The sequence below is a fragment of the Ptychodera flava genome (genome assembly GCF_041260155.1).
Source record: "Ptychodera flava strain L36383 chromosome 23 unlocalized genomic scaffold, AS_Pfla_20210202 Scaffold_24__1_contigs__length_23054250_pilon, whole genome shotgun sequence".
Lineage (NCBI taxonomy): Eukaryota > Metazoa > Hemichordata > Enteropneusta > Ptychoderidae > Ptychodera > Ptychodera flava.
In genome coordinates, this window is record NW_027248278.1 from 4,653,094 (window position 1) to 4,725,182 (window position 72,089).

General features: G+C 37.6%; 4 protein-coding genes across 10 annotated transcripts; 2 read left to right on the forward strand and 2 right to left on the reverse strand.

Moving 5' to 3' along the window:
- The first annotated feature begins 30,423 nt into the window (after positions 1 to 30,423).
- Positions 30,424 to 34,306, forward strand: LOC139125106 (ATP-dependent DNA helicase RecQ-like). Its single transcript, XM_070691217.1, has 5 exons — positions 30,424 to 30,775; positions 31,216 to 31,360; positions 32,376 to 32,688; positions 33,699 to 33,751; positions 34,225 to 34,306. The coding sequence occupies exons 1-5, from the start codon at positions 30,424 to 30,426 to the stop codon at positions 34,304 to 34,306; spliced, it is 945 nt and encodes a 314-aa protein (XP_070547318.1).
- LOC139125019 (uncharacterized) lies at positions 33,440 to 41,850 on the reverse strand. 5 transcript variants are annotated; one of them, XM_070691130.1, is made up of 13 exons: positions 41,263 to 41,850; positions 40,981 to 41,106; positions 39,850 to 40,034; positions 39,560 to 39,701; positions 39,110 to 39,229; positions 38,507 to 38,648; positions 37,846 to 38,090; positions 37,321 to 37,575; positions 36,097 to 36,496; positions 35,447 to 35,708; positions 35,026 to 35,262; positions 34,581 to 34,712; positions 33,440 to 33,959 (listed from the first exon to the last, which is right to left on the reverse strand). In XM_070691130.1, exons 1-10 carry the CDS (start codon positions 41,716 to 41,718, stop codon positions 35,623 to 35,625), a joined length of 2,157 nt encoding a protein of 718 aa, XP_070547231.1. In that variant the 5' UTR covers positions 41,719 to 41,850; the 3' UTR covers positions 33,440 to 33,959; positions 34,581 to 34,712; positions 35,026 to 35,262; positions 35,447 to 35,622. The 5 variants fall into 5 exon arrangements, with proteins under 5 accessions (XP_070547231.1, XP_070547230.1, XP_070547233.1 ...); XM_070691129.1 differs by having other exon boundaries at positions 37,846 to 38,201; XM_070691132.1 differs by lacking the exon at positions 40,981 to 41,106 and having other exon boundaries at positions 37,846 to 38,201.
- A 7,194-nt stretch (positions 41,851 to 49,044) lies between these two features.
- Positions 49,045 to 58,224, forward strand: LOC139124807 (uncharacterized). Of its 2 annotated transcripts, XM_070690919.1 has the most exons (11): positions 49,045 to 49,472; positions 49,846 to 50,156; positions 50,431 to 50,575; positions 51,020 to 51,139; positions 51,679 to 51,874; positions 55,233 to 55,487; positions 55,606 to 55,984; positions 56,480 to 56,752; positions 56,893 to 57,141; positions 57,372 to 57,503; positions 57,786 to 58,224. In XM_070690919.1, exons 6-11 carry the CDS (start codon positions 55,290 to 55,292, stop codon positions 58,133 to 58,135), a joined length of 1,581 nt encoding a protein of 526 aa, XP_070547020.1. In that variant the 5' UTR covers positions 49,045 to 49,472; positions 49,846 to 50,156; positions 50,431 to 50,575; positions 51,020 to 51,139; positions 51,679 to 51,874; positions 55,233 to 55,289; the 3' UTR covers positions 58,136 to 58,224. The 2 variants fall into 2 exon arrangements, with proteins under 2 accessions (XP_070547020.1, XP_070547019.1); XM_070690918.1 differs by lacking the exons at positions 49,045 to 49,472; positions 49,846 to 50,156; positions 50,431 to 50,575; positions 51,020 to 51,139; positions 51,679 to 51,874 and having other exon boundaries at positions 55,184 to 55,487.
- Positions 58,225 to 65,385: 7,161 nt separating this feature from the next.
- Positions 65,386 to 71,326, reverse strand: LOC139124633 (carbohydrate sulfotransferase 1-like). 2 transcript variants are annotated; one of them, XM_070690762.1, is made up of 3 exons: positions 71,252 to 71,326; positions 70,525 to 70,580; positions 65,386 to 66,665 (listed from the first exon to the last, which is right to left on the reverse strand). In XM_070690762.1, the coding sequence occupies exons 2-3, from the start codon at positions 70,556 to 70,558 to the stop codon at positions 65,632 to 65,634; spliced, it is 1,068 nt and encodes a 355-aa protein (XP_070546863.1). In that variant the 5' UTR covers positions 70,559 to 70,580; positions 71,252 to 71,326; the 3' UTR covers positions 65,386 to 65,631. The 2 variants fall into 2 exon arrangements, with proteins under 2 accessions (XP_070546863.1, XP_070546862.1); XM_070690761.1 differs by having other exon boundaries at positions 71,203 to 71,262.
- Positions 71,327 to 72,089: the final 763 nt, after the last annotated feature.

Consider the following 72,089-nt stretch of genomic DNA (forward strand, 5'->3'; position numbering starts at 1 on the left):
TATGTTAAAATTTCTTCACAAACATCATGAAAACTATACATTCGATAGATATGGATCTTAAGTCTTGGTATTTATTAAAATTAACTCATTTGCTAAGCGTTTTATAATTGCTTTCTTTAGTTTTAGTGAATTATATCATTTTTATTTATTTCTAACGACGCCATTTTAACGTCCGTTTCCATGGAAACAAGCGTGGTGACCCCCATTTTTTATTTCATTTTTGCACTTGCACAACTTCCAAGAATATTTGTGCAAAGTTTCAAGAAAATGACACCACAACTTAATTTTGACGTAATTCGTAGTACTTCACCTTAACACTATCCAGCAGTATCAGTCATATTTTAATCGCGTGGCCCGGGTGGGCACAACGTAGGAACGCGTGTATTTCTATGTGTACGTTTCACTTGTGGTGTCGTTTGTATCATCGTGCGTTTGAAGTCCTTGTTTCACCTACAGTATTACCTTCAAGGTGACGGGCTTACTATTAATGTTCAGTATCATTGCACCGAGTTCTGCCCACGGTGAAAACCACCTGTTTTGCCTACTAATTACTGCCCGTCACTGCCCGTCCTGAATGTAGCCTATCATAGCTACAGTAATCAGTAAATATATATACCCCGCGCCTTATACTTTCTATATACACTTGTAAAATCATAGTCCGAGCCGTAAAATTTTTGACTTTCGATCCGATATACAGGTTGATCGTTGAATCGCACTGGCGCATCCATGTTTACTTGCCCAATAAGCTTACTACTCTGCAAAGGGTGGGTAGATGGAATTCCAGGGCCAAAATGAACACCGGGGCGAAACTTTTTGTGAATCCATGTGAAAACATAAATCATTTATCTGTTTTGATATATACTCCTTAATTGTAAGTTTGATCAAAACCGAGACCACATTCAAGGGCTATGCAGACTGTCCATGTACGCACACACAGGCAACCAACGGTGAATATCAGCGTCAGCGGCATAACTATCGGGTCGTAAATCGATCCAGCATCCTTGGCGCCGTTGTTATCGCCTCTACGCGTTTGAAAGACATGACGGGAACGCACGGAGGTGTCAATAGGGTATCGGACCAACGACATTAGGAACCCATTGCACGAACATAATAGACCCAATAAAACGGACTTCTCGACTCTATTCTCTTTGAATTACCCAACATGTTTTCAATTCTAGCCTAATGCTTTTTGTATGCTGTTTGTATTCTACAGTTTTATTTGTTGTTTCTCAGTTTGTTTACGATACGTTCACAGGTGAGCCGATAGGAAAATGTGGTAGGCCCTATTGTCATGTCTGCTGAATACCCCCTTGAAGAAACTCTACCCATAAGTGGCTTTAATCAGAATTTTAGGTAAGGAAGGTTTGTATGTGAAGCCCATCCTATGTAAAAATTGGTGCTGATTCAAAAACGATTCAGTCTTATTGACCTCGTTTAAGACAAAATTGCCATTTTGGCCACTTTTTCCTCCCAAAATGGCAGTTTTCAGGAAAAATTAAAAAACAAGTAATTTTCTATATCTGATGTTTAATGAAAAGTCCTTTCGATGTAACAGGTGGTCAATAAGACTGACTTTTTTAGAATCAGCACCAATTTTTACATAGGATGGGCTTCTCAAACCTTCCTTACCTAAAATTCTGATTAAAGACACCTATCTCCTAGGGCCTACTACTTTTCAACCCCGATCTTACAAATTTTAACTCGCATCTGAACATCCATACTGCCCCTGCAGACAAATGCTAAATATTGTTTGGCAATAAACGACAAGATGACAATTGTTTCTATTAGTTAGAGATTTGTCACGAGTACTTTTAGCAGGCCTTCAACATTCAATGCTAGTATGACGGAAAACCAGAGAAAACGTCCCCGCTCCGAGAACAGCCCCGAGACGGGGACGGCCATGCACCAAAAACGGCCTCACAATAAAGTTTGGCAACGCAACTTAACCCGCCTCACTACGAAATGAAAGCCTCCCATCCGACCCTTGAAAACTTAGATTTGTATCCAAACATTCATCTTAATAATTATATTTTATGTGGGTGGCACAGCGGGGAAAGACGCTAGATCAAGTAAACCAAAGCGAGCTTTGTGTCTCCGCACCAGAGCCCTGTCGCCAGGGATCGCTGTCAAAACTAAGCTACACGTGTATTTTGCATACTCGATTGATTACTTTCTTGTCATCGAACACAGAATATAGTCTGTGCAGCTACGGCTTCGCTTTTTGCTATTACTGTTTTATTGAAATTCGTTTGCCTGGTACAAGCAGGCTTTGTCATCGCGACGATTCACGTGCTGCCGCGGGCCGTTTTCTCGGACGAGGCGTGGGGCCGTTCTCACTTGTTACCTTATGACGCATATCAATAGCGGGCACTTAGGTTTTGGTCAAGGTACTTGGCAATTTATTCGAAGTTTGACACCAGAACTATAAAACCAATAACTTCAGGGATAAAAACAGCAATACCGCCACCGCTACCACCAACAATAAATCATCATCAACAACATTAACAAAACGGGTAGACATAAAAAGCCAAAAAATGGTTTTGGATGCCGAAGATGGCTCTTGCCATATAAAATCACTGACAAACAGTAATTGAAAAAAAAAAACCAAACAAATGTAAAGGACGGGTGCATGTGACGAGATAACGTATCGCATTTTTAAAGTGTACAATATCAACTTACCTCGCACTTTCGGTCGTGTAAACACTTGGGGGGAGCCATTGAGCCATTGAACTCTTCTCTTCTCTTCTACCATAGACAGTTCTCGCTATACTGTCTATGTTTATAAAAATAAAGTCATCTGGCATTTTGAAATTTCTGTAGGCTCATATCGAAGTCGGGCGATTCCATGGCTCTTTTGGGCAATTAAGTGTACGTCGAGCTTAAGGAATGTGGTTACATTCGCGATGTTTTATTCGAAATCATTTATTCTAGGGCAAATGCACACAATTTATGCCGTTGGAAATACTGGCCGCTCATAAACAAGACAATAAACTCAATATGTGTGCATCTTTACTTTTATTGTCAAAGTGCCAACGACACCTACAAAATACAGAATAGTTCAGTCCAGGTATTTGCAACTGTGCCATCAGACTGGTCAACCGAAAATCAACCATAGGTGTCGTTTGGCACGCGTATACGCCAGACACCTAGGCGACGGTAATCCGCACCACTTATCACTATCTTGAAGGTACTCCTCCCCCTATACCACTGGCTATCCCGCCCTCAAGGCAATACGTCATTCGACCAAGCATTGTTATTGTAATTTCCTGCATACAATTAACAGCGAGGTCAACCGGTCAAACTCTCTCGGCATTTTCTCTCATGATCTGACGTTATCTTTTAAGATATGCATATTTCAGTTTTTTATTAATTTTTGTCTTTTGAAATTTGCTGTTACTGAGAATAAAGCTTTACACAGAGAATTAATTTAAAGGTATACTGTCACCTGTTCCCATTTTGCCACATATACCATGGAAAGAGAAAATTTAACCAATCACAGATTTTAAGCAGGTGGTCGCTTTTTGAAAATAGCGCCCTAACATGGACATTTTGAATACCAAGAAACGCCCCTTTGACCATATATGGGCATATTTAGATTACAGGTGACTGTATACCTTTAATCTATTGAAATGAACGATATATAATATACAGAGTACAATCGTCATATCTAATGTTCTGTCTTATTTTATGCCATGTGTTGTAATGGATCAGACAGTTATCACATTTAGGGATAAAGATTTGTGTGACACGGCAACTTAATTTATCAAACTAATATGAAATGAGTGTTTTAGGTTTAAAATACAGAAAAAAAAGAAAAAATCGTAAAAACTGGTGTCGTAACGAGGACATCTGATTTGTTTTGTTGTTTTGTTGGTATTATTCTGACGGATTTAAATGAAAGAAGGAATGCAAGAGTTGGCTGGGTTTTTTCAATTATTTTTGGCTTTTGTATGTTACTCATATTTTGAATTAAGCTTATAATAATATGAAATTAATAGAAATGGATGAAATGCGATAACTTAAAGATCCGCCATATATATATGTTTTTTCTGTAATATTTTATGCCATATGTAACAAGAGAGGAGGTAAATCTTTCCGGTGGTTTAGTATTTAAATCTCTAAAGATTGATTTTGCAGTAACCGATTTAACTAATCCAACTACAGTAAAATGTATTTTTCAGGTTAAAATTAAAGAAAGAAAAATCGTTAAAATTGCTTTGTTGATACATGGAAGTACCAAAAGGTGGGCCTGTTTATTTTGTTTTGATACAGACACAACTCAGAGAACAGTAAAATAAATAGACATATCAGAGACGTCACACTACGACCGAATTTGGAATGGAATACATGTATATACAATCTCTCCACATCCATCAACGTATTTCAGTCGGTTTGAAAATAAATTGTAAGGCCACTTCAACGTCCAATGTGGCTATATTAAAGAAGCTGGCATCAAACAGAAACGGCTATGAGTGCAGTGTTCATTCGTACCGAGGTGTTAATTGTAGGAGATAGAGAAAGAACATAATTGACATCAGGTAGGCTCTTTGCTTCTTGATGTTCTTTCAAGGTCTCTGAACCGACCAATCGCCTGACTTGCATCCTACTTCATCGTACACTTTAACCGTTATTGATAGAAAAATGATTTGACACGTGTCTGTCCACCATGGCTAATTAAGAAAGTGGTTGTAGAATGAAGAAGTCGGGTGTACAAGTACTAAAGTGTTAATTGTATGAGATAGAGAAATGTTGTGATCTGGTGGGCTCCATGCTTTTTGACATGTCACGATGTGGCTAAAAGGCAAATTTTAGGGTTAATGAAACCTCAAACGTTGAGACTTTCTTGCCTAGTCAGACATAAAAAAGACCGGCATGAATTAATGATGAAGAAGTTATTACGAAAATGTCGTGTGCGTCGAACAACTTAATTTTATGGTACGTTTAACGGGCGTACTAGGCAGATAAAGTTTTCCCACTCTGTTAAGGGTAAGTATGTTTCTCCAGCGCTGCTAATGAATAGATTGCTTTCGATGAAAAGAGACGTAAAATTTTGACACATCCGTTGTCAACTATGTCGGATAGCCTGACCCTCCCACTTCAAAATCGATAGCAGGTCGAATATAAGCGTGTCTTATAGCATTGCTCAAGACAACTAATTCTTCTAATTACTAATAAACTTTTGATGTCAAATGATTTCAGATAGTTTGAGCATCATACGCACAAAAATGGTGAACAATTCGCAAGTTAACGGTAACAATTAAACTTGCTGTATATGATATGCCTCGACTGAATTTTCAATAGTCGGGGAAGTCAATGTTATAGTAAATTCGGAATTTTTTAATTTGTGCCACGGTTTCATTAAGGTAAGACTACGAGCTCTGCTATGACATCGGCGCAGTTACTTACCAATTCAACGATTAGTTGAAAAACAGCCACCGCACTAAATCTGATTTTTACTTGGTTGCCAGCACAAAATATATCTATTGATTTCTTTGTACTAATACTTCGGATTATTTCTGCTCTGAACTTAACAGACGTTGGTATTACGTGCACTTTGAGTGGTTTCAGTGTCTGTATTCATCTGAAACTATGCGAAGAGCCGCATGCACCATTTAGCTTCCGAAAGGATTTTCATAGCCATCAATATAGTCGTAAATATATTCGTCAACGAACACATGTATACACAGTTTATACATAATAGTTCACACCGAAGTATACATTATAGGATTTACTCAGTGCTGAGCAAAATATCTTCAGAACAATAATTGTTGAAATATACGCAGTGGAAAGCATGCATTGCCTGAAGCTAGCTCTTTTAACAGCTGCAAATTTCAAATAAACACTCGGGCATCGACTTTCGAGACGGCAAAGACAAAACTAATAATCCAAATTTAAAAAAAATATATAAACAGATTAACGACCCTTCTTAAAGCGTGAACAGTATCAAAAATTACACCATACGTTGCTTGTGTTTTTATCGTCGATCGCGCACGCATGTTACCAAATAAATCGATACACACGTCCATTCAAGCGTTGATCGATAGCAAACATACCTATTAAGAATAATACATAGTATATATACGTACATACATACATACATATACATACATACATACATACATACATACATACATACATACATACATACATACATACATACATACATACATACATAAAGCCTGCCTATGGTACTGGTTGCCGAAGACATTCGTCCGAGCACGTGCCGTCGGTGCTAATTGGACACCTGTATGGCAGCTCCTGATTCGCGTTCGAATTGGAATGAGTTTTCATCGTCATCCGCCATACCATAGATGGCCATACATACTTCCGTGGCTGGGGATTGGTAAATCAAAAAGTGACCCATGTAGATTATTATAACTGTTGCCATGGAAACTAACAACAAACACCATTGAAGAAAGATCAAATTGAATTACATTTATTTCAGTATCCATTGCCTTTGAACTACATGTACAAAGTGTAACAAAAATGCTGAATATTTATCGTCAGTCAAATGTAAGAATTAAATGCACAAAAGAAAGACTATGTACAAATAAATAAGCGCTTGCCAAAAGCTGCAAACAAAATTATAGCATTTTAATACTTTGGGTATGCTTACTCACCGATGGTAAGCGTTTTGTTGCTAGAAAATATATTCATCATTTTTCTCAAGTTGACTCTATTTTGAGATGACACCTGATTATATATTTGTACACAGATTCATTTTTTGTGAAATTTACATGACACACCACTCTAAATAGAATGACGATTATTATCAGCTAAAGTGATCCCGATATCGTTTACGAAGAGTTTGAATAAAAGAGGTCCCTGTTGACAACACAACTACAATCAAAAAAATAATTTAAAAGTGGGTGCGGTTCTGACACCTGATTATATATTTGTACACAGATTTATTCTCTTGTGAAATTTACATGACACACCACTCTAAATAGCTCATAAAACATGCAGTAATGTCGCATTTATCAAAATTGCTTAAGAGGGCGCTGCACTCAACACAGTGTATTAGCATAGATAATGATGTCTAGTTTTTATCCGTTGTCAGAATTCTTGACCAGTATTTGATGATTTACCCATAAATATTTGCTCTCAAAGTTGGTCGGTAGCAGTGATTCATTATAACGTTGAATATATTGTACAGTATAGCACTAGCAGTCGAAAAATCTGAACTTTGGTCATATGTTTTCACCGTGACGTGACGCAACAAACATGAAGGTGGCTCCATGCAACAAATGACTCAATCGCCACGCTAAAACCCGGATGTTTCGCGACGAGAATATAGATAAGCCGTCGGGGATGTTCGGGGAGGGCTAGAACTGCAACAAATTGACATTAAATTGTTCAAGTTGGTGACGGTCATATCAGTTCAGTAAAGATAAAAATACAATCAAATTTGCGACACACGCGGTTGGGCCGAAAAAAACCTAAATTCCATGGTGTCCCACCAATCCACATAGTGGATTCATGGAGTAAAAAACTATGATGTCCCCTACATCGCTGACAAGGTCTGTGCCTGCATGGATTGTAATATCAGAGAAAATGATGTTTTTTCAATTATTTTTGGCTTTTGTATGTTACTCATATTTGAATTAAGCTTATAATAATATGAAATTAATAGAAATGGATGAAATGCGATAACTTAAAGATCCGCCATATATATATGTTTTTTCTGTAATATTTTATGCCATATGTAACAAGAGAGGAGGTAAATCTTTCCGGTGGTTTAGTATTTAAATCTCTAAAGATTGATTTTGCAGTAACCGATTTAACTAATCCAACTACAGTAAAATGTATTTTTCAGGTTAAAATTAAAGAAAGAAAAATCGTTAAAATTGCTTTGTTGATACATGGAAGTACCAAAAGGTGGGCCTGTTTATTTTGTTTTGATACAGACACAACTCAGAGAACAGTAAAATAAATAGACATATCAGAGACGTCACACTACGACCGAATTTGGAATAGAATACATGTATATACAATCTCTCCACATCCATAAACGTATTTCAGTCGGTTTGAAAATAAACTGTAAAGGCACTTCAACGTCCAATGTGGCTATATTAAAGAAGCTGGCATCAAACAGAAATGGCTATGAGTGCAGTGTTCATTCGTACCGAGGTGTTAATTGTAGGAGATAGAGAAAGAACATAATTGACATCAGGTAGGCTCTTTGCTTCTTGATGTTCTTTCAAGGTCTCTGAACCGACCAATCGCCTGACTTGCATCCTACTTCATCGTACACTTTAACCGTTATTGATAGAAAAATGATTTTGACACGTGTCTGTCCACCATGGCTAATTAAGAAAGTGGTTGTAGAATGAAGAAGTCGGGTGTACAAGTACTAAAGTGTTAATTGTATGAGATAGAGAAATGTTGTGATCTGGTGGGCTCCATGCTTTTTGACATGTCACGATGTGGCTAAAAGGCAAATTTTAGGGTTAATGAAACCTCAAACGTTGAGACTTTCTTGCCTAGTCAGACATAAAAAAGACCGGCATGAATTAATGATGAAGAAGTTATTACGAAAATGTCGTGTGCGTCGAACAACTTAATTTATGGTACGTTTAACGGGCGTACTATGCAGATAAAGTTTTCCCACTCTGTTAAGGATAAGTATGTTTCTCCAGCGCTGCTAATGAATAGATTGCTTTCGATGAAAAGAGACGTAAAATTTTGACACATCCGTTGTCACTATGTCGGATAGCCTGACCCTCCCACTTCAAATCGATAGCAGGTCGAATATAAGCGTGTCTTATAGCATTGCTCAAGACAACTAATTCTTCTAATTACTAATAAACTTTTGATGTCAAATGATTTCAGATAGTTTGAGCATCATACGCACAAAAATGGTGAACAATTCGCAAGTTAACGGTAACAATTAAACTTGCTGTATATGATATGCCTCGACTGAATTTTCAATAGTCGGGGAAGTCAATGTTATAGTAAATTCGGAATTTTTTAATTTGTGCCACGGTTTCATTAAGGTAAGACTACGAGCTCTGTTATGACATCGGCGCAGTTACTTACCAATTCAACGATTAGTTGAAAAACAGCAACCGCACTAAATCTGATTTTTACTTGGTTGCCAGCACAAAATATATCTATTGATTTCTTTGTACTAATACTTCGGATTATTTCTGCTCTGAAGTTAACAGACGTTGGTATTACGTGCACTTTGAGTGATTTCAGTGTCTGTATTCATCTGAAACTATGCGAAGAGCCGCATGCACCATTTAGCTTCCGAAAGGATTTTCATAGCCATCATATAGTCGTAAATATATTCGTCAACGAACACATGTATACACAGTTTATACATAATAGTTCACACCGAAGTATACATTATAGGTTTTACTCAGTGCTGAGCAAATATCTTCAGAACAATAATTGTTGAAATATACGCCGTGGAAAGCACGCATTGCCTGAAGCTAGCTCTTTTAACAGCTGCAAATTTCAAATAAACACTCGGGCATCGACTTTCGAGACGGCAAAGACAAAACTAATAAACCAAAATTAAAAAAAATATATAAACAGATTAACGACCCTTCTTAAAGCGTGAACAGTATCAAAAATTACACCATACGTTGCTCGTGTTTTAATCGTCGATCGCGCACGCATGTAAGCAAATAAATCGATACACACGTCCATTCAAGCGTTGATCGATAGCAAACATACCTATTAAGAATAATACATAGTATACATACGTACGTGCGTACGTACATACATACATACATACATACATACATACATACATACATACACACACACACACACACACACACACACACACACACACACACCACACACACACATACATACATACATACATACATACATACATACATACATAAAGCCTGCCTATGGTACTGGTTGCCGAAGACATTCGTCCGAGCACGTGCCGTCGGTGCTAATTGGACACCTGTATGGCAGCTCCTGATTCGCGTTCGAATTGGAATGAGTTTTCATCGTCATCCGCCATACCATAGATGGCCATACATACTTCCGTGGCTGGGGATTGGTAAATCAAAAAGTGACCCATGTAGATTATTATAACTGTTGCCATGGAAACTAACAACAAACACCATTGAAGAAAGATCAAATTGAATTACATTTATTTCAGTATCCATTGCCTTTGAACAACATGTACAAAGTGTAAAAAAAATGCTGAATATTTATCGTCAGTCAAATGTCAGAATTAAATGCACAAAAAGAAAGACTATGTACAAATAAATAAGCGCTTGCAAAAACTGCAAACAAAATAGCATTTTAATACTTTGGGTATGCTTACTCACCGATGGTAAGCGCTTTGTTGCTAGAAAATATATTCATTCATTTTTCTCAAGTTGACTCTATTTGAGATGACACCTGATTATATATTGTACACAGATTCATTTTTTGTAAAATTTACATGACACACCACTCTAAATAGCTCAAAAACATGCAGTAATGTCGCATTTATCAAAATTGCTTAAGAGGGCGCGGCACCCAACACAGTGTATTAACATAGATAATGATGTCTAGTTTTCATCCGTTGTCAGAATTCTTGCCAGTATTTGATGATTTACCCAAAAATATTTGCTCTCAAAGTTAGTCAGTAGCAATGATTCATTGTATCGTTGTAAAGTTGAAGTATGTGGCGTAACATCTTATTATTGATTCTGTCAACGTGCAGCTAGGTGAAAACTTCGGACTTGAGCGCCATAGGGTAAAATAGGGAGTATCTCATCATCAGATATTGAAGGGCAATGGTCACAAGCAGTGGACCGAATCAGACAATATAAAGCATTGTTTAGCTTGTTCACCTGACGGTGTTTTTGCTTCGGAACAACGACATAATTTTTTAAAAGGACCAACACAGTGTATAACATAGATAATGATGTCTAGTTTTAAAAGGACGAATTTCTACAACAGAATGACGATTATTATCAGCTAAAGTGATCCCGATATCGTTTACGAAGAGTTTGAATAAAAGAGGTCCCGTTGACAACACAACTACAATCAAAGAAATAATTTAAAACTGGACGGGGTTCTGACACCTGATTATATATTTGTACACAGATTTATTTTCTTGTGAAATTTACATGACACACCACTCTAAATAGCTCATAAAACATGCAGTAATGTCGCATTTATCAAAATTGCTTAAGAGGCCGCTGCACTCAACACAGTGTATTAGCATAGATAATGATGTCTAGTTTTTATCCGTTGTCAGAATTCTTGACCAGTATTTGATGATTTACCCATAAATATTTGCTCTCAAAGTTGGTCGGTAGCAGTGATTCATTGTAACGTTGAATATATTGTACAGTATAGCACTAGCAGTCGAAAAATCTGAACTTTGGTCATATGTTTTCACCGTGACGTGACGCAACAAACATGAAGGTGGCTCCATGCAACAAATGACTCAATCGCCACGCTAAAACCCGGATGTTTCGCGACGAGAATATAGATAAGCCGTCGGGGATGTTCGGGGTGGGCTAGAACTGCAACAAATCGACATTAAATTGTTCAAGTTGGTGACGGTCATATCAGTTCAGTAAAGATAAAAATACAATCAAATTTGCGACACACGCGGTTGGGCCGGAAAAAAACCTAAATTCCATGGTGTCCCACCAATCCACACAGTGGATTCATGGAGTAAAAAACTATGATGTCCCCTACATCGCTGACAAGGTCTGTGCCTGCATGGATTGTTAATACTAGAGAAAATGATTCAGGGTCAGTTTGTGTTCTCTTGGCTTGAGCACTCTTGACTCACACCGGTCGTAGGGCTAATAGCTGACCATCGCACATCGGTTGATACCATGGCAGAAAATTACTTTATAGTAACCTCCGTGACTTTAATTTTAGGTCACGCGTACGTCGGTCCAAAGAGGTAAAAATTTCTCTTCTACCTCCATGGTTAGTCATGAGCCAGGAGCGGAGCTCGTACCTCCATGCTATACGGCAAGCATTGTGGAATATCTTGGTCATTGCATGCTCACTGTGTTTCGAATGTATTTTGTAGTCAGTTGTTTTCATCAATCAAGCGCGGAAGTAAAATTACACATGCAAATACAGCCATTATGCAATTTTAGTACACTAATGCGTATGCCGTACGCGAGGAGAAAAAAGTTGCCGCGAACACTGATATCCATAGATAGGACAGTTCATTAAATGAGGGAATTGGTATTGACATTGCAATAACACTTCTACATGACTATGATATTTGTGTTATGTTTGATTGATTAACATATGCGGCAAAATTCTACGATATGATGCTGTAATTGTGAGAATATCTCATTCCTAAACAAATGATTATGCAAATCAGTACTAATTATGCAAGCAAAACCTAGCACACTCAAACAGCTCTTGCCAAATGGAATAACTGAATAACCTTTCATTCCCACCCGATCAGCTATTATTAAAATAGCGCCAAGAGACAGATAGAAAGCTGTGCGACAACAGCTCATGTGTGTGAACATGCGGCAACTTCGACAGTTGATAATTTTCATTACTTAGGGTACAGAATGGATCTGACGTTATCTTTTAAGATATGCATATTTCAGTTTTTTATTAATTTTTGTCTTTTGAAATTTGCTGTTACTGAGAATAAAGCTTTACACAGAGAATTAATTTAAAGGTATACTGTCACCTGTTCCCATTTTGCCACATATACCATGGAAAGAGAAAATTTAACCAATCACAGATTTTAAGCAGGTGGTCGCTTTTTGAAAATAGCGCCCTAACATGGACATTTTGAATACCAAGAAACGCCCCTTTGACCATATATGGGCATATTTAGATTACAGGTGACTGTATACCTTTAATCTATTGAAATGAACGATATATAATATACAGAGTACAATCGTCATATCTAATGTTCTGTCTTATTTTATGCCATGTGTTGTAATGGATCAGACAGTTATCACATTTAGGGATAAAGATTTGTGTGACACGGCAACTTAATTTATCAAACTAATATGAAATGAGTGTTTTAGGTTTAAAATACAGAAAAAAAGAGAAAATCGTAAAAACTGGTGTCGTAACGAGGACATCTGATTTGTTTTGTTGTTTTGTTGGTATTATTCTGACGGATTTAAATGAAAGAAGGAATGCAAGAGTTGGCTGGGTTTTTTCAATTATTTTTGGCTTTTGTATGTTACTCATATTTTGAATTAAGCTTATAATAATATGAAATTAATAGAAATGGATGAAATGCGATAACTTAAAGATCCGCCATATATATATGTTTTTTCTGTAATATTTTATGCCATATGTAACAAGAGAGGAGGTAAATCTTTCCGGTGGTTTAGTATTTAAATCTCTGAAGATTGATTTTGCAGTAACCGATTTAACTAATCCAACTACAGTAAAATGTATTTTTCAGGTTAAAATTAAAGAAAGAAAAATCGTTAAAATTGCTTTGTTGATACATGGAGGTACCAAAAGGTGGTCCTGTTTATTCTGTTTTGATACAGACACAACTCAGAGAACAGTAAATAAATAGACATATCAGAGACGTCACACTACGACCGAATTTGGAATGGAATACATGTATATACAATCTCTCCACATCCTTCAACGCATTTCAGTCGGTTTGAAAATATATTGTAAGGGCACTTCAACGTCCAATGTGGCTATATTAGAGAAGCTGGCATCAAACAGACATGGCTATGAGGGCAGTGTTCATTCGTACCGAGGTGTAATTGTAGGAGATAGAGAAAGAACATAATTGACATCAGGTAGGCTCTTTCCTTCTTGATGTTCTTTCAAGGTCTCTGAACCGACCAATCGCCTGACTTGCATCCTACTTCATCGTACACTTTAACCGTTATTGATAGAAAAATGATTTTGACACGTGTCTGTCCACCATGGCTAATTAAGAAACTGGTTGTAGAAGGAAGAAGTCGGGTGTACAAGTACTAAAGTGTTAATTGTATGAGATAGAGAAATGTTGTAATCTGGTGGGCTCCATGCTTTTTGACATGTCACGAGGTGGTTAAAAGGCAAATTTAAGGTTAATGAAACCTCAACGTTGAGACTTTCTTGCCTAGTCAGACATAAAAAAGACCGGCATGAATTAATGATGAAGAAGTTATACGAGAATGTCGTGTGCGTCGAACAACTTAATTTTATGGTACGTTTAACGGGCGTACTAGGCAGATAAAGTTTTCCCACTCTGTTAAGGGTAAGTATGTTTCTCCAACGCTGCTAATGAATAGATTGCTTTCGATGAAAAGAGACGTAAAATTTTGACACATCCGTTGTCAACTATGTCGGATAGCCTGACCCTCCCACTTCAAAATCGATAGCAGGTCGAATATAAGCGTGCCTTATAGCATTGCTCAAGATAACTAATTGTCCTAATTACTAATAAACCTTTGATGTCAAATGATTTCAGATAGTTTGAGCATCATACGCACAAAAATGGTGAACAATTCGCAAGTTAACGGTAACAATTAAACTTGCTGTATATGATATGCCTCGACTGAATTTTCAATAGTCGGGGAAGTCAATGTTATAGTAAATTCGGAATTTTTTAATTTGTGCCACGGTTTCATTAAGGTAAGACTACGAGCTCTGCTATGACATCGGCGCAGTTACTTACCAATTCAACGATTAGTTGAAAAACAGCCACCGCACTAAATCTGATTTTTACTTGGTTGCCAGCACAAAATATATCTATTGATTTCTTTGTACTAATACTTCGGATTATTTCTGCTCTGAAGTTAACAGACGTTGGTATTACGTGCACTTTGAGTGGTTTCAGTGTCTGTATTCATCTGAAACTATGCGAAGAGCCGCATGCACCATTTAGCTTCCGAAAGGATTTTCATAGCCATCAATATAGTCGTAAATATATTCGTCAACGAACACACGTATACACAGTTTATACATAATAGTTCACACCGAAGTATACATCATAGGTTTTACTCAGTGCTGAGCAAAATATCTTCAGAACAATAATTGTTGAAATATACGCCGTGGAAAGCATGCATTGCCTGAAGCTAGCTCTTTTAACAGCTGCAAATTTCAAATAAACACTCGGGCATCGACTTTCGAGACGGCAAAGACAAAACTAATAATTAAAATTTAAAAAAAAATATATAAACAGATTAACGACCCTTCTTAAAGCGTGAACAGTATCAAAAATTACACCATACGTTGCTTGTGTTTTTATCGTCGATCGCGCACGCATGTTAGCAAATAAATAGATACACACGTCCATTCAAGCGTTGATCGATAGCAAACATACCTATTAAGAATAATACATAGTATATATACGTACGTGCGTACGTACGTGTACGTACATACATACATACATACATACATACATACATACATACATACATACATACATACATACAGCTGCCTACGGTACTGGTTGCCGAAGACATTCGTCCGAGCACGTGCCGTCGGTGCTAATTGGACACCTGTATGGCAGCTCCTGATTCGCGTTCGAATTGAAATGAGTTTCATCGTCATCCGCCATACCATAGATGGCCATACATACTTCCGTGGCTGGGGATTGGTAAATCAAAAAGTGACCCATGTAGATTATTATAACTGTTGCCATGGAAACTAACAACAAACACCATTGAAGAAAGATCAAATTGAATTACATTTATTTCAGTATCCATTGCCTTTGAACAACATGTACAAAGTGTAAAAAAAATGCTGAATATTTATCGTCAGTCAAATGTCAGAATTAAATGCACAAAAAGAAAGACTATGTACAAATAAATAAGCGCTTGCAAAAAACTGCAAACAAAATAGCATTTTAATACTTTGGGTATGCTTACTCACCGATGGTAAGCGTTTTGTTGCTAGAAAATATATTCATTCATTTTTCTCAAGTTGACTCTATTTTGAGATGACACCTGATTATATATTTGTACACAGATTCATTTTTTGTAAAATTTACATGACACACCACTCTAAATAGCTCAAAAACATGCAGTAATGTCGCATTTATCAAAATTGCTTAAGAGGGCGCGGCACCCAACACAGTGTATTAACATAGATAATGATGTCTAGTTTTCATCCGTTGTCAGAATTCTTGCCAGTATTTGATGATTTACCCAAAAATATTTGCTCTCAAAGTTAGTCAGTAGCAATGATTCATTGTATCGTTGTAAAGTTGAAGTATGTGGCGTAACATCTTATTATTGATTCTGTCAACGTGCAGCTAGGTGAAAACTTCGGACTTGAGCGCCATAGGGTAAAATAGGGAGTATCTCATCATCAGATATTGAAGGGCAATGGTCACAAGCAGTGGACCGAACTTATCAGACAATATAAAGCATTGTTTAGCTTGTTCACCTGACGGTGTTTTTGCTTCGGAACAACGACATAATTTTTAAAAGGACCAACACAGTGTATTAACATAGATAATGATGTCTAGTTTTAAAAGGACGAATTTCTACAACAGAATGACGATTATTATCAGCTAAAGTGATCCCGATATCGTTTACGAAGAGTTTGAATAAAAGAGGTCCCTGTTGACAACACAAGTACAATCAAAGAAATAATTTAAAACTGGACGGGGTTCTGACACCTGATTATATATTTGTACACAGATTTATTTTCTTGTGAAATTTACATGACACACCACTCTAAATAGCTCATAAAACATGCAGTAATGTCGCATTTATCAAAATTGCTTAAGAGGGCGCTGCACTCAACACAGTGTATTAGCATAGATAATGATGTCTAGTTTTTATCCGTTGTCAGAATTCTTGACCAGTATTTGATGATTTACCCATAAATATTTGCTCTCAAAGTTGGTCGGTAGCAGTGATTCATTGTAACGTTGAATATATTGTACAGTATAGCACTAGCAGTCGAAAAATCTGAACTTTGGTCATATGTTTTCACCGTGACGTGACGCAACAAACATGAAGGTGGCTCCAGGCAACAAATGACTCAATCGCCACGCTAAAACCCGGATGTTTCGCGACGAGAATATACAGACCCGCCAGAAAGTATTTACGCACCTCAAAAATAAACATTTGGCAAAAAATATAACTCAAAAAATCGCACCAATGTGACTTATTTCCAAAAATAATCGATCTGCAGAAGGTTTAACCCATTTTAGTCAATGCAGACCTGTTGTTGGACGTTGAATACTGACGTACGGCGAGTGTTTTCAAGATAGCGAAATTTCCTATGGAGATTTCAACGGCGACGTACTCATTTGCATATCATTTGCATATAATTAACTTTGGCGCCAAAGTCCATGCGGTTAAATTTCTTCCATTCATATTCAAATATCGACCAATCAGGGTTTTTTAAATATAATTCTGATTAAATTTTGGGGCGGGAAAATCTGCCAGACTTGCTTATGAATATTCTGATAGAGGTCGTCGGAGGTTACTGTATAATTTCTGTTTGTAAACATTGCGTGACTGAAACATGCCAAAAGTTCGCGAACTTCCGGAATATATGAAAGGACAAATAGAGGCACTTCATACTCGGGGTGTCAAAAACCGGGAAATCGCAAGGCAGTTGGGCATATCTGAAGGTAGTGTAAGATACAACATCAAAAAACTGTCGCAACATGGTACCATGGCGAACGTACAACGGTGTGGACGCCCGAGGCTCACGACTGAACGGGAAGACAGAATGTTGGTGAGGTCGAGTCTGGCTGACAGGTTCGAGACGGCCCGCGAACTCCGTGCAAAATTTCATGAGGACACCGGGAAACTCTTGAGTTTGAGTACAGTGAAATCACGGCTTTACAGAGGAGCTAGCCTTCGTGGATGTGTTGCAAAGAAAAAGCCGAAATTGCAACCCCGGCACATCGCAGCACGATTACAATTCGCCAGACGTCATGTGAACTGGACACCGGCTCAGTGGTCCCGTGTTTAATGGACCGACGAGTCGAAATTTACGGTATTCCGAAGTCGCGGGAGAGTTTACGTACGACGGCGACCTGGCGAGGAGTACGAAATACACTGCATCCATCCAACTGTCAAGTTTGGTGGTGGTAGCGTCATGGTCTGGGGGTGTTTCTCGGCTGCTGGTGTTGGCTCGGTTGTTCGTGTCGAGAACACCATGAATCGCTTGAAGTATTTAGACATACTCCAAAACGAAATGCTACCGTCGGCACTCAGACTTGTTGGGCCTGATTTCATATTTCAACAGGATAATGCTCCCGTACATACTGCTTTGGATGTGAAAGCATTTCTACAAAACCCCCAGGATTACGGCTATCCTTTTGGCGATTTTACAACTTTGGATTGGCCGGCCCAGTCTCCGGATTTGAGTCCGATCGAAAATCTATGGGAACTGATCGATTTGGAAGTGCATTCTCGTCCGATACACAGCGTTGACGACCTGTATAACCGTATTGTCACTTCGTGGGAACACTTTCAGCAAGGTATTTGCCGGATTCTTGTCGATACTATGCCAAACCGGCTACGAGAGGTCATCCAGCGAACGGGTGGACATACCCATTATTGACAGTTGGTACGAACGTTCGATTGACCTCATTAATATTCATGTTCTTTAGCGTTGTTGTTCCCATAGAGAATCGAACGATTTTCAGACTTGCCAGATACAGCTCTTTTCATGCCGTGATTTTCTTGCCTTGCGTTGTTCTAAGATCAAATTTTTTACGATTTTTGTCTTTCATTTGTCACCTATTTACAAAATATAGTTTAATTTTCCTGAAAAACTTGTACAGTGTGTGCTATTTATTACTTTCGAAACTTTTTCACTGTTGAAGCTAGGTGCGTAAATACTTCTGGCGGGAAGCCGTCGGGGATGTTCGGGGTGGGCTAGAACTGCAACAAATCGACATTAAATTGTTCAAGTTGGTGAGTGACGGTCATATCAGTTCAGTAAAGATAAAAATACAATCAAATTTGCGACACACGCGGTTGAGCCGAACGAGAAAACCTAAATTCCATGGTGTCCCGCGAATCCACATAGGGGATTCATAGAGTAAAAAACTATGATGTCCCCTACATCGCTGACAAGGTCTGTGCCTGCATGGATTGTTAATACTAGAGAAAATGATTCAGGGTCAGTTTGTGTTCTCTTGGCTTGAGCACTCTTGACTCACACCGGTCGTAGGGCTAATAGCTGACCATCGCACATCGGTTGATACCATGGCAGAAAATTACTTTATAGTAACCTCCGTGACTTTAATTTTAGGTCACGCGTACGTCGGTCCAAAGAGGTAAAAATTTCTCTTCTACCTCCATGGTTAGTCATGGAGCCAGGAGCGGAGCTCGTACCTCCATGCTATACGGCAAGCATTGTGGAATATCTTGGTCATTGCATGCTCACTGTGTTTCGAATGTCATTACACACGGCTTTGCTAGGTGTGCATAGTTTTCCCTGTTTGATGAACGTTAGTATTGTAATTAGGGACTAGTCAGTTTCTTCAGCCTGGGGGGGGTCACCCTGTTTTTGACTTTGGTGATAGGGGGGTCACCATGTTTTTGAAATACCCAATAGGGGGGGGTCAGTGTGTTTTTGAATTTTGACACAGGCTCATCATTGCCTAAAATGCTAGTGTCAGCCACAAATTTCATCATTCAGTTGTATTTTTCGGCGCGCCCTTCGGGCGCGTAACTTTAATAATCAGTCATATTTTTCAGCACGCCCAACTTTAACATATCAAGCATACATACATCAGAGATATCTGTATGTTCAATATTTTTCAGCGTGCTCTTCAAGCTCATTACTTTAATATATCAGACATTTTTCAGCATGCCCTTCAGGTGCATGACTTTAATATACAAGGCATATATATCAGAGATATCAGGATGTTTCATATTTTTCGGCGCGCCCTTCGGGCGCCATACTTTAATAAATCAGAGATATCTTGATGTTTGAAAAGTGAAAGTGTACATTATGAAATCTGCATTTCATATGAAAAGGATGACAAATTCCTGATACTTTTCTGTTGTCTCTATGAGAATTCAGTATGAGAAAGCAACATGCACAAATATTTCACAATATATATTTGATACAGTGACTTATTTAAGAGATAGAAAAATGACAAGATATCTTTCCTTCTCATTGATGCAATTATTTTCCTTTGTGTCACAGGTTTTCTGTAGAAAGATGCTTTTTTATGAACAAAATAACAGTTAAAAAAGGCAGTTTTTGTCATTATTAACTGTGCTTTTATGGTTTCAATTTTACAAGAAAAGGTCCTCTCAGACACTGTACACATCAGATGTGGCTAAAAAAGCTCTCTATGGCTCCTAAGGAGATCTAATTGGAAGGTTGGCAAGTCTTAACACCCATCAAAGTTTTTGATTCACTGCTTTTTCCTCTTTGATATTAATGATTGACATCCATTTCTGTACAACATTTCAGGACATCTGGTTAAGCATAGAAAGTGTGAAATACATTCACAGCTCACAGCTCATTCAAAATGTACTGTATTCAAACTTTAAGATTGACACTTTGAAATTCCTATCTTACAACTGACATGTTAACAATTTCATTAAAACATAGAATGACTATTTAAAATATAAATATTATGTAAAATGTAAAATATAATATATATATATATATATATATATATATATATATATATATATATATATATATATATATGTCCACCTTTTGTTTTACCTATGTCGCGCGCCGGGGGGGGGGTCACCCTGTTCTCGAAATTTGGAATGGGGGGGTCACCCTGTTTTCAAAATTTGGAATAGGGGGGTCAGCCACTTTTTGACATCGGCAAAAAATAATCCATCGGCCCCCCCCCCCCCCCCCCCCAGGCCGAAGAAACTGACCAGTCCCTTATAGGGAAATTAGTGAAACCATCAAATTTGTCTTGCTTTATTCGGAATCGCAACTGTCTTACAAAGTGCATAGTGCTAGCTCCATTCAAAGAGTAATCTGAATTCGCTGCCCGCATGTGGGGGTTGTCAACCTGATGTAATAGCCATTCCCCAAGTTTCCATCGATAAAGTGTGTGCGTAAACAAGAAAAGTATACTCATGAATTTTAATAGACGTGGTGGGTATGGCCGATTTAGCCCAAATAGGCCATAGCCACTACGTTTAAATCTGTGCGGGAAAAAGCTGCCATGTAACAGGAAAATGAATGCAAATGATCACGAATTCAGTGCCAAACAAATGCGGAAACTAGATTTCCATAGCAGTATGGATACACTTTCCATAGCAGTATGCATACCTTTTCCATGGTAACGATAAAGAAATGGCACGTTGTAATTGCTGTTAGAAACCACACGGTTACAGAAACATAAAATATAAATATGTAACAACGCAATTGCACCAAAGTTGCGATATTTCAAAGATAGAGCTGAACACTTTTTCCTTAACATCAGTAAACGATGATCCTGAATTCATACCTACTTATCTATGCGTGATGTGGTCGCTGTGCGTGTTAAGTCAATATTTACAAAACCTTATCCAACAATCTGCTACCTCCTGACTGCGTAATCTGATGGTCCAACGGTCATGCGCCCCTTGATTTATGTGTTTGTTTTTCAATTTATTTCCCAATCGCGACCCCGGTGGTGTAGGCAAAATGATAGACACGGGACAAATGTTTAATTAAATCAAACAAAACTTTAAGAACATTTACACAATGGCTGATACTGTCTGCAAAAGTTTCGTTACTACACCATGGACTCGTAATTTACTACAGGGGAATGGTGAAAACAATATTACAATTAAGCTTTTGACATAACTCAGAGCATGCGCACTCTAACAACAATGCGCACACTTCTTCCCACCTTCCGGTCATACCTATGTTTTAAAAAAACTAGAAAAACGAAACAAATTCGACAATTTTAATGGAGCAGAATTTATTTGTGTGGTGTTTTTTGTTTTGATTTGTTTTCTTTACAATATGTTGTGTATTAACCCCTTCCGCATTGTTCTGGCGATTTTTGGTGCGCATTCAACTTTAAAATTCGAAACCTTGTAATATTGTGAAATTTGTTGAAATCATTAGAGCAAACTACCACCTTCAAATATTTTAAGGTCGTATAGTGTTTTTCTTAAGAACGCAATAATGATACGGGTTTTGGTTCGACCCATTAAAGTTTGCACCACCTAAGACAATTTAAGGATATTTTATTACTAAGACTACTTACGCATATTATTACCAAAATATTTCTCATTTTCAGCACGTGGCGTACGTCACTGTACACAGCTTTGGTTATTGATTTTACGTAAAGGCGACACGTCGCGATTTTGTGCAGTGACGTCAATGATTTTTATGTTCACCATGTTTCACTTGTACACCTTTGAATTCAATCTCACTTTCAGGCTTTAAAACAAGGAATGTACAATAAATTGTGGATATACATTTTTAGCTTGGTATGTCATTGTTACAATGCAGATACAGTCATTTATTTTTGGCCACCTACTGATAACACGGTGTCATTGCTTTGTACGGTTGTCTCGATAGCATGGTGAGGCATAACATAGCGCTCTTTACCCGGCGATAACAAATATTACCCATGAGTTGAGTTGAGGCAAGGATTCTGCGAGTCTTTTCTTATTCCTTCGTAGCACCATTGACCAGGGGAATCATGGCAAAATAAGGTTGGCAGAATACTAGCAGTCGCCTATCACCCAAGCCCAGTTTGTCGTAGTGCGTCGTATCATGGCAGTAGAAACGAAAATAATACAGTACACTCATGCTGCGAATCCGCGGTGAACGACCTAGCTATAATAATATGTGAGTTAAAGATATCCATTTCGGGACTGTGATTACGTATACTCGTTCGTTATTTGCAATTATGTTTCAACGATGCACTCTTACGAGCTTGCACTGTCAAAAAGCAAACGTGTTTAAGACACGTTAAAGCCACAAATTAAAGTTAGGGCGCAATTTGCCCTTCCTTCATACGCGACCTACCTGGGCAACCAGCAGACGACAGTTTCTGACGCGCTTGTTCATAACATGAAGGGGCACACTTTACACCATTGAGTATGTACAATCACATGTTTAGATCTCGTAAGTCTATTCTATCCTATTCTTTTTTAAATGTAATACTATGATTTTGTGCGGGAAATGGCATTTCCAGTCTTATGGTCCTGTCTATAAGCGTATCTTCTATTGTGTTATAATTTAACAAAGGGGGCAAGCAAGCCAAATTTTAATGAAACATGACAATAACATGATTGGAACTAATTTGGGATAATTTGATTTTCATATTTTTCAAATTTCTCAATAGTGTTAGGTGCCGTATAGCTGAATGTTGCAATATTTCAAATTAGTCATAAAAACAAGTGTGTAATGCAAAAAGAGAAGTAGATGAGATTACATTTATAGATTAAATGGACATTACTTCCCCATCCGATTATCCCAAATTAGTTCCAATCGTGTTCTACATATCTTGAAACAATATCATTTTGTTTAATTCAGTGACCCACGCCATAACGTATTTGCGCAGTCAAATTTGTATTTAAATGAGAACCCATGAAGGTGTGTTTGAAGTGAAATACAACTTTAATGGAAAGAAAGTTAAAAATACATAGAACTCTTGGTGTATCAAACACCATCTAGTATGTCTTGTCAAGGTGTGTTGGTCAGACAAAATAAAACAAGGGAAAAGTTGAAACATGAATGGCTGGCAGTCAAACAAGATCTTGTAGTTCTATAGTGTAAGCAAAGGATGGAACAGAACTAGCTTAAATATTTCAATTGCGAAAAACAAAGTTACCTTGCTAAGATTGTTCCATGGTACATACAAATGTATTATGCTAGGACTACACAGATTCAACGCTTGATTAATACAAGGCGAGCATTCAGAAAAGAACAAAACTTCAAAACAAAACAAAAATATTTGTACCTTCCTTAACCAACAAAGAAGCCACATTAGGTTTTTTGAATATTGGTCACTACCAAACACTCTTTAATGGCTTTAGCTAAAGTGACCTTTCAACTTTAATAATATTTAGTGTCTGTAAATCTTAAAGCTAGTGTGCTAAAATACCACGCAATAATCATCACAAAATTGCAAATTTTATTTTGTGATCAATATTCATAAAACAAACCTAATGTGGCTTCTTTGATGGTTAACAGATGAAGGGACTAGCAAAATGTTACATATAAAATAAAATTTGTTATACGGCTAATGATATGCGCAACTGCCTTATTGAGATGGCCCAGGTTTTTGAAATCCATATATAACCCTGAGATACAAGCTGTGTATGGGCAATCTTATTGCAAGGATTTCGTTATGTGATATTTGTGTTGTGTAGGTATGAGCTATATTAATGGGCAGATAATTTATGCACAGAAATTAATTATTAAGGTAGAACGCGCCTCCGGGACAGAAATTCGGGCTTTTAAATTTTTTCAATTCTCTTCTCACCTACCACTTGTGGGGTTCATTTTAAAGCTGTCGATGAAAGAAAATTTTTCACTGGCTTAGTTTTTCGAAACTTGAAAATGTTATTTTTCCTCATAGATTTAACAAAGGGATGGCGGCCTTTTTCAATTTCAAATCTCGGAAAATCTCAAGTAATTTGTCCCTCTAGTACCAAAGTTTGCACGGTGACCACCTGATTTCTATTATTGCTATGGTAAGAGAATGGTCGACAGTTTCATCGAGGAAAGTTTGAGCAAAAGTTTAAGTCTTTCATTTTCGAGGCGCATATTACATTTATGAGTTGTGTATGTATGATAAAAATGCAGAGATCATTGTATGTGAGATTTACTCACACTATCTTTGACAAGATACGCTATGAGTGGCTGCTTAATTGTGCCTGCTAGCTCTATCCCAGTCAAAACTACGAGTTATAACCTTACAGGATTTCTAGTTCTGCTTGGCAACAAGTTATATCCGCAAAGATACATTCACTGTACCGGACACGGCACCTCCACATGGAAAATTCTGCGAGTGAACGATCTAGGACCACATGACTGTCACAGCCATCTGACAATGCTCGCTCGTGTTGTCTGCTATCTCGACATATAAAAGGCGATTGTGAGACGAGACAAACTTTGGCATGTGCGCCAAACTGCCGCACTGAAACGTGAAAGAAGTGATGCCGTGTTAAACCACAAAGTAATATCAGACAGAGTGGCAACAGCTATTGTTTAAGGCGTGAAGCGGTTACGTAAGCAATCCATGTTTGCCTCGCCTGACGAAGCTCTTGGCTCTCTTTTCCGAAGAGTGCCGACCATGCACCCTTCGGTAATTTTCGGATTTTCACCAATTGTTAAGCGAAAGTATGTTCGACAAAGCTGTGTTGTTGTTGTCGTGTGGTGCTGATCGGAATTGATGTGCTGGCGAAAACGGGAGTGTTTTGAGCTTCAGGAAAATGGGTTTTACCGTTTTAAAAATTCCTCTCATATTTTTATGAATATATAATGAGTGTGTTTGAACCAAATTTGAAAGTCTTTTATCGATACTGTCTGGTTTTACTCAATGGTTTACGGTCAGTCATACCGTCTTTTACACGTGCGCCAAGAAAGGACATGTTTATGAAACTGCTGGCTTGTTATGTTTTGATTGGCGTGAGGCAGTGTTTCTGGCCGGAGAGCTCACAAAGTAACTATGGTTGCTACGCGACTGGCAGTACGATGCCATCTCGTCGTATGTTTCGCATAATCTCATGTAATTATCAACCACAAACCAAGCCTCCAAAAAGTTTAACACCTTTTAAGCTCATTTTAATATGAAAAGCCAATAGTCTACCGAGACGACCATGGAACAAAAGGCATGCAAGTGTTGCCACTCTGTCTATCTTACTCTGTGCTAAACCACAAAGTTGATACGTATTTGGCTTTTCGTTGTTAAATTTGCGACATCTTCAGCACTCCTAATTAGGGTAATCAAACATTTAACAACGCACGTACCAAAATGAATTATTTCTTTCTCACCATTTTTTTGCAAATGCTCTATATATGTCGACAAGTAAATATGAATGATGTAAGTCTTCTCTACGGTGGCCCAAAACTACCTGTTCTCCGCATTCAAAGTCTGCGTCGCATTCAATTGTTTTTCTCTCACATATGTCTCCGCATTCAAAGTCTGCGTCGCATTCAATTGTTTTTCTCTCACATATGTCTCCGCATTCAAAGTCTGCGTCGCATTCAATTGTTTTTCTCTCACATATGTCTCCGCATTCAAAGTCTGCGTCGCAATCAAATGTTTTTCTCTCACATAAGCTTATGTCTCCGCATTCAAAGTCTGCGTCGCAATCAAATGTTTTTCTCTCACATATGTCTCCGCATTCAAAGTCTGCGTCGCAATCAAATGTTTTTCTCTCACATGTCTCCGCATTCAAAGTCTGCGTCGCAATCAAATGTTTTTCTCTCACATGTCTCCGCATTCAAAGTCTGCGTCGCAATCAAATGTTTTTCTCTCACATGTCTCTGCATTTAAAGTCTGCGTCGCATTCAATTGTTTCTCTCTCACATATGTGTCCGCATTCAAAGTCTGCGTCGCAATCAAATGTTTTTCTCTCACATGTCTCCGCATTCAAAGTCTGCGTCGCAATCAAATGTTTCTCTCTCACATATGTCTCCGCATTCAAAGTCTGCGTCGCATTCAATTGTTTCTCTCTCACATATGTGTCCGCATTCAAAGTCTGCGTCGCAGTTAATTGTTCCTCTCCTAGATGGGCCACAGGCGGCCCAAACACTATTAATAAGCTTATTATTGAGATTTTTCTCAGTTTTCTCTATCAGTTCTTCTCCCTTTCTTCACGCTCTGACTGATCGAAGGAAATAAAAAGAAATTACTTTATAGCCTAACCTAGCCTCTCGACTCTTTATTTATTTTACACCCCATTACAAGGACGTTTATCTCTCATATACACACATCTTGTAATTAATTAGTCAACATGACTAATTATGCTAATCCGTGGACTTATCAGGGATTTTATAGGTTAGTCAACATCGCGAAAGATAGGAAAGGTTACTAAAACTCCTTTTTCATTTACATCTCTATCTTTCCAATGTTGACCAACCCTTGATAAGTCCACGGATTAGCATAATTAGTTGTGTTGACTAATTAATTACAAGATGTGTATATGAAAGATAAACATCCTTGTAATGGGGTGTAAAATAAATAAAGAGTCAAGAGGCTAGGTTAGGCTATATAGTCATTTATTTTATTTACTATGATCAGTCAGAGCATGAAGAAAAGGAGAGGGACTGACAGTGACAGAGAAAACTGAGAAAAACTCAATAATAAGCTTTATTAATAGTGATTGGGCCGCCTGTGGATGGTCGTCGCAGTCAATGATTTTGTCACCAACACATGAAGGCGTTGGCAAGTTTTGGTGAGCGTGACCCTCGTTCCATGACCCATGATTGCATCCGGAAAAAGTATCACTCTTTTAGTGTTCGTGATCGCGAAAAGCTCATTTTTGAAGGTAAGTGACAAAGTAATTTATTGTATTGTAAGCTTATGGGGTTAATGATCTAGCCAAGGGGGTACGCTGCTCACCAGTATGGGCGCATCATAATGGGTCCCACATGAGCGTCCGAATGTAAAACGGCAGCCCGTCCCACAACTGCCAATACATCCAGGGCTAGACGGTGGCTAGATCATTAACCCCATAAGCTTACAATACAATGAATAACTTTGTCACTTACCTTCGAAATCAATGAGCTTTTCGCGATCACGAACACTGAAAGAGTGATACTTTTTCCGGATGCAATCATGGGTCATGGAGCGAGGGTCACGCTCACAAAAACTTGCCAGCGCCCTCATGTGTTGGTGACAAAATCACTGACTGCGACGCCCATCTAGGAGAGAAACAATTGAATGAGACGCAGACTTTGAATGCGGAGACATGTGTGAGAGAAAAACATTTGATTGCGACGCAGACTTTGAATGCGGAGACATGTGTGAGAGAAAAACATTTGATTGCGACGCAGACTTTGAATGCGGAGACATGTGTGAGAGAAAAACATTTGATTGCGACGCAGACTTTGAATGCGGAGACATGTGTGAGAGAAAAACATTTGATTGCGACGCAGACTTTGAATGCGGAGACATATGTGAGAGAAAAACATTTGATTGCGACGCAGACTTTGAATGCGGAGACATATGTGAGAGAAAAACATTTGATTGCGACGCAGACTTTGAATGCGGAGACATGTGTGAGAGAAAAACATTTAATTGCGACGCAGACTTTGAATGCGGAGACATAAGCTTATGTGAGAGAAAAACAATTGAATGCGACGCAGACTTTGAATGCGGAGACATATGTGAGAGAAAAACAATTGAATGCGACGCAGACTTTGAATGCGGAGAACAGGTAGTTTTGGGCCACCGTACTTCTCCATTGTTTGAAACATTATCTGAAAAAAAACTTTCCGCTGATTTCGATATTCATCATTTTAATGTAGCTTGACAGTTTGAAATGCGTTTCGTACCTATGTATAGATACAGACACTATCGTTCATGACCCTCGCACAAACATACTGCAAACTCTCGTCCTTTTAGAGATACTTCTTAATACATAAACAGCAGGACATAAACGCAAATAGATAAGTTATATTGGGGGCCTTCGTGTCTACATCGCGTATTCAAAGTACATGGACTGTCATGGTCCATTACCAGACGTTGTTACTCCGGTGATGTCGTGTGATGTTCCTATGTCGCCAGAGGGTAAAAAATGTACCGCCAGTAAATATAAGACTGCAAAATCAACAAATTAAAATCATTAAGGGGCAGCGATACTATGGACCACGGAATGAAGTGCAATGAGAATACAGTGTCTATGATCTTTTGACCTTAAATTAAGCAATAACCCCCGCCGCAAGAGGGTATACACGAGATTTTGGTACAATGCGTGACATATACGGCGAGTGCTATATGGAGCGAATTGTACCAAAATCGAGTGTATACCCGACTGCGAAGGGGGTTATTGCCTTTATATTATATCAAATTGCGTGTATTTGTTGTCTTACTTGGGTATTTTCATCACTCTAAGCGCCAAATGCAGAAAACGGACGTCTGAGAGATCGAACGTCGGAAATTCTGCACCCGAGACCGAGCATTTTTATATGGATTCCGTACAGGCACACAGTATCCTACGATAAATAAGCATTACGTCCATATCGACATTGCATTTTATTCGCATGCAACACGAACGATACTTGTCATAAAATACCTGCTGCACTAGCACTCATACAGAAAATGGGTCAGAGTTCAAATCAAAAGAAAAAAGTAACAATTTTTTTCGTAAATTTACATAAGAACAATAGTCCTGGCTTTTTTTGGCATACTAAAAATAGATTTGTCTCATTCTTTACGCATACCGTCGCGACATTCAGTGGTGGCATAGTGAAGTTACAGGATTAGCTGCAATAATTGTAGCCTTGGTTGGCCGTGGGGCTTGGGCTTCTGTCGTGCGGCTCGTGCCTTGCCCCAACCAAGGCTACAATTTCTTCCAATACCTTGCCGTGTAAAAGCTGCAGTGCGGATCTGCACTGCACGCTCAGGCACACACCGGGCCGCATTATCAGATAATCTCGCCTTACCGTGTGCAAATTTCACCATAATCCTGCTCCCGGGTAATTTTAAAATCGTTGTAACCCCTACATCGATGGTCAACTGTACACCTTGCAGCTGAAAAAGGACAGTTTAATGACTCGGGCGCAACGTCGATTCAAATTCCACCGCCATCTTTACTCGACGAGATCTCGCAAAATGTACCACGTGAAAAAAGTGGAGTCACCTGACTTTAGCGAATGGCCTCGCGACGCGGAGAAAAACAACTTTTCGTCAACTTTTTGGCGAGTTTACGCTCTTTCGAAGAGGAATATATTTTCTAATATGTAAAAGTCATACTTATTCCTTGATAAATTATTAAAATGACAGAAATTTCACATGGAAACCTTATCTTTTAATTAATGCGAATATTCTCGACCGCTGAGTGACGTCAGTAGGCCTAGGTAAAACGCATACGAGCGAGGTGAATGAAAGATAAGATGATACGAATGATACAGAAATTGTGTGAAAAAAAGGAGAACTAAAAGTGAATATTGCTTTGGTGGTTGAAAATCCGAACTTCAATTATTTGTTTTCACAGCGCTGTGACGCAAAAATGACGTAAAAACCGCAAGTACCAGGACGGCCCGCGGTCGAGAATAATTCGTATTAATAACAATTAAAAACACGAAAAAATGAAAAAAGTTAAACAATAGCAAAATTGAACGAGAGTGAGATCTATCGTAAAAAGGATTTAAAATCTTCATGGATGATCAAAACGTTCTGAAACAATAAAATATTAAAACAAGCGGGTGCGTTGTAGTTTTGTAGGAAGATGGGTTAAGTTTGAAAGGCATGATTGGAAATCTTTAGAAAATATATTTTTTCAGGTTTTTAATTTTTACTGTGAGTGCCCGTTTTCCTGAAGAAAAAAAATGCAAAACGTCATTTTCCAACCGTATTCGGAAAATTGAAATTATTTTTATGATAAGATTATCCCATCAATCACGATCATAACTTTCACAATGGCGGTGAGATCGTTCAGTGAGCGTGACATCCATTTAGCCTGTGAGCAGGTCAAAACACAACTTGGGATCACCTACGATTTAAGAAAGGAACAGGTCGCTGTCATCAAATGCATTGTGAGTGGGATTAACACCGTTGCTGTTCTGCCAACTGGGTTTGGGAAGTCGCAGCTATATTTATTACCGTCACTGGTGTTGGACCTTTTGGATGCTAAAGAAGCTCCTCATATTTCAATAATCGTCAGCCCTCTGAGAAGTATTATGCAGGAGCAGTCAGCTACATTGCGGGCGAAAGGGGTCAAAATTGCTTGGGTCACGAGAGAATCGGAGATGAGTGAGGAGACGAAATCTGGTAAGGATTTACCATCATGCATCATGGATTACTAGATATATCATTGAAATTACAGCTCCATATATCTTCTGGCTATTTTTTCAGAACTTTTGTTTTGTGGTTTCCCTACACTTTCTGCATTGAATCCCGAAACTTTAATGTAATGCTACATATTTAGCATATCAACAAATCCTATATGAGTATAATCAACATTGTTATTGTTGAAAATTTTATTCAAGTCCGGACTAGAATTAATTTGTAAACAATAAACACACATACAAGTTGTGTTGACAAAACGAATACTCTAAATTTCAGCCTGACAAACGGATTAGGGTCAGACACGGTAGTTGATATACAGAAGCAGAATACTTAAAAACTTGCCACAAGTTACAGCTTATGTCCCCTTTAAATTGCAATTTACATGTGAAAAATACTATAGTTGAAATATTTGATTTTTGTAGATGTAGTCACTGGAAATGTCACACACCTGATGCTTGCCCCAGAAGTATTGCTTGAGGAAGAAGAGCACTACCTCAGCAAAATATCAACATATGCACATCAGGTGTGCCTGCTTGCAATAGATGAAGCACATGTGGTAGACACATGGTGAGTGCTTATTCATGATATTAACAATAAATTATTAATTGAAATAAAACTTTTAATATATTGTTTGTTCATCTTTGTTCATATTTGCAAACAGTGGACAGTACCATTGAGTTCTCAACAAGAATGATAATAATGATAGAAGAAGAAAAAGACAATTTTCAGAAATGGTCATTATAAATTTTTTGTTCACTCTCTTTTATTGATAACAGGGGTGAATCATTTCGATCATCCTACAAAAAGGTTGGTGATTTGAGATGCCATTTCAGCAAAGCAGCAACATTGGTACTAACAGCAACCTGTACGGAGAAAATAAAGTCAAACATACTGAAATCCTTGTATTTGACAGAAGATAATATTAATGTTGTAGCAGTAACACCAGACAGGCAGGTAAAGTTCTTTTCAAATTGTATCGCTGTTAGCATTGTTTAGCAAAATACAGAAATATACAACGAAATATTCATGTTGGTGTGTTGATACTATCATGTGCATAGCTTGACTGGTTACAACATAATTACCATAGTATATTCTCACTCATTAAAAGTCCTCAATTATATGCGACTTTGTTTACAGACCCAATATATATCTAGACATAAAGAATGACCCCATTTGGACATTGATATTGAATTAGCCTGGTATATTGAGTTGTTAAAAGAACAGAAAAAGGAGTCACCAAAATGCATCATCTATGTCAAGTAAACCATTCCACTTGCTTTTTCAGAACATACCCATCCACAAATACAAGTTTACAATTGAAAGAACTTTAACAGCAATTTTGAATAGTTTTGGTTGAATATTTGTTGAAAAGAAGAATGTCAGCTGAGTGTTACAAAAGGCTTCATACAGTAAAAATTAACTGCATAGGAAGGACAAAAATACATTTAGTACCAATAAAACCAATAGGTTACAATTAATCTTTCTTTACATTTAATATCTGTAAAAGTCAGTTAATGTCTATCATGCATAAATGTATTAAAATTGAGTAAATACATATGAAGTTCTTATGTTTGCATTGTAGGAACCTCAGACAACTGGCAAAGCTCAGTCGATGCATCTTGTCTGCACTAGGAGATGATGCATACTGTGGTGACAGATCAGTACTTACCTGTCTTGTATCCACCTTTCACTCCTCCTTGGAAGACACTGATCAGAAGAGAGTGGTTGATCATTTTTCCCATCCAACATCCATCATCAGATGTGTGATCGCAACCATAGCTTTCGGTATGGGGGTGAACATTCCTGACATTGGCATAATCATACACTGGGGAGCACCTTCATCTGTTGTGGATTATTGGCAGGAAGTTGGTCGTGGGGGCAGGGATGGACGTAGGGTAAATGCAACATTGTATGCTTTTAGAAACACACTTCTTCAATGTGATGATGACATAAAACAACTCTGTAAGGCTGAATCCTGTATTAGGATTTCAGTTTTGAGATGTCTCACCATTCAGGGTATGGACACTGACAGCTACATAAAAAATTTGAAGAGTACACAGTGTGCCAAAAAATGTGATACCTGTACATGTTTAAAATGTACATGTTGTATGGTTTGTAGAAAATCATGTCACTGTAGGGCTTAGCCCTTTGACCACTACATGTATGGTTTGGCCTGAATTTGAAGTTTGCCATGCAGAGAGGGAAATGGGGTGAAAGGTTTACACTTTCATCATCACTACCCTCTGTATGGGTACAACTTTATTTACATACATACAATACATTCATCCATATCATACATGTAAAATGTACATAACTTCCATCCATCCATCCCATACATACATAATATTCATATATACATATACATAACATCCATCCATCCATACATATGCACATACATAACATCCATCCATCCATCCATCCATACGTACACACATAACATCCATCCCTCAATCAATACATAACATCTATCCATTCATCCAGCCATCCTTCCAGCCATCCCATACATCAATCCATCCATCCATCTAATCATAAATACCTGCACATACCATAATACCATACATACATACATAACATCAAGTTATCCATCAATCAATCCATCCATTCATCAATACATCCATCCATACATACACATATGGAAAACTGTAATTTGCTGCTTTGTTTATCTTTATTACTATTGGGGTATCTGCTGTTTATGTTTGACAAACATATTACATGTTCAATACACAGTTTGTATGTATACCAGACATTAAACTTAAGAAGTTATCTACAACTAAGTGTATAATTAAACTTTTATATTCACAAGTGTCTTTTTTTACATTCACTGCAAAAGAAGCATCTTTTTTCTGCATCCAGCTCCTTTGAATATTTTGAAGTCTGTTCCTCAATTTTCCTGGATTTTTGACAGAGATTGAGTGTTCAAATTGAGGAAATGCTCTGTGCTTTCTACCAGCTATGCAAGTAAATAAGTTTTTTGGGTGAAATAAAGTGACAAACTTCCTTACGTCTGCTGATGTATTTCCTCTAGTTGTGTGTGAAGTATATTGATATTGGTCTGCAACATTGTCAAAATACGACTTCTCCAATGACTTGCCAAGCGATCCAACAAGCTTTGAGCATCTTTCAACCTGTGTATCACTGTACTGGCCACGAGATCTCTTCAGGTTCTCTGTTAAGAGTACATTTTGACAAGAATATTAGAAATTATACTTTATATAACAAATGAAACACATTCAAATATATTAATGCAACATATTTGGAACAATAACCTCATGAGATGATTGTGAAACCACTCTCTGTTCAAGACTATGGTAGTCATCTCTCTACTAAAGTGCCAATTATTTGTCTTGCACTGACAAAACTACCAACTGTAGAACAATGTCAGTGTTAGAATGTAGCAGGAATTTCATCATTTTTCTTCATTTCCCATCTAGTAATTACTGGCCATATTTGAAAACCAACAAGGAGTACTATGGCCCAACAGAAGAAATTCAGAGCCATGCTCACCATGAATGATATTTTGTTTGTATTAAACTCTAATGAGCATATGTACACTACAAGTCCACTGTTTTTAAAGATATTGCCATGGAGACAGCCATACGGTATATCAGTGTGACACCCATTTACTTATTTTATTTTAACTGGTATACATACACAGTCCCAGTTAGTACTGAATAGTACTTCCATACACACACTTTAGTGAATATATTTTTGAGAACTTAATGCAAAATGTTGCAGAGATGGATCTTTAAAGTTTCATGTTTACAATGGTAGTATGATGTTTACTTACGTTTGAATTCATTATTCAGGAATTCATTCACCAAGTCTAACGATACATTAGTACCTAAACCACCATTTATGTTTGCTGTACGGTTCCACTTAATTTCCTCTGCCAATCTCCTTGGCAGCCAACCATTGATACCTTCAAATAACACATACATTATTTCCTGAAATATGTTGAATTTTTAGTCTTTATGGTTCTCCTTACATTGTATGGTATAATTTTTTGTTAACTGAACAGTCTACTAACTTTCTGGATGAAGCCATCTATCAAACATGAAGAGAAGAGCATTTCCAGAACTATTCAATCAGCTGGATTCACTACAAACATGACATAATTTAGCTGCTTCTATCAAACAAAATTAATGAAATGAAAGTCACAGAAAAAATTTATAAAAGTTTGAGAGTCAAAATATCTGTCCCAGAGTTGTATTCTACCTTAAAAAAAAACTCACCAGCTAATAATCTGTGGCCTTGTATAAGGTACTTGTAATGGTTAAACTGCCAAAATTGGACCATATCAAGTCTCCAATTGCTTATGATTGCATCGCCATCTGCATACCTTTCAGCATCTTTATGTGCCATGTGGTACAACCCACGCCAAATCAGGCAAAATGTATATTGTTGCATGTGATCTTTAGGTTGGGGGTTTACAGCCATGTTGCACATTTCACTACAAAACCAGTCATCATCTGCAATGGAAAATTTATCTTGCAATTATATGCATCATCAGAGCTTGATTTGATATTTGCACAGCATGCATGTGTCAACTCATGTTTGACATTTATTGTACTGTATTTCTAGGCATACACATGTATGTAATGTTTGCCATATATCATGCACCCACAATGGATAAAATCATTTTAATATACACACCTGGTACCCTTGTAAGACCCCTGCATTCCACATGAAACCACTCTCCATGTGTGCACTGATCACCACAAGAACAGGCAATCCACTGTGCCCCGGGCAAGTTTCTTTTGCAGCAATATATTGTGTATCTTTCACATTCTTGACAGCACCACCAGTCACCTTTTGGGATGTCATCCTTGTCAATGGCAAACACACTGTACATGGTACCATCTATGCCTTGGACATTTACCCCTTGCAGAGCATTCAATCCATCCACCATCAAGGTCTGCAATGCAATGATATTTAAAGCAACAAAATCAATTTTATTGACTTTGGTTCTCTGTTTCATGTAAAAACTATTTATTATAACTAGGCTTACTGAAAAATACTACATTCACCATTAAATAACACATGATAGCAAGGCAATATCATGATTTGTAGCCTATACAAGGGATGGTACTCTCTGACAATAATATTAATGATGCCCAAGTTGAAGGCTTGTGTATCATTATTTGTATACTTTTTCTTCTAAATCTCATACATCTGTCTTAGGCTATCAGGAGAATGTATCAATGGGCAGAGCAGCCAGAATTTAAAGTAACAGTGTATCTGATACAAAGTTACCCTATCGGCAACATTCACAACAGTGCAGCTCTAATGAAAAGGTATATTACCAGCATCACTTCCACAGCTACAGCAAACGGTATCATCATTATCATCATCATCATCATTATCATGCCCTTCAAGAGTGACAGCTTTTCTAATTGAATGATCATCAATGTTGGGCCAAACCAGAGCAACAATTTTGGCTGCCAGAGTCTTGAGATGCTGTTGTCGGTCCTCACTTTGGTCTGGTGCATTGTCAGGGATGTCATCAATGCCACCAATATTCAACAACTTCATTGCTGCCAATACTACCAGTGCTTCAGTAGTGAAGTTCAGTAGACTGTCTACATGATTAATACAGTCACTGATGTTTTTCCTCACATTTCTGTGCTGGAAGATTGTTTTCAGATGAAATAAGCTTCCTTCGTTATCAGCACTCTTACCATCATACAATATATTCATCGTATCCTGGCAAAATGTAAACAAATGGACAATATGATTTACAGACGGTACTTACCATAGAATACCATGTTGTACAATTCAGAGCTAAGCTGTGATGCAGCAGAAATAAATGAACTAATTTTACAAACAAGCAGCATAGCTGCACCATCACTGAGAAAACATTGGTCGAATTGGCACTCCAGTAAAACTGTTCTGATATGGCTTTTTTCCAAAAAAGTAAAATAAAATATCAAAAGTATGGAGATGCCTTTAACTCCACAATATGGCACAATCACAACTATGAATTACAATCTCCTCACAACCATGTGCACCCCTTGAGGGTATAGCTGTATAACAATACTAAAACCAAGGATGTCAATTGCATTGCTAAAAATACATATGTAAACCACAACAATAAATAATGACAAGCAATTCATTTTCCTAATGATTTCCATGTCCCGGGAAGGACTGTGAGGTAATGATAGTTATTGTGGGTTCGCATTTAGCAAATGTATCCACAGGCATATGTTATCAAGGTGCACATGCTTTATAATTATAACCCGGGTTAGTGGACCTAAATTAAATTCCACTCAACTCCTAGGGGATCAAACAACAAGCTCACATGTGTAGTGTGATCAGTGCACCAGACCTAAACGCACCCACTACAGTCTCTGTCATACCCATTCCTTCTTGTTGGGCAATAAGAATTCCTTGCTCCAAAACATGCTCCCAGCATGCTAGGGCTTGAACCCACAATCCTCAGATTGTGAACCCAATGCTCTAGCCACTGGACTATGATGCCTCCCAAATGTTGAGCTTATAAAAATCATGGTAATCAATAATGCAAATACCTGAAGTATAATGCAGCGTTCATGAAAATCCTGACAGTTTGGCTCAAGTCCAATAAGTCGGTCAAATGGATTTTCACTTGAGGCCATTGCCTGTCTGCCTTCAACCATCCTTTCTGCTGACAACTGGTCTCCGTGACAAAGGACACGATAAGGATCACCCGGTCCCCTCTGTGGTACATACTTCTTCAGGTTTTTCATTATGGCAACAACACCCTTGTTGGAAGCTGGATTTTCTTTTATTATACCCAGGTTAAACTGGAAAAAAAAACACTCATAAAAGAGAGAATGTTTCATGGATAAAAGAGAGAATGTTTCATGGAGAAAAAAAGGATGATGTGGAAATGTAGACTAATTTCCATGACTTTTCAAAAATGACAGCAAAAAGTTACTTCCATTGAAGGCTATGTTGACACAAGAATGCAAAACACTGTTTAGTCTTTGGTAATGTTAACTCCACATGTAAAAATGTTATGTACAGATCTGAAAACATATTACACATCATGTTTACAGATAAATGACACTTACGATTGTACTTTTCTCAGTAGATTCTTTGATGTATGGATGAGATATGAAACCCTGTATTTCTTCCTTCAAAGAACTGAAATATTCCATATGCTTGCAAATAATTCTTGTCACAAGTAACTCCATCCTTACACGCAGTAAATTCCAATCATAAACTGTAGGTAGGAAACGTTCCAAGTCGATGTCTGAAGCCCTTTGTGTTGGTTCACTATCCAAATCATCTAGATGCCGGAATGATACCCGATTGACTGTAGCAAAGGAGAGTGCCCACATAAGAAATTTGTTTTGGTGCAAAGTGGACTGGTACCTGGCAATACTGTGTGTTTGAATATTGTCCCAACAAAGGGAATATCCTGGGCCTACAAAAAAAGAATCAAAACAGTTCCACTTAGTAGGGATATAGCATCACCATTATGAGAAGTGAGTTCACTGACAGGAATGTTTTTTGTGAAACACAAAAATTATTTGCACACTCAAATATCCAAACACATTCCTGTAAAAGTGTAGTAACCAGCTGACTGTCTGTTGCTGAGAACAATCACATGACTTAAGTGATTAAATTACATTATGAAAATAATGTTAAAAAACAAGATGCAACTCAAGGTCATTGTGCTGAATAAAAGAATGGTAACACAGGGAAATGATTTGCAGCAATTTTCATTACATTGCTCCTCCTGCAGTGGCTGAACCCCAACACAGTTGCTGTCATCTGCTTCAAAGAGCCTCTGCCTAACTTGAGTAGTAACTGGATTGCAGCTGCCTTCCAAAGCTTGCACTTGTAAGTTGTCACTGTCTGATAATTCACACTGAAGTAACAACATGTAGCAGATTGTGAATCTTAAAAATAATAAGATATTAAAGGCAAACTAATCTTGTTGATCAACTGTTTGGTAAAAGTGTACTGATTAACTTGATAGCTATTTGAATAGAAAATAAAGAACTGATATCTTGTTACTAAGAAGAACTGGAGTACTAGAGACTGCCTACTTTATATGGTAAACACTCTCCCTTCAACCCTTTCACCCCCAGTTCCCTGTATACAGGTCCAGTATCACCATTGATAACAATGGGTTTAGGTGAAACCATGGTGGTGAAAGGGTTAAGCCATATCATGCACATGCACAACATATTCCCAACTTGATATGAAATTAAATTATACTCTAACATTCACCTCTAACATTCACCATTGAATCACATTAAATTACTGTAAATGGTTACAGAAAATACTTGAGAAGGTAACATAACATGTTCATGCTTATATCTTTACCTCAATATTTCTTTTCAGTGACATAATGTCATCATCAAATCCTGAAATAAGTCTGTCAGCCAAAAGCCTTGTCCCAGTCAAACCCATACAAATTCCAAGCTTGCCAAATACTTGAAAAACCTGCCAAAAATGTTGTGAAGACCATTTCAATTAAAGTATATATCAAAGCAATAATTACCCAACCTGATAATTACCATGGTCAATCACTATTACAGCAATGGAATTACCCCAAGTTGACTTTAATGTAGATAGCAGCAAAATGAGCATGTGCATAATGATTTGTACAATACAATGAGCATTCATTCTTAATATTTGTGAATGTTTATGATGTTTGGTGATATGATTAAAGTCCAAGTGCCTTCCAGAATATCTAAAATAAGTTAGCCTGTATTTGTTACACTATCTGCGCTGAGTTTGGACATGTTGTTCATTCGAGAATAATTTTCTTACTTTCTGACTGACACCAGCTTTGAACATCTGGATGGAATTCATTTGTTGCACCAGTTTAATCCTTTTTGGGCTGTGCAAATGTAGTATGAGTGATATTACCATGCCAAGACCTGGTACCAAAGGCCCATAACTTGTATCAGACCTACAATAATAGTGGAGACAGGAAATGACCATACATTGCCATTTTATTGTGATTCAAAAGACATGTTTTTATGGAAAAGTACTATATGATACACAGTTCAGATGAAACATTTCTATTTTTATCATATTAAATACAAATAAACACTTACACATTGATTTTATCATAGCCAAGCCTTCTTGTTACTGCTGCTTCAAGCACAGTGTGCAATAATGGCATTTCATTTCTAGTCTCTGATAGTATATCACCCCATGAAAAATCAGCTGCCACATTCTTCGTCATAGGCCTTTTCAAAACAGTGTCTTCTCTAAGGAAATTGTGGACTTCATGTCGTATCTATGGGATACAAAAGTCCATTAGGCTTGAACCTATGCTTTCTGGCTAAGTTGTAGATTCAATTCAAATACATGTAATTGCTGTAAAGGCACATGAGCTGCAACTTTTGACATTATTGTCATGATTTATATTTAGATTAAAACTAGTTCATGAAAATGTTATTACTCAGAGATGTTTACTCAAATATAATTATCCACTGAGAGCGACTGCATGAAGGTTTCAGAAAGACAAATAATACACAGGTGATGCATCCAAATATGGCTGCCTCCATGCAACTTCATGATAAACAGAGTAAATGGTGCATATACACATTTGAATCTTTACAAATATACAAATGTGCAACGCACTGAAAGGAGGGGAAAGGGATTCACTCCACTTTGACAAAAAATTATCTGTATAATATGGCAAGATTTTGAAAATGCCAGGAAATTAAAAATGAACAAAAATGTGTTCAATTTCTTGCTGATTGTGGCATAAACATGATGTTGTTCAGGCATAAAATATGTATTCATTTGGAGATTGAAATCAATATCTCAGGAAATTTGTGGTACCTTGAGGTTGGACAGATTTTGCAGAGTTGCAGATCATTGGCCTTTAACCCTCTTCCCCACTCTACGGTGTATTTCTTTACACAAAATTCTACTGAATAAAGGGAATTATGGGAATACAGTTTACCTAACCAACACCATGCGAAATAACCTAGTAAGATGATCCAATGTTCTTCTGTTTATCTTTCCAGCATTTACATACTTTGTAAAAATAATCCCAGAATAAATTATTCAACACAAATGGTAAATTCATGTTCAAAAATCAACTATGTCTCAACAATATAACAGACAATATTTCTTATAAACTGTTCATTGGATTATTTGCTTGGGTGTGATATTCTAGCTTTTAAAATATGCAATTACAAGAAATATGAAATCCAATGTGATAAAGGGGTTACCTTTTGTGTAACGCAATTAAAGAAACTTCGTCTCGCCGCCTTGCTTTTTTGAAGTAACAAATTGAAGGCTCTCAGATATTGCGATCTCTTTATCAGTTCCACAATTCTGGTTAAAAATGAATGTATCTATAACAACAAAAAGAGATTAATTAACAGAGTTAGGCGCGGGTGTCATGTCAGCGTATACACAGACAGACACAAGCCACAAAACACAGCCCAACAAGGCTAACACACACACACACATACACCCCCCCCCCACGAACAGGTGTTTATTTTACTAACCTTAGTAACGTTGATATTACTCCTTCCACCGGTTTCAATATTTCTTCGCTGACTTTCGTCGTATTTCTTTGATGACTTCCGTGGCGTTTTTATGGGTGTTTGCCTTTTCCTCTTTTTATCTATGTAACTTCCTTGATGTGCCCTTTTTTCTAATTCTTCATGGTACATTACCGTTTCTTTCTTTCGCTTGTATATTTTTTCTAGCAACCCGTAACAGGTATTGCACAAGGCCCTTCTATCAGCAGAAACAGTTGGCGACATTGAAGTTAAATCGAGTGCAACTTCGGCCGCATCTTTCACTGTCTGTTGTGTGTCTCGAACCTTTGAAGCAAACGAATGGCGTTTGAAGCCCCTTACATCCTTCTCAAAACTTTTTCCGCAATAAACGCAAGTCATTGCAGCGTAAACTCGCCAAAAAGTTGACGAAAAGTTGTTTTCTCCGCGTCGCGAGGCCATTCGCTAAAGTCAGGTGACTCCACTTTTGTCACGTGGTACATTTTGCGAGATCTCGTCGAGTAAAGATGGCGGTGGAATTTGAATCGACGTTGCGCCCGAGTCATTAAACTGTCCTTTTTCAGCTGCAAGGTGTACAGTTGACCATCGATGTAGGGGTTACAACGATTTTAAAATTACCCGGGAGCAGGATTATGGTGAAATTTGCACACGGTAAGGCGAGATTATCTGATAATGCGGCCCGGTGTGTGCCTGAGCGTGCAGTGCAGATCCGCACTGCAGCTTTTACACGGCAAGGTATTGGAAGAAATTGTAGCCTTGGTTGGGGCAAGGCACGAGCCGCACGACAGAAGCCCAAGCCCCACGGCCAACCAAGGCTACAATTATTGCAGCTAGTTACAGGATCTATTTTTGATGGATAATTTGGACGTTAATTGTACCAGAAAAATAGCAGTTTTAGACTTGATGACAGTGATGAACAGTTGTACAGATTCTGAATGTGTTGCCCGATGCAGGGAGAGCTGGACGCTGAACACTGCTCGTTGCATTATATGTCAAATATCGTCGCAGTCGCCAGGAGTCATCCCGTTGTTATTTTGAACTTCTTGGTCTACATCGTTAGGACATCCTGATCTGTTATAGCCCAAACTTTGGTAAATAACATCTGACATACCGTTACTGTGAGGAAGTGTCAATTTATTTGTGTATGAACGAATACTATCTTCATTTTAAAGAGCGGTACTAGGATATATCGCGTCTCGACTCCCGTAAAGTGCACGGTGCGCTGTCGCTCTAATATTTGTGTGCATCATACCCCCAACGTGCTGTTTCAGAGATGTCTTTCATTATCGATCCCAACTTATTTACACCAAGAGGTGAGTTACAGACCCATTCTTTATCTGTGTATCAAAATTCGGTCTTCGGTCTTTGAAACTAAGTGGACTGTTTCGGTCTTTCTCGAGGGTCTATGGTTTAGATGGGTAAGTTCAAATGCACCGACCGGCAATTCGAAAGTGCTGGTTTAGGGGCCCGTTTTAGCGCTGCTATCAGTTCTAAAACAGTATTTTAGCATCGGTGGAATGAGCTCTCGTCCAATCAGAATGGCGCATGGTAGCATGATATACAGTCTGCACGATAACCCGGCTTTTGAGGTGTGGCCGGTACCAGCGATTTGATTGGGCATTGTAGGGTGATTGGCATGTAAGACATTATGTTAGAAACCATTTTCTTTAATGGTTGGGTTCAATCGCTAAGGTATAAATAACAATTAAGTATTATATATAATGTTTATTCAGTAATATAGGCCACCGGCCTTTCTTACAATTCTTGTAAAAATAATACAGACAAACTTAGGGGCAGTTATACATTATTGCTCGTGGATAATAAGTTTTCTCTTCGGCTGAAACTATAAAAGATGAACTTAGATAAATTGATAATAGTACTAGGATGTTGTGAACTGAGAAGATTCACAAACTTCGTTTCTGTTGGTAAGTCATGACAGTAAGACGGAAGAAAACGTTTTCTTATGTCACTATACACTGGACAAACTAAACAAAAATGAAACTCGCTTTCTATTTGATTGTCATTACACAACTGGCAAACTCTGGCTTCCCTTGGAATATTTTCAAATCGACCACTCTCAATACGCAAGTTATGATTCGACACTCGAAATTTACATAATGCTCTTCTAAATATCTCCACGTTAATAACACATAAATATTTCTCAAGCACAAGGTTATTTTTATAAAGGCGATATGAATCTAACTTAGAAGTATTGTGAAGGTTCCTGTTCCATTGTTGGAAGCCAATATCAAAAGATCTTTGCTTAAATGCAGATAAGAAAGATGATGCGTCACCTACGGCTTGCATATCCCATACAATACCAAAACCATAAGTTAACAACAAATGCTTAACATTATAAGCCCAACAACTGTATCCCTTCTCAGCCATTTCAAATTGGTAATTGTAACACATTTTAATATATGTGGCATTATCACTACTAATTAATTTGAGCCAGTATTTAACAATACGACCAAGCCTCATGACTCGTAGAGGCACTCTACCAAGTTCTCCCAAAGCAGCATAATTACATGTTCTGGTACCAACTTTTAAAATGAATTTACAGAATAGGGTGTGTACATTTTCCACATCAGGACCCTCGTGGAAGCCCCACACTTCGCAACCATACATAAGAATCGGTAAAATTTTACAATCAAATATTCTAAGTGCAATGTTAACATCTGAATTTTTAAAGAGACTAAGGTATTTCTTAATTCTATACAACACACTTTTACCGTGTTTTGCCAATTTCTCTTGGGCGCTAGACCATACGCCCGAGCAAGAAAATTGTAAACCAAGATAGTTAAAATATGAAACTACTTCTACATGTTTTCCATCTAAATACCATTTTTCATAATTTTTCAATCTTCCTCCCTTCCTAAACACCATAATTTTTGTCTTAGATGAGTTGACTTTTAGCTTCCATTGCTTACAATACATACAAAGCCTGTCAAGTTGTCTTTGCAACCCAATTACATTACTAGAAGCAATAACTAAGTCATCGGCAAATAATAAATACAATAATTTTAACATACCCACATAGACACCACTATACAATCCACTTTGTAAAGTTTCACCGATATCATCAATAAAAATATTAAACAAAAGAGGTGATAATACAGACCCTTGTTGAACCCCAAATGTACAGTTGAAAAACTCAGTTACTCCATGCGGAGTCCTGACACATGCTTTTACATTACTATACATGGATTTTAATACTTTAAACATTTTCCCTTTCATACCTAATTTCAAAAGCTTGTAAAACATAGCGGTACGATCTATTCTATCGAAAGCTTTTTCAAAATCGATAAATGCACAGTATAACCTTGATTTGTGTTTAACTAAATACTTCCATACTGCAGTGTCTAAAATGAAAATGTTATCAATGGTACTACGATTTTTTCGAAAACCAGCCTGTGATTGTGAAATAGGGCAGTTGATTTCAACAAATTCAGATATCCGGCTATGCATAATATTACAAAATACTTTACTGACAACAGGAAGTAATGTGATCCCTCTATAGTTGTTCACAGATTCACGAGAACCCTTTTTGTAAAGAGGGACGATCATACCCTTTACCCATTCTATTGGAAAATTACCCGAATTAAGAATTGCATTACAAAGTTTCAACAATATCTCTCTAAATGCACTACCGCTAAACTTAAAAAATTCTACAGGAATGCCATCAAAACCCGTAGCTTTACCTTGCTTGAGTTTCTGAATAGACGAGTTAACTTCTTCAATTGTAATAACGTCATCCAAAATGTCAGTATTTACAGTAATGTCATCTATTGAGTTACTATTTACAAAATCTTCTGAAGAAAAAGAATTGTTTACAAATTCGTTCACTTCTTGTAAAAGTCACAATAACTGTCGTCAAAATTTCCTGGAATATTAAACAATGTCGCAAATAATCGATCCAATCTTCTGGCGAAATAGTATCCGGAGCACCAGGGGTGAAAGGTCTCAACATTGACCAGAATCGCTTCGAGTTGGCATCCTTGGCAGCTTCAACAAAGTCCCTCTGTTTCAAATCGTCGTAGTTTTTCTTTTTCTGTCTTAAGGTGTTGCGATAATTACGTTGACTGATTTTAAAGTCACTGAAAGAAGTTGCACTAGGCGTATGTTTATGTAATTTAAGAGCTCTTTTGACTTCAGATTTTAACTTGCTACAGTCTTTATCCCACCAACCATTTTTCTTTACACATTTCTTGTCTACCTTTCTTTCCACCATACATTGAAGTGATTCATAAATTAAATTATTCAAATATTCAATGGCATTATTTATTTGCCCATCACTTATTTGTCTATTCAGTTCACACATATCGAAGTTTTCAAATTCATTTACCCAGAAATTTCTTACATTTTCAATAAAGTTGTAATTCCATTCACATTTAAACAAGTTATTTTTTATGCAACTATTATTTTCACGTATATTACTTATTGAAGGGTTGTTACATGTAAATAATTTCAACTGAAAAACGATTGGTTGATGATCAGATTCCATTCTTGTGTCAATGTACATATCTTTTACAAGATTCAAATCAGTATAAGGTAGTAACACATAGTCTATTACACTTCCACCATTTTCTGTGACATATGTATAGTCACCACTCCCCTTTTCTTTAAAATATCTACCATTGATAATTTTCAACCCCGTACTTTTACATAAATCAAGTAAGTGTTTACCAAAACTATTCACAAATATATCACGTGATTCTCGTTGGGGTATATCAGGGTTGGTAACTCTGTCATCAATGGGTAAGTATTTGTCATTACTTTCCATACAATCACTCAGAGCACCAGTGCGAGCATTGAAATCACCGCACACTACAACAGGACAATCGTCATACATAGCTGTGAAATTCGCCAGTTCGTTTTCAAGCACCTGAACCCACTCATCATTTGCATAAGGCGACGACCCTTCTGGGGACAGATACACAGTGCACAACAAAAAAGACTTGGTTACATAATTTACACAGAGAGTAATTTTCACCCATAAGAAATTATCGGAAATACTGGGCAGCTGTTTAACACTGACACAAATAGTTTTCTTGACAAAGCATGAAATACCACCTGAGTACCTTCCAAAATTAGAACGTTTTTCCCTTGCCACGTTTACGCATATATAATTATCCAAATTGAACTGGGTGGAGTTACGGGCCCAGGTCTCTGTGAGGCAAATTACATCGAAATTTGTTAAATAAGAGATGAAATCACAATCCAAAAATTTGCTACTTAAACCATTTATATTCCAACAAAGAAATTGCATATCGATATCCTGTTGATGGCTAGTATAAATTTCATCTGTGTGTGAACTTTCTAAATGACAGTCTAAGTTCGGAATGCCTACATCATGTCTGTTATTTCGGCTTCGGCCTAACCCCTATGGGCGCGTTGAACCAACGACACGAATATCCTTAGAAACTTCGTCGAAGAAATAAAGTGATCCATCGATCTTTAACTTATCATGGTTGAGAAACGCACGTTTTCCGTCATCCCTCGCTTTCTTCAGAAACGGACCCAGATTCTTCCTGGCTTCACGAACCATCGGAGAAAAGTCCTCAGCAACTCTAAACTTGGAATTCTTCAGTACACGTCTCGCACACTGTAAAACACGATCTCTTTGTTTGAATCTCGAGAACTTGGCCACTATCGGCTGGGGATATGACCTAGAATTCGTCAATCTATGGACTCTCTCGAATTCAAATTCACTCCCGTTCAACTCTAGGGACTCGGAAATAAAAGTCTTTACCTTGCTTTCAGACTCTTCCCATGTTTCGTTGGCCGATTGATCGATACCGTGGAACAACAAGTTGTCACGCTTCATTCTCCCTTTCAAGTCATCGACTTCACGGGACAAAGCACTGACACTGCCTCTCAAAATCTGGTTTTCTTCGGCTAATTTTGCAACATCTTTATGGCTTGTTTCAAGTTCTTTTCTCAAGGCAATGACTTCCTCCTTCAGTCCATCGACTCTTCCGTGAACATCTTTAACCGACTTGTCAATCTGACTTTTCAGGTCAATTTTCAGTTCGCGGATTTCACGGATTACATCAGTTATATCAAAATTCTCTTCCGGGTCAATTGCTGGACTTGAAATTGTTCTAGATTCTCTTTGATTTAACTCCGTAAGTCTAGTTTGTCGAGGCCCAGGGTTGAGTTCTATGTCACCACCAATGGTCAGTAACAACGGCACGAACACCAGAGACCTTGACTTACCCGATAGTCCTTCACCGCGTACAAGGACACTGGTAGAGGAGAAACGGTGACCAAAATCGCAACGACGGGTTACTTCGCATATTAAATCATTCTGGTATTCGGAGGTCTTCAGTATATTCATTAAATTCACGTTTAGAAGCTCGTAACTCAGTGCCAGTGTCAAACTTATGACAAACATGGTGGCCACAGTCCTATACAAAAGATCAAGACCAGGTGGCCAGTCGCCATATTCCTTAGTGCCATGTAGCCAAGGATCAACACATCGCCAGGATGTTGGCTGAGAAAACACACCAATGCGACTTCTCCACAGCAGCAAGGAGATACCCATTGTATCAGATATTGTTGTTCTTGGGTTTTCGGTGTGCAGTATTCAAAACAGACACAAGTATTTGAGAAAAAATCGTGCAAAATTGACGAGCAGCGACAAAGACGTGTTACCACTTCAAAACCAATATGGCGCCCCAAATAACAATTAATATACGTTATCATATGAAGATATTTTACAATAATTTGATATCGTTTGTAATTTATTCACTTAAAATAATTATTTTGTTGATGATTTGAAGACGTTGACAACCTCAGTATGCACGAGTTCTATGACAGTTCAATTTCCACCCTCCGCATAAATGGTTGACACTTCGACGAGAGTTGACCGCTGTCGATGCTACAACATCAAAACATTAGAACAAGAAACTCACACGGTTCTTAAAGTTACGGATCAAATTTAAAGCTAATGATGTTTCTAGAGTAGAAATAAAGATAGGTACAAACCGTACAAAATGGCTTTGTTGGAACGAACCTACATTGAAAGGTCTAAATGTAGCGATCACATGAACATCCGACCGGTCCAACTACCCGTCGACTGCCGTACTGTCAAGATTCGATGTCTAAAACACCAAAGAGCTGCTGTTTAGCCCCTGCTGATGTGTACCAGCCCCCAAAGAGTACTACCACATTTATAGAAAGCTACAAAATATGCGTCTGTTTTTACTCACAATTACTGAATCCTGTCTCAAAACTGTCATCCATATAATTTCCTGACGGGCAGTGTCACTGAGTGTGTGGATACCGGATACGATCATCGTTGCATGGACATACCATAGCTGTGGGTCCATAGCTGTGGTGTTTTCGGACGGGATTCCTGCCTTTTACGGGCTGGTTTTGACTTTTCACGATTTTAACCCCGCCACCACAGCTATGGGAAAATGCGTAGAATAGCGTCCACGTTACGCCCGACAGCACCCTTGTCGCAACTTTGTTCGGCGATATTTCGAAAAGTTTCCATCCAAATTACAAATTGCTAACACTCATCGACAGCTTGGTTATAAGGGACTTACCATGACCAGAAATCCGCACAAAATTCACCAAAATATCGCCCTTTTTCTAAACTTTCCCGACATGACTACCCGGAAACCGTTATTCTCTATGGCGTAACACTTGTGGACGAGGCTCAGTGCAGCACGTCACTACAGTCACGTGAGCGCTGACCTCTCAACTTCTCAGCACAAACTGAGATTATATGGCCGCTCTCCGCGATCTGTGCACGACGAACATCCGCGATGCCGTCAACAGTATGTTTTTTCTGTTTGGCACCCTTTAAGCAAAAGAACAAAGGTTACTACAGGTATTCCTTTAGGAAGACAATTCTGAATGGATGTTCCTTAAAAGATGCAATTTGTCAGCTTTGTAATGTTGACATTTCGAGCGAAGAGAGGGAAACAAGATTTCTATGCGGAGAATGCTACGGGCTGTTCGTCAGGTTGTACAAGGCAAAGAATGAGGTTTCAGTGGTTGAACAAGAATTAGATGCCCGTACTGTGCGAGAAAATATTTCTTTAAAGAGGAAGAGGTGCAGTACAAACACACCTGTGTCCAAACCGAAGAAAGTTTACCAGTCTTTTCCCGGAACACCAACTACACGTATGTCACCCTATCGTAGCACGCCTTTGAAAAGCAAGGCGCCAGTGGAAAATCATGTAAGTGGTGTGTATATTAGTACTTACAATCATGCAAGTCGAACAGATTTTACTATATAGGAGTAACTATATATTTATGACAGCGTTACATCCAGGATGGCATCAACCAAAAAATTATTGGGTGGGGGGGGGGGGGTCGCAAGTTTATGTGTTCTACACACAGTGTACCGAGTGTATGATTAGAACAATTTCATGGGGGCTATTAAACCCTTGACAACTTACATGGAGTGCCAGCATGTCAACAGAATCCCCCATACCCTCTAGAACACTGTTAGGATAATTTTTCACGTTTAAGTACTCGATCAAGTTCAGATGCATACTTACTTAAAAGGTAAATATTGTCATATTGTTTCTTGTGAAATTTCATTTGCAGACACCCGCAAGTTTCTTACAGGAAGCAATTCGCCATTTAAAATTGTACAACTATTGGTCAGCTATGAAGATTCTCCTGGAGAGTGCCAAATTTCAAGGAATATTTCTAAAGCTGATTATATCTGAGGTCAGAAAAGAGATCACCATGTACCTTGAAAAGGGTAAAGTTACCGCCTCGCCTGTGACAGCTGCCAGCATAAAGAAATTTAACTGGGCAAAGTACCTCTATGAAACCAGAGAAAACATGCCACTTATCCATGCTGTGCTAGAAGCTACTCTAACCAATAGACGTAACACTGATAAGGTTGGAATGTGAGTATAAAAATCTAAATCTTATTAAAGTAAAATGGTTGCATGATGTGATCTGTATCAGACAGGGTTTTTTATTGTTTCAGTAACTGTGATTTTACTGGAACTATGTGGATGACATAAAATGTTATACAATGGTGCATTCAGGCATTTCTTTTAAAAAATCCCTTGAGCTTCAAACTGTTTTTGTGCTTATTATCCAAAAAATGTTCCTTCAAAGGTGAAATGGTATAATTAACACTCATGTTTTCTGACAAAATCACACACACTCTTTCAGTGACAATAATGGCAAAGTAGGTGAATTAGTACCAGCTTTGGGCTTCATCATCGGAACAATCCTGAATCTGCGAAAACCACGGAAGTTTCACTTTCTTCAGACTTTGAATGCATTACAAATGTACAGGAATGGTTGCAGTCAAAAGGTAAAAGCATTATCATTTTTTACCATGATACAAACATTTGTTAATGTGTCCTCTGTGATAAAGATATTCTTAAAGCTGCATTGGACATTAGCTGTAACTTTCAGTTATTTTTTCAGTATTTTTGTTCTGTGCATCAACCACAGTTTCTGGTTTTAACCCCTGAAATATGATGAATTACCCAGTGTTTAGCATATTATTAATATTGTATATATATGTATAGTCATCATTGTTATTGCTGAATATTGTATACAAGTCCAGACTACAATTCATTTGTCACAATGGTCGTTTAATATATACAGGTGTTCACAAACAGAGTACTGGGAATGTCAACTGTAGTTGACACACCGAAACAAAATGCTAAAAAAATGGCCAAAAGTTACAGCAAATGTCCCTCCAAGGGAAAGGAGAGACACTTAATTTTGTTTTTGACATTCCCTATAACAGCTCTTCACATGGTTTAATAAAATTGGAATTTGTCTCAAGGCAAGAACAATACGGAATACTGTTGACAGACTACGGAAAGACTTTGACAGGGAAATAATGGGCTGGAAGAAGAATATTCAGGTGCAGAGAATTAAATAATTTTGTTTTAACCATTTTATCATTTTTCAAGTGACAATGTACATTGGCATATTTTCCATTTACTAACTGTAACCACAATGTCTCAAAATGAGTGTATCCTAACTAATATGTTTTCAGTAAGGCTCACAGTCAGTTATAACTACCCGTTGTCAATTACTGTGTTGAAAGTGGTCAATAGTGATCACACTATCACCCAAATAACCTTAATTGCTCAGTCCTCAGGAAAAACACAACTGTATATTTTCAACTTTAGTGTCAAGTCAAGTTCTTCATCTTAAGTGATGGAGACACTGAATTAAAGTTTTCCAAATTCTAAATAAAATAAGCAAGAAAGACTTCAGCCTGGCCAGCAAATTTCAGTGTGTTCTATGGGACTGCATCCCATAATTTTTTGTAGTAACTGTATTATACCATATTCAAAGTCTTTTTGATAATAAAATAATAAAAGTAAGTTGTACAGCTTTCTTACAATACAAATTTTGCACTTAATATTTGTTTTGTATTTGTTTTCATATTTACAGAATGAAGTGCAGAGTACAGTTGAAGACAGAGTTGATACTCCATCTCGTGATGAATATGGAACTCCTTTGCAAGATATTTCTGAGTCTGAATCTGAAACTTACTTATCTGAGACTGATTCAAGTGTGTCCTCTGGTGATGGGCAAATATCGGAAAGTGATTTTGCAGATTTGGGTGTAGCACCATTGAAAGAAATAGGTGAGTGCTGACAAATTTACAGGAAATTAAGTGAGATCTTTCTTGTTATTGTGAATTTGGTCAATGGGTGGAATTGATAATTGTTCAATGTTCCTTTGTTGGGGCAATTTACAACATCAGTCAATCAGAATATTTTACTACCTAAATTTCCCCATGGAGACATGCTGTATTAAACAATAGCAAACGGTCTTTCCTTTGCCTACAAATGTTTATGGGTTAATCTGATGTAAATTTTTCCCTGTTTCTGTCAGCTGAGATGTCAGTCTAAGATCATTTTGTTTAGGTCAATAGCTGATCATAATTGCAAATTATAGCTGAGACACAGTAACAAACATTTTGAGTCATGCAAGGAATAGAGATGGCCTAGCCAGAATAATGTATGAAATGTTAATATTTTACAATAAATGCGCTGTCATCAAAGCCTTTCCTCTAACACCTCATTCTATAGAGCCAGGGTACAGTTTGTGCTGGGACAATGTCCAGAAACTGTCAATAGTTAGACACCAGTCAAGTAAAGAGAAAAATACAATGATGATGTGGGCGTTAGCATTTGCTGTAAAGAACAGAATATCCTTTCGTTGCCTGGATGATGTCAATGTTCAAAGTGCAGAAAGTATGCCTGTGGGTGTTTTCTTGCCAGCCCAGAATGATTGGACCCGACTGAAAATCAGAATGGTAGCAATAGTACAGCGAATTCTTGTGAACAACTTTGATTGTTTTTCTGATACACCAGTAGAGAGGCACATACCACATAAGTACTCTGCAGAATCTAGAGTGAAGAGTGAAGTAGTAAGCTAAAATACAAGGACAAAATTAATTGTTCTTTAAAGCCCCAATAGCTGTGAATTTTGTGCATTCTTTTCATGATTTAATTTTCAAACCAAAGTTGGTTTGTGTAAATGTGCCGACTGAAGGACATGTATAGAGGTATCACTGCTTTCTGATTTGGACCATGCCTACACATTTGAACAAGTTCAATAATAAACAGGTGCTAAACTCGTAAAATGACGCCCCAGAAAGTACAAAAAGTTCATTATTTCCTGCATATACACATCGTGATCATCCAAGAAACAAACATGATGCCATGTACTTGAATGCACCATACCCGATGGCTGACATTTATTGTCACAATCTTTATTAGTCCCCACGGACACCGTCCGGGGGGACTTATAGGTTTGGTCATGTCCGTGCGTGTGTGCGTGCGTCCGTCCGTTCACGCAGATATCTCAGAGATGCAAGGAGCGATTTCATTCAAACTTGGTACAAGGATTACTTCATATGTCATACAAATGCACGTCGATTTGTTTTGTGATACGATCCAATATGGCCGCCAGGCGGCCATTTTATTACGATTTTTTCATGTACAGAGCCATAACTCAGACATGTTTCAACCGATTTTATTCAAAGTTGGTACAAGGACATTGACCAATGTCATAGATATGCATATCAATTTGTTTTGTGATACGATCCAATATGGCTGCCAGGCGGCCATTTTATTACGAGTTTTTCATGTCCGGAACCATAACTCAGACATGTATCAAGCAAATTTATTCAAAGTTGGTACAAGGACATTGACTTATTTATACATGTGTATGTCGATTGGTTTCACGAGATGGTCCAATATGGCCACATGGTAGCAATTTTGTTATGGTTGTTTCATGTCGAGAGCCATAACTCTGGCAAGTCTCAACTGATCTTATTCAAAGTTGGTACATGTACATTGACTTACGTCATACATATACATGTTGATTTTTTAAACAGTAAGATCAAATATCGCTGCATGGCAGTGATTTTGTTACAATTTTCAGATGTACAGAGCCATAACTCAGACATATTTCCACCAGTATCATTCAAAGTTGGTACAAGGACATTGACCTATTTCATACATATGCTCGTCAATTTGTTTCACGTCATGTAGCAGCAACATGTCAATTATTGAAGTTTCGTAAGTAGGCTGATATGTCAAGAAATACGTACTGCATCAAATTCATGAAACTTTATACAGATGTTAACTGATGTTAAGGTCACATTGCTTTAACATTGAAAAAGACATTATCAGTGTCATTTTAATTAATTTGTAATTGCATAAGTAATGAACTTTCCTAATTAGGGTGATATAGCCACAAATTAATACAATGTCAAATGTGACGAAACTTGATACAGATGTTGATCTCATAGTGTTGTAAATACTGCATCAAATGAAATATGGTACCAGTGATAATCTGTAAAGTGTTAAAATTGTATGCAAAAATGTTTTGCAACATCCTGTTGATTAATTCCTAGTTGACTCATTTTATGAACTTTAGGATGGTGGCCTACATTGGTTTTATGTTTTCATCACCATGGAACTAATTCTTGGCCATTGAGCGCCATCTGTATCAAAGTATTTTTATCACAGACCTAATTAATGAAAGGGACTCTATCCTCTCTGAGGACATGTAATCAAAGTACCCATTAACAAGTGGGGACTGTGTCATCAACGATGACTTGTTTTCCCTGTCACATGATTAGTTTCTGAAAATGGCAGGAAATCTACAATAATATTAAAACTTTCGAATTTACATGCCACTTTCGATACTTATGACAGTGTTATACACATTTTCAGTCTTATGGGTCTCATTCAAAGAAAATTCTTGGAAAACTGAAGATATTTTGAGATTTTTAATTAAAATTGACAGCTATTGTGGCTTTAAACTTATAGAAACTATCGTCTTGATGTACCCAATTTATATTTAATGCTTGGTTATTTATATACTTATGCCGTCAGCCGATACATGCACATGTTTTGATTGCATTAGTGTGGACAGCATGCCTTAAGTCAATAAATAACACTTCACACACACACACACACACAGGCTGACTTTTTGATTTTAGCATTTAGTAAATAAAAAACACTTAGGAAACATTATGATAGAGAAAATTGTCTAAAAAGTTTATAAATTGTAAGGAGATTCCTTTTTTAATAATACTGACTTTCCTTGGAAGAGTCTTATACCTGCTATCCTTACAGTTTTGTGTACATGACATTTTTTAGTCCATATGTAAACTTGTTAGCACTATATTACCTTTTATTGAGTAATTTACTTCAAATGTAGATGCACGCTATATATGTATAATGAATGATATTGACAGATAAAAGTGATTGTCGAATTTAAGAATTTTAACTTGTTTAATGTTGAAAAAATATGCATGTTTTTATTTGTTATGCCATTTATGGTAATCTTAAGTTACAATGTTTATTTCATTAATTTTCATATAAGTAAAGATTAGCATATAGAAGTACCCGGTATATTCTGGAAACAGCCTTGGGCTTGTATATATTGCAATGTTAAAAAGTCAGTTCAAATCCTTCCTACAGGTAAACCTTGGAGTGTTGAAAGAAAACCCCTCATCAACCAAAGGAGTGATAGCCATAATGCAACATCTGGGCAGATATGTACCTTCAAAAGATGGTAAGCCAGTTTACAGTGTGATTTGCCATGGAGACCAGCTATCAATTGAACGGATGGTGGATGCAAAATTTGCAATGGCTAGCAGTAGAGATCACATTAACCGCCTGAAGGGACTAGAGCCGAGGCCTCAGGAATTTCATAAGAGATGTATCACAATGCAGGTTAGTGAGCGATCTTTTGTACTCCTGATTAACTCTCTGAGTGCCAGACTCTTCCTGCATGCTAACCAAAAACCAACCAATCAACCAAGTTATTTCTATCTTGTATTCATATTTTCAGGATACAATGAATAAGCTGTTTAGTGGTCAGTCAGCCAGTGACCGCGGATCATTATTTAATATTAAAGTAAAATTTGGTCACAGAGCAGTGAAAAAGAAAGTTATGGATGATGTCAACCATACAGTTGACTTCATGAACTTCTTCACAGAGGGGTACACCTGTCTGCTGGCAATGAAACTGAGAAATCTTGAAAGTTTAAGCAGTGTACCATCTGATTTTGGACAACAACATCCTGAGGAGTACTTGAAGAGGCTTTCTGAAGAAATGGTTGCATTTATATGGCCAGAGATTGATGACGTACCCCTGATTGACAGTGAACTAGTCCATTGTCTTGATGAATACAGTGTGGAACAGCAAGAATACTGTATATGTGGAGAAGGTAAATGCATGGATACAGACTCACATGTATCAATCTTACATTTACATTTCATTTCTAGTTGGAGGACATCATCTGTACCTGTTGTCTAGTTTTTCTACAGTGCAAGTAATTATAGTCTAGTACAGTGTCTTCTTGAACTCCAACAGAATTAAAAAGCGCAGTGTTCAAATATGCTTTGTAACCTTAGCCTCTACATTTGACTATGTTTGATTGGGCTGCATTTTTATTATCTTAAACACATTTAGACTTTGCTTGCTGTTTTCATTTTTGTGGAATGGTCATGATAAATACATGTACCTTGGAAAAGTTTTTGGTAAAATGATCAAGGTGGGCTATGGATGCCAGATATTTTGCAATTTATAAAGCCCATCAAATAAACTGGCTTAGCCCCTTTCTTGATGATAATGTGGTACATCCATGGAAACTATTTTTGAAAAAAAAATGAATTTTAAATGTAATTTGTTGATTGATAATGTCATATTGAACTTTTTACAGACCCAAATGGTGCTGCTGGTACTATGATAGAATGCTCTGCACTTTCACAGTGTAGAAGTGGTAGATGGTACCATGTTGACTGTATTGGACTAGATATTGATGGAATATCTGATGATGACTGGTTTTGTAGTCCCGAGTGTGAGAAGTCATCCATATTCTGTTTTTGTAAAACCCAAAAGGATGATGAAGAGTGGATTGGTTGCAGCAGAAAATTCTGGTGTCCAAATGGAGAATGGTTTCATCAGAGTTGTGTTGGTGTTACAGAATGTCCAGGTGAGGTTTATGATGTTTAGTAGATTGAAATTTTTTGTCTATGAAATTTACAGTTTATAAATGATAAAAATGAAGCCCAGTATCAATTTATGTCAGCAAGTCCACAAAGTTTTACTTACAAATATGTGTTTTGTTTTCAGAAGGAGATTGGTTCTGTTCTGAAGAATGTGAGTTAGCTGGATCTCCCACACATGCAGAAGAAGAAGCAGATTACATTTGTCAGTACACATGCCATGTTCTGTGGAGAGGATTGTTCCATATGGCAGAGAGGGATGCAGAGAGAGAGAATGATGGTCCTGCAATGCTTTCTCACTGGAAGATTTCCATGTTGGACTTTTACATGAACAACCACTTCAAGTACTTGATAGCTGGCCATAGACTCATAGCATGTAAGTAATGTCAATAACAGGTCTTGTGATAAGAATTCCTTTTAGGGAGGTGTCTTTCTGTTATGATGTGTGGTGCACCAATCATCACTAATTAATCTTCGTTTTTCCTTTCTTTCATGATAAAAATGAATTTATTGATAACCTACCCGGTATATGACATGTCCAAATTTGCCATAATTCAAAAGTAAATGAAATGAAAGTGAGGCATTATTACTGTGAATTAATTACAGGTATCAATGGCTACCTTCCTGCAAGGCAAGCAGAAGAAATGCTATGGAATGCTACAGCTAACTTGAAAGGTGGCGCTGGCAAGAACATCCCCCTTGATCTGCTAAATGAATTTCTCAATAATGACTTTAAGCGTATGTTTCCATCATCTTCTATATGCAGTACATCTAGTTCAAGCAGCCCTTAGACTTTGTTAGTCCTCCTGCATACTTGAAGTAAAATAGGAACAGTTATATGCATTATGGAAAGGAAGAGAAAGTGAGGAGGTCACTTGAATTTCTCAAATACTTGTTTTTGTGTTATTACATTTTAAATTAAAATTAGCGGCTAAGACAACTCAACTTTCACACTGCTAGTGTTAATTTACTTGTCTAGTATTTCATAATTTCTATGAATGAAATTTTTTCCCTTTTCAGAGAATTTGAAACACTCTCAAGGCAGATATACAGATTCTCAAGTCAGCAGATGTAGCCAGTTGGTTGGTAGACTTTCAGCAGACATAGAACATGTGTACATGACACAGGTGATGGATGAATACATTTCAAAGTCAAAAACTACACGTGCCGATCACAGAAAAGACGTTGGTAGATTTGTTAGAGAGTATAAGAAAGATAAATTATTCAATACAATACCAGGTAGATGTCATTCAGGGTTTGACCAGTTTCAAAATAGAATATATGTAAAAAACTCACAGAATTTAATATTGCGATTAAAAAAGCACAGTAGAACTATGGATGTCATGAGAGGAATTCATCCAAATGATTAAAAGTTACCCAGTTTGGGTACAATCAATTGAAAACTTACCGATTGTTGTAGATCTTTTTTTTATAACATTAAAGGGACATAAGCTGTAACTTGTGGCAAGTTTTTCAGTATTCTGCTTCTGTATATGAACTACGTGTCTGACCCTGATCCGTTTGTCATGCTGAAATTTTGAGTATTCTTTTGTCAACACAGCTTGTATGTGTGTAGTGATCATTGTTTATTGTTTACAAATGAATTCTAGTCTGGACTTGAATACAATTTTCAACAATAACAATGGAGATTATACTCGTATAGGTTGTGTTGATATGCTAAATACTTGGCATTGAATAACAGTTTAGGGATTCAGTGCAGAAAGTGTAGGGAAACCACAAAACAAAAGTTCTGAAAAAAAAGCCAAAAGATACAGCTTATGGAGCTTTAAAGGGACAAAGTCGGCCATTTTTCATGGATTTTCTTTGATACGAGATACCACTTATATTGTCTGACATGTTAAAGATGCTGAATGAAGGGTGACCATGCATATATTTGACCCCGGTTTTAGACATGATACATGAAACCATCGCGAAAATGAATTAATGGTCATGACCATTAATTCATTTTCGCGATGGTTTCATGTTTCGTGTCTAAAACCAGGTCGAATATATGCATGGTCACCCATTCATTCAGTATCTTTCAACATGTCAAACAATATTAGTATCTTGCATCAAACAAAATTCATGAAAAATGGCCGACTTTGTCCCTTTAATAGAGAAACAATGCTTCACCCTGAATAAAAATAATTAAAACTGTTAATTTTCATCTTTTATTGTCTCCTGCATGGGCACTGTAATCTACAAAGTGTACAACACAAACATTTCTGGCACACACAGTTTTCACAAGTTAAACCACATTGATCTCTTGCCCTCAGTCGATCTATTATACTTTTGTCCATACCTTGTATGCAGAGATATTTTAGGACATACACCCTCATACATTCTATGTTGTTCTTCCTCAGTTGATGGCAAAGGACTTTCATATCACGGTTTGCATGATGAAGACTGCGAGGCAAGGCATACATGTGGGCCTCTGCTCGGCTACCATCCCTACCCGCACGTCCTACCTCTTGCCAGTATTCTAATATGCTATTGCTACATCCCCAGTGAACAACTACACTTACATCTTTGATGTTGACCCCCATCCCAAATGCAATAGTACATATTACACACCTCAATGTCCCATCTATAGAAAAAAGTGAGAGAACTCTGTCCTGGTCACTTTTGTCCAATGCCGCATGATACACATCGACAGTTCTGTTGTCAACAAGGTGGTCCTTTCCTGAGTATGCAGCACTTCCAAGACTTTCCATAACACTGGCAAACACCCTACCGCACTGTGTGATTGTTCTGTGTATGATTATAAAAATACAAAGGTAAGTTCTATTGCTATGTAAAAGTACTATTTGCAGAATTAAGTTACATTGAAAAGAAACTTTCCAAAAACAGGGGAAGATGATATGAAGTATACATACCGTACATAAATAATTGCTTTGCGCGCTTTCATTCCATCTCTGTTCAGTTCAGCTAAGTACCACTTTAAATCTTCCTCAATCTGTGATGTCTTCATCTCAAAGAATAGACTGATGTTTGATCTGGGATAAAAAGGGTGACAGTAACATTCAACAGGTGCAACTTTTCAAGTCATTTGTAACCTTGTGGTTAAAAGGTTAAAAAGTTACACATTAATTTCCTGTGACATTTGGCTACTTTTTCAGTATTTCTGTTTTTTGTCAACTGCAGTTTCTATGTTGAATCCATGAATCATACATGATGAAATATCCAGTATAGTTTATCAGGACAATATGTTTTTAGCCACAATTGTTTCTTTTGAGAATTACATTGGAGGTGACACTGTATTTGTGCTTCAACAATAAAACTGATTAAAACATGTACAGAGTGTGCTGACAAAGCAAAAGGATTGGCCATTTTAGTATCCCCACTCTCATCTTACCTGTCTGGCACTTTAGCAATTGTTGTCACATCTTCATCTTTTAGGTATAGTTGTCTTAATATTTTTCCTTTCATTTCATTTGTGCAAGTTGCAGTCAAAATTAGAAAGGGGCAGTTGAAATGACATCGTAGTTCACCGAGCATTTTGTAGGTTGGTCTGAATGATTCACCCCTATGATAGAAAAAGTATAATTGTTTCTTCTTAATACTAGGAACAGCATACGTATGCGAGGGGGTGGGGGAACAAAATATTTATTGCATTGACAGTGAGAAGTATGATTTGTAACAACAAAATTGAGTACATCCAGTGTCATTCATTGCAGTAAATGACATAAACTATTTTTCTGGGAAGATTTTGATATGTAGCTGCACCATATTGTTTAATTACAGAGTGATAGCAAAAATGTCATCAACTTTTTCATAGGTGTTGCTATTACTTTTTTTTGCAGTATGGATACAAGGAATATATCATAATGTTGCAAATATATGCACTATTGAACATAATTCTATGGCTTTTTAAATGCCATAGAATTATGTTCATTTTATAAATTTTAAAACAAGTAGTACCTACCACAGCTCTAAAACATGACACTCATCTATGGCAATGACACAAACACCATTTGAATACTGTGCAGACTGAAGTAAAGTATTGTGCCATGTATCGACATTGAGTAAAACCTCAGGAGACATGAACAGTAGTGTATATTTGCCGTTTTCAATTCCTGAAATAGCAAATGAAAAGTTGTAATTAATCAAATATTAATTAAGATGCAACGGCAGTACCACTACTCACTGCTACTGCCGTGGCATCTTTAACATCCGTGCGCTATTGCTATTCAGTCCATTGTTTCAATTCTTTCCATCATTTTGTTTTCTCAACATATATATATATATATATATATATATATATATATATATTAGATTTAGATTTATATATTTATTTTTGCTTTATTTTTTTTTTATTCAACGTTTTTATATCAGCTTGTTTATTTATTAATTTTTGTTTACTTGTTTGTTTGCTAGTTTGTTTGACTCAATGGCTCCCCTGTGACAGTAGGAATGTCTACAGGAATTTCACTGGTATAAACCTGTTCATACAATTATGCAGCCTGATCAAGCCATATTACCAAACATGAAAAGTATGAAAAGCTAACAATTTTCTAAATTTACATTTCATTGTTCTTACCTTTAATTGTCTCTTCATCCATTTCATTTCGCTTTGTTATGCAGCAGGATGGTATACCTTGAGCATTGCATGAGTTGGCTTGATCAAACATCAAACTTCTTAGTGGCGAAATGATAATAGCAAAATTGGACTTGGTTTGAAATATTTCATTTCGTAAAAGCGGTGGCAAGATATAACATATGCTCTTGCCGTATCCAGTTGGTAGGACAGCAAAACAGTTCTTCTTGTCCAGAATACACTCAATTATCTGAGTCTGTTCCACCTTGAGATCATAACTAATTCCGTATTTGAGCCTTATTTTTTGGAGTGTTGTTTTCCATGAGGAAAGCTCGTCTTGTCTTGCATGTGACATGATATTTGTCCGTTTTCTTTAAATATGTACTCGGCCACAACTTGAAGTTTGTTTGAGCAGCAAACGGTACTATGGAGAAAAAGTTATGCCCACCTTTTCACTTATAAGATTTACAAACGCAAAAAAAATGACACGTGAATATATCATTTTCAAGGGCTTAGTTTAATTTCTTTTAATTTTTTACAGTAAAAGCGAGACAAAATAATTTATTTGGTGTTCACTTCAGAATTTGATTACAGTTATGTGAGACTGGCAATGTCTCAACATAGAGCCCAAAACAAAAGAGACGAACGGTGCGAGGTGGCCATCGACGTCACAATCTCAGTTTGTGTTGAGAAGTTGAGAGGTCACCGCTCACGTGACTGTAGTGACGTGCTGCACTGAGCCTCGTCCACAAGTGTTACGCCATAGAGAATAACGGTTTCCGGGTAGTCATGTCGGGAAGTTTAGAAAAAGGGCGATATTTTGGTGATTTTGTTCGGATTTCTGGTCATGGTAAGTCCCTAATAACCAGGCTGTCGATGAGTTTTAGCAATTTGTAATTTGGATGGAAACTTTTCGAAATATCGCCGAACAAAGTTGCGACAAGGGTGCTGTCGGGCGTAACGTGGACGCTATTCTACGCATTTTCCCATAGCTGTGGTGGCGGGGTTAAAATCATGAAAAGTCAAACCAGCCCGTAAAAGGCAGGAATCCCGTCTGAAAACACCACAGCTATGGACCCACAGCTAGACATACCACAGATGATCGTTGACACTCGCTGGAAAAACGACGGCTGGGACTATTATTTTGTTTGCTTTTACAGAGTGTAATGGGCTCAGGTACAGAGATATCGACTGATTACAGATATTGGAAGGTAAATTGCCTGTAGGGCAGTGACGGGCAGCAGTATGACCCTTTGATCGAACACTTGCAACACTGCCCGCGATCGCAGACCAGTTGTGAGATCGACAGAAATTTTAGTTGTTGGGATTTTTTCAACAAATACGGGCTACCAAAAGTTTACCTCTGAATGCAGTTGTAATTAGCAACCTCTACTACATTACATTGATACAGAAAATGTGCTCATACGCCGACGAGTTATTCCGTATTGTGCAAGATTTGTGCATTTCGAGTGGCTCGCCGATGAAGCTATGAATGAGCACCCACGAGTGAGTGAGTAATACACGATAGCTCATTATGCATGACCTCATTATGTCTAGCCTCTAAACCAATAGGCGCAGATTTGAGATGTCATGTGATACTATTCATGAGCATTTGTTTACAACATATGCGATTTCCCGCCACGTCGTTAGCCTGTGTTTTCTTGATTATCTACGCCTATTTTACCTTATTAACGCGTAGCTGATGAGTCATACTTCGACGGCAATAATAATCAGCTAAGCTGCATTCAAGAAAGTGGTAAGGGATTGGCTAGTACCGCGCTTTGCGCCCTTAGGACTGGGATTTGACATGTGTCAATCAATGGTTTTCACTGCAAGTTACTCGAAATCGTGTCAATCAGAGCAATTACCGACGAGGGGGCAAGCCCCTGATGAGTAATATGAAGCTGTATGTTGCCAGGAGTAAACCATTGCCGATTGGAGAGGTTTGCATTAGTCTGATGGTACCTGAGGTGGGAACATAATCGGCTTAAAAATTTTAGGGTTTTTCATTGTTTCGCTCAAAAGTTAACTGTGCTGAGAACACATTTTAATGAACCACAGAAACGATTAATCATTTTTAAACAATTAGTAATACCTAAAGGCCTTATTTTTCATACTAAATTGTCTACATGATTTTTAGACCAAAAATTACAAAGTTTCAAAGAGAGGTCCTGTCAACCCCATAGAAAATGTACCCTCCATTTCTTCGTGCAGTGAGGTCACCAGCCGAGCGGGCGGGACTTTAGCACCCGTTTACCGTACTGTGGAAGCTATGCCAAAAGTGACACTTGCAGCCTTTTTCAAGCAGCGTCGTGCTCAACAGCAGGATTATGCCACAAAATTGACAAAATTTTTATATTTTGCCCTATATTCACACACGTGAATTCGCTCCATTTCTGCCAACGATCGCGTGTCTAGTGACCCAGATGACTTTATTTTACGTTTACATTGACAATGGGGTACGTTTAATCGGCATAGTTTGGCGATTGTCTCTTTAGACCAAAAATTACAAGTTTTGAAAGTTGAGTTCGTTCAAAATCGAGTAATTTTAGCTACCCAATTGAAAATTGATAAAATTATATTTTAAAATATGTATATTGCCAAAACATTTGTCGACAATATTCTTCAGACGTATAGCCGACACTTACCATCTCAAAACAGTGAAAATATACCTTAGTTTATGAGAAAACCGCGTCTTTAAATTGGCGATATTGCTTGCTTTTGTTTACTTTCAATGACGCCACTGAAAGACGCCATTCTTGCCTATATTACCCGTCATGCAATGGTACCGGAAAAGCCCGGTCATCGTGCAGACTGATAATATAATATAGATTATACCGTCAGGAAGTAAACTTAAATTGTAATGAACGAGAAAGGAGATTCATTCTATTTGAGATACGATATCAGAAACTTTTAGTTGTTACACGGTTGTACGACCAGTGTTATAAATAAAGTCATAAACTTCAATCCTACTGGCGTGTTCGTCTTCAATTGCCCAAGTTTTACGGTCTTGTTGTACCACCTACGTCTGGCGAGGACTAATCTACGTACATGACAACTGTTCTCAGGAGGAAGGTTGGAGCAATTTTCCAGGCATATTCAACAGTCAGGCAAAAGACTAAGAATTAGTAAATTCAGATTTTTACAGCCAATGGTACTCTTTCATCAAGATGGACCAATGAACTCTGCCTTGACCTTGATAAAACTTTTTTTGCCAAGCGATTGTTGCCAAGGATTACATGTGTCCCGAGATTTCCAAAAGTATGCGTTTGCCGTATATTTAGTGGTTTAATATTTGTGTTCACCATAAGTATGCCGTTGTACACCGACAAGCTTTATTTTGAAAGAAGTTCCACAGTCTATAAATGTTGGTCACGTGAACATATTTATGCAGAGATTCTGCACAAAATGCACAAAAAAATTATACATAACATGTACCATTCAATACTAAGCAAAATATCTTCAGTACAACATATTGTTAAAGTATACCCCGCGGAAAAAACGCATGACATTAATCTAGCTCATTTCGCAGTTGTGATTTACACGTAAACACTTGTACAATGACATAAAAGAAAGCAAAGACTCAAGCATCAATCAAGATTCAGAAATTACATACTAAACGATGAACAGAAATGGGTTGAACATTAACTTTAAGTACACCATGGTTACAGTCAACTGTAAGATTGTAAACGCTTTAATGCTCCACATAACCGATCACTCATGGATACTAAATAGATGCACATGCACATTCAAACATCTATTTGTGAATGAGCATACATATTAAGAAAAAGATTCATACACACACGCACACGCACACTCATACACATACATACATACATACATACATACATACATACATACATACATACATACATACATACATACATACATGCATGCATGCATGCATACATACATACATACATACATACATACATACATACATACATACATACATACATACATACATACATACATGCATACATACATACCTATATGCATGCATGCATGCATGCATGTATACATACATACATCCATACATACATACATCCATACATCCATACATACATGCATACCTATATGCATACATACATACATACATACATACATACATACATACATACATACATACATACATACATACATACATACATACATACATACATACATACATACATACATACATACATACATACATATGCAACTATTTGAATGCTTTTAGAAACGACCAGTGTAGTATTTGACAGACACTTTTTTTCAATAAGTAGACTCAAGGTATCCTGTATTTAAGTACTATTTTGTTTCTTGGCATTGGACTGTACCAGGATAGGTTTACTTGTTGTAATTCGTCCTCGCTCTTGAACGTTTTCCATCCGAAGTCATCATATATATGTTTTGGACAAGCATCCTGCATTTCTTTAAGCTTTGTAAATTATGAGCGTTCATCCAGCCCACTGCTGTCTCGTTACGGGATTCTAACACTGCCGAATCGATCCCCGGCTCTTCAAGCCCAACGAATTTAAACCAAGCCTTTGTGATAATGTCTGGATACAGACACAAGTCTTCGAATCGAATGAGCATAGAGTTTTCTTTCAGCCAATCAGGAGCGTCTTTCAACAAATTGAAAACCATCTCTAGCCAATTACAGTGCTCCTTTACAATACTGATAAGCGGATAATGATTTGCTCCTCCCTCCGTGTCCAAAGATGTCAACCCTTTTCTCCAGCGCCGAAGTCTCGAACTTACAAGTCCTCTCGGATCTCGAGCAAGGAAAACCATCTTCACGTTTTTTCTCTTGAAAACAGGGAGACAGGATGTGACGTCACTTAAACGAACTACTTTGGACATAATGTTGCGATTTGATTGACAAAATGATGCGATTTCGTCCTGTGTGACCGGATATTTCAAATCGGCCAATGTCCCTCTATTGTTGTAAAACGTGTTAAAATTTATAGCCTCCAGAAAAAAATTCTGTGAAGTAAAGTTGCAGTCATACAAGCCTTCTAAAAAGCTACATAGTGCCGGTTGGATGTCCTGCAAATAACCCTTGCTATCGATTAAGACATGCTTGTGGTAGACTTTCTTAAACAACATGAGACCAGGCTCATACGCATAGAAAAAGTCGGCGTGGTCGCTTAGCAGCCTGGCTATGGTCTTGGTTGCCGAAGACATTCGTCCAATGACGAGCACGTGCCTTCGGCGCTCCTGGGACACTTTGTGTATGCCAGCCCCTGATTTGCGATCGAGTTGTAATACATTTTCATCGTCATCCGCCATAGATACCTGCTTCTCTGTTAATTGGTCAATCGAATAGCGGCCCATGTAGATCAGTATAACTGTTGCCATGGAAACAAACAACAAGCATCCTGAAAAAGCAACATTCAGTTTTACTACATTTATTTCAGTACTTGTGGCGGTCGGCCAACATGTGCAAACTGTAACAGAAATGTTAAATATTTATCGCTAGTTAAATGTAAGGATTATATACAGAAAAAGAAAGAACTTGTGTACAAACAATTAAGCTTTAGCAGCAACTTGGACCAAAATAGCATTATAACACTGTAGGTATGCGTGCAAATCAATGGTAAACTGTCTTCGCCGTTTTGTTGCTAGAAAAACGTATTTTGTCTGTTTTCTCAAGATGGCTCTAATTTGAGATAAAATATATTAATTGATTTGGTAGATTACAGAAGGGTTGTAATAACAAAAAGAAATGTATTTTGTTCTCAAGTCATTTTATTACATGCCTCCATGTAAGTGGAAATCAGTGCATTGATTTGAATAGGAACATCCGGGGAGTTATCAGGCTGTATGAGCGATGTACTAAACGTGTTCCACAGTTACTCGGTCTAGGGAAGCTCTTCGACGTTTTCGACGACAAAGTATACGCTTAACGCTAGATGCAAAATATCCATTTACGCACTTCTATTTTGACTTTCGTTAAAATCTGTTTGATACTTGTAGATAATGGTAAAATTGTTTGAGAATGCCTTGCAAGTAACTAAATGTCGTATAGCGTTTACCGTGAAGAGGCAGGTAATAAGAATATTATTGCCTGAATACATGATTTCATGTGCCCTCGAGGCAGGAGCCAATTTGCCCTCCCGGCATCGGGTAAATGTCACCTGCTCCCAGTCACATAAATCCATGTATTCAGGTAATAATGTATAATACTCTTGACTTACGAATAGAAAGTGATACTCATCTAATATCTGCAAACTACACAATTCACATAGTCTGTCTGGTGTTGAAATATTATTCCAACTACCTTTCTAAATCCTCTGAGAGATTGCTAATGTTCTAAAGCTACAACTAGCATGTCTGAAAACAGGCTTATCTGTACAAATTAAGTATGTTTCTAGAGCCAGCTGTTTTTTGAAGATCAATTAAAAATGAAGTTTGGCACTGGTGTTGTTCATATCATGTATCCACCACTGTATTTCAATACCTTAACGCCTTTGTAAATCCATAGGAAAACTGTTTCATTACAAATCCCTTATGGTTTCCAAAATTCACCAAATACGTCACTCTGTAACAAGCCCTTTGCACCTCTCACCCATGAATTATAACGATTTAGATCAAACTTGCGACTTTGAACTTCATAAAAATTGGTACCGAATTATGTTTTTTATCCGTTTTCACAATTCAAAACAAGTATTTGATGGTTTTACAAAAATATATTTACTGTCAAAGCTGGTCAACCCAACTCCCTCTCATAGCAGTTATTCATTGTATGTTGTACAGTTAAAGAATATGGCGCAGCATAAGTGATTTTGTCAATGTGCATCACACCATAGACTGATTAGAGAGTATCTTATAATCAGATATTTAAGGGCAATGATCACCTGCAGTGGACCAAATTTATAAAAGCAACTTATCAGGGAATACAAAGTTTTGTTAGCTACTCACTTAACGCTTTTTTGTGCTTGGACCCAACGACGATTCCAGGAAATGACAATGACAATGACAAGATAACTGTACAAGAAGTTACTGCTACTGGGCAGTCAGTTCTCACATCTTATAAGACCGCAACCCCTGTTCAAAACAATAGCTCTGCTTTTACTGGTATCCACAGTGGTTTCATTTTTCAACAGTATGGCTACAATTGATCAAACAAACGACGCATCGTTTTTCTGAGCTACTGGTTAGAGTGAGATCGTCTTCAAGTAGAAAAGGCGGTAATTTTAAAGGACGAAAGTCCAAAACAGAATGGTGATAATGGAGCGTACGCCGGCAAAATCCTGGGGGTCACCTTAAATTGAAAAAAGCGAAAGGGGGGGGGGATCATGTAATTTAAAACAGCACAGAGGGGGTCTATGGAAGCCATTGTTGTCGCATGTTGTCCATTTCCCACACAATATGCAATTTCATCACTTCACTATGTGCAATTACGACGTCAATATGTGTATTTGGTGTACCAGGGTGTTCATTTAACACATAAATATGTGTATTTAGCATATCAACATTGGCATTGAGTATGTCAGTATGTGGATTTGTCATGTTATGATATCCATTCATTATATCATGACTTGTATTTATCACATCATGGTGTGCATTTATTATATCATTATTAATTATCTTAGCTGCCATGATACGATTTTTGCGGCCCGAGGTTGTACGGCGAAAGGGCTCGAGCTTGCGAGGGCCCGTACGCCGTACGACCGAGGTTCGCAAATACCGTATCAGGGCCATAAAGGTATTATCATGTACCTTATGAAATGATAAATATTTCGTTAAAAATAATGTGCAAGGATTTAGAGAATTTAGAGACAGAAGTTCTTGGAATGTCAAATATTGATCACCATTTTTGTATTTTATTTCGGAAAAGCGATGACGTCATTTGTTTACCTGTAGCCTGTACAACCTTTTGGGCAATGTACGTATACTCAAAAAGAATAAGGCGAAAATCTAGATGTAAGAAGAACGGCGTAATGTAACTTATCGTAAATTCATTGCACCAGCAGTGAGATGAGATAACCAGTAAAAAGGTCAATTGAACAAATATTGTGCCTTTAATTTTATGAGGATTTCGCGATAAAATGGCCGTGTATTTGATGTTGGGCGACGAGTGACGGCTAGGCTTAGATCTGTTGCATGACCGCACACTGACTCGATCTGATTTATATCAGTTCACTTTCAAATCTTTCAAAAACGCAGTAATCATCGAAAATGTCCTTAGCTAACACTGGATTTTATTATGAATCCCTGAGAAATATCACCAAATTTCGCTAACTTCACTCTCGCCCCTACGATAAGAACGGAGGTGACGTCCGAATCTCGCACTGGCTTTGTTTACGAATGGAACGTTTGCTGATAGCAACGCGCGTAGTAACCAGAATAAAACTTGTTCTGAAATGCACGCGCTTGCCCATATTTGGGTAAAGTGTGCCTGGGCGTGATACGGCAAATTATTACACAATTCTAACATTCTGTTATATTGGTATCAAAAGAAGGTGTCAGAAACGATTCTTTTGTCAACGTAAAGTTGTTAATACCTGGAAAATTATGTAAATTAGTGTTTGACACACAACACACAGTGACAGACGTACCTAAAATTGCTTCCTCCAATTTCTTTGAAATGTTTGCCATTATCAATTCCTTAGCTTTAAAAAATTTAGAAAAATCCCTACCAGAAGCTTTTAAACTTTTATAATTTACAGATGCCGTGGCTTCTAAAAATATCACAAGTTTATGACCTTGGCGAGCCCGAACGATTCCGTTCGATGACAAGCAGTGTGTACGCTTGTGTTGGGCACAGCGCTGCCGTTCTCATTCGATTCTTCGGAATACCTAAAGCTTTAGCGACTCGAAATTTCGCTTGACATGTCTTCTATATTTCCTCGTTTGTAAAAATGCCCATGGAGCACGACATCGAACACACCAAATCGGTCTGTGTCGCAACGTGCATGTGTGAAAGGTACCATTGCAACGAAAAAGTTCCCGTTGATGACTTACAACAGGAGTAAATAAGATGGATTTCTTATCTGTGTCGTGTACGTCACACAGGTGGTGATACGGACCAGTTCATGTGATAAATACATGTAGTAACATGTTATCATGAAGAACTACTGTTTAAAGATCGAACATGGTAATTGCTTTAATGTCTTAAGTCATGTCAACTATTCTGGTATGGAAATTTACTGATGTTCGACATTCGAAAGAGCGTAGAGTGTGATATGATCCTTGATTGGAACTAAAGCGTGCAAGGAATCTGCCATTACTTACCACCTTTCACGAGCTGTTTGGAGGGTTTCATCATTCGAACTTCCCTTCCAGTGAGACTGAAAAACAAAAAGCAACATTGTCGCAAATTATGATGAAATTTGTTTTGTACATGTTGGTTGTTACTGCGCACCACTGTTTGTATTGGATCAGCTAAACGGCAGCCGTCGACAGCTGTAATTAATTGCATGTCATCGTCTCAACGTTGCTCTGTTGTTAGAGATTTGGATGACGTGTCCTGTAGTACAAACACTGCACGGATTAATATTAGTTTATATAATTAGTAATGTCTAAAGTCCTATTATATGTGATTGTTATTCAATCGAGATTTCGCAAAGAAACGTTGATGTTAGTCTTCCATTTTGCCTTGAGACAATACACGGTTTACTTGGTCAGTCATCATCGGTTCAATCTATCTGTCAATCCGTCACATATTGCTTTAAACAACTAACAGACAATGTAATCGATCATGGATACAGAAACACGCAAATTAGCAGTTTAGATGTAGAGAGCAGCATAGATTTCCCGTCTGTGCTATTATAGACGGTCGTGAAACTTTATCGACGGTCTATAGTGCTATCGATAAAGAAATGACATTTTGTCGTTTGTGAAAACAAGAGAGTGTTGTTGTTTGAATTCACACGGTTAGAGAAAAAGCAAACATAATATGTAACAACGTACTTGCATCAATGTTGCCAAATTTCAAGGATGACCCAGAAGTCTCACTCACCTCTCTGTTCGTGAAATGGTCGCTATGCCGTACGTGTCAAATCAGTATTTACAACCTGACGCACCAATCTGCAAGCGAATGACTGAGTAATCTCATGGTCCAATGGCCATTTGCCCCGTGTTTTCGTTTTGTATTTCAATTCAAAATCACGATCCAGGAGGCGTGCATATAATGACAGAGGTGGAATAAATAGACACATTTCTATTTCTATCAGTGTTCAATTAAAAACTAACAAAACTTAAAAAACATTTACAAACCGGTTGATACCCTCTGTTGATCACCAGACAGTTTCATTACGAAATCGGGGATTCGTTATTTACTTTTAGGATATTGCGATCAAGCATTTGACGGAATTTGATTACAGGAGCACTTAACTCAGATTTTCCAACGATTACACTTCTTTTCCCACCTTCCATATACGCTGATTATTTAAGAAAACTAGAAAAGGAAACAAATTCGACAATTTTAATAATGCAGTATTTTTGTGGTGCTTGTTTTTTTTTTCATTTGTTTTGTTGTACCTTCCGTGTTGCGATCTACTCTATCAACCCTTTCCGTATTGTTCTGGTGATTTTCGGCGCGCATTGTTTTAAAACATTCAAAGTATGAAATTCGTTGAAATCCTCAGATCAAATTATGACTTTCTAGCAATATAAGGTCGCATGGTATTTTTTAATAACGCAATAATGATACAGGTATTGGTTGGACATATTAACATTTGCACAACCTGTGACAATTTAAGGGTATTTTATTACTAAGACTACTTTCGCATATTAGTTTCGTATTATTAATACGATAGTTCTGATTTTAAGCACGTGGCGTGTATCATTGTACACAG

What these genes read in the sequence shown, in the direction of transcription:
- LOC139125106 (XM_070691217.1), top strand. Translation starts at nt 30,424, where the DNA reads ATGGCGGTGAGATCGTTCAGTGAGCGTGACATCCATTTAGCCTGTGAG. An exon ending in GCACATGTGGTAGACACATG is followed by an intron (nt 31,361 to 32,375) that starts GTGAGTGCTTAT and finishes TTTGCATTGTAG; the next exon opens with GAACCTCAGACAACTGGCAA. An exon ending in GGGGCAGGGATGGACGTAGG is followed by an intron (nt 32,689 to 33,698) that starts GTAAATGCAACA and finishes GATTTTTGACAG; the next exon opens with AGATTGAGTGTTCAAATTGA.
- LOC139124807 (XM_070690918.1), top strand. Translation starts at nt 55,200, where the DNA reads ATGTTAAAAAGTCAGTTCAAATCCTTCCTACAGGTAAACCTTGGAGTG. An exon ending in AGAGATGTATCACAATGCAG is followed by an intron (nt 55,488 to 55,605) that starts GTTAGTGAGCGA and finishes TCATATTTTCAG; the next exon opens with GATACAATGAATAAGCTGTT. An exon ending in ATACTGTATATGTGGAGAAG is followed by an intron (nt 55,985 to 56,479) that starts GTAAATGCATGG and finishes AACTTTTTACAG; the next exon opens with ACCCAAATGGTGCTGCTGGT.
- LOC139124633 (XM_070690762.1), bottom strand. Translation starts at nt 70,558, where the DNA reads ATGATGAAACCCTCCAAACAGCTCGTGAAAGGTG. An exon ending in CAAACAGCTCGTGAAAGGTG is followed by an intron (nt 66,666 to 70,524) that starts GTAAGTAATGGC and finishes TTGCTTTTTCAG; the next exon opens with GATGCTTGTTGTTTGTTTCC.
- LOC139125019 (XM_070691129.1), bottom strand. Translation starts at nt 41,718, where the DNA reads ATGGCCTCGCGACGCGGAGAAAACAACTTTTCGTCAACTTTTTGGCGA. An exon ending in TTAATTGCGTTACACAAAAG is followed by an intron (nt 40,035 to 40,980) that starts GTAACCCCTTTA and finishes TGTATCCCATAG; the next exon opens with ATACGACATGAAGTCCACAA. An exon ending in AAGCTGGTGTCAGTCAGAAA is followed by an intron (nt 39,230 to 39,559) that starts GTAAGAAAATTA and finishes CATTTTTGGCAG; the next exon opens with GTTTTTCAAGTATTTGGCAA.